Source organism: Aedes albopictus, chromosome 2, assembly GCF_035046485.1.
Source record: "Aedes albopictus strain Foshan chromosome 2, AalbF5, whole genome shotgun sequence".
NCBI lineage: Eukaryota > Metazoa > Arthropoda > Insecta > Diptera > Culicidae > Aedes > Aedes albopictus.
This window is the reverse complement of record NC_085137.1, coordinates 504284225-504356313: the sequence shown is the minus strand read 5'-3', so window position 1 is coordinate 504356313 and position 72089 is coordinate 504284225. Positions and strand designations below refer to the sequence as shown.

The 72089-nt window shown below is 40.8% G+C and overlaps 3 protein-coding genes across 3 annotated transcripts in view; 2 read left to right on the top strand and 1 right to left on the bottom strand.

Moving 5' to 3' along the window:
• The window catches only part of LOC109407828 (gastrula zinc finger protein XlCGF57.1), a 22250-nt gene extending 10797 nt beyond the window's left edge, over positions 1-11453 (bottom strand). The window contains exons 1-2 of the mRNA XM_062849397.1: positions 11252-11453; positions 10306-11149 (exon numbers count right to left, since the gene is read on the bottom strand). Coding sequence (XP_062705381.1) covers positions 10306-11144 — 839 coding nt within the window. The 5' untranslated portion in view covers positions 11145-11149; positions 11252-11453. The remainder of the gene's footprint in view (positions 1-10305; positions 11150-11251) is intronic.
• A 2604-nt stretch (positions 11454-14057) lies between these two features.
• Positions 14058-35604, top strand: LOC109410129 (peptide-N(4)-(N-acetyl-beta-glucosaminyl)asparagine amidase). The gene is made up of 3 exons (XM_019683659.4): positions 14058-15173; positions 34167-35068; positions 35133-35604. Exons 1-3 carry the CDS (start codon positions 14317-14319, stop codon positions 35288-35290), a joined length of 1917 nt encoding a protein of 638 aa, XP_019539204.3. The 5' UTR covers positions 14058-14316; the 3' UTR covers positions 35291-35604.
• Positions 35605-58280: 22676 nt separating this feature from the next.
• Positions 58281-64292, top strand: LOC109407825 (coenzyme Q-binding protein COQ10, mitochondrial). Its single transcript, XM_029870334.2, has 3 exons — positions 58281-58543; positions 58635-58715; positions 63362-64292. The coding sequence occupies exons 1-3, from the start codon at positions 58470-58472 to the stop codon at positions 63813-63815; spliced, it is 609 nt and encodes a 202-aa protein (XP_029726194.1). The 5' UTR covers positions 58281-58469; the 3' UTR covers positions 63816-64292.
• Positions 64293-72089: the final 7797 nt, after the last annotated feature.

Here is a 72089-nt window from a genome sequence, read left to right as displayed (position 1 = left end):
TAAAATACACTAAATTGTTGTTAAATAAACATATTGTTCTATTTCTCATTTGTTACGAAACATTGTCCAAAAAAAAAACAAAAGAGTTTTAAATGATGGCTCATATTGCCCCGCCTGGTGGCTCATATTGCCCCGTATAGCTGGGAAACACATGAAAATTGATGGTTTTCAAAAGTATTTCCCAACAATTAACAAAAAGTTTTTTTTTTCATAATTTATGGATGCAATATGAAGGGAAACACTCCTAAGCATGGTTCAATTTCATTAAAACAATTATTTATTGAGTTTTTCTGTGCATTTCAGAACGATTTCCTTAGGTGGCCCATATAGCCCCGATCACCCCTAATGATCGGGTTTATTTTTGCATTCCGCCCAATGCTCCATGGCCAGTTTGGTTTCATAAATTAGCTTAAATAAGTAGGGTGCGGGCACCGGTTTTGGCCAGTCTAAGGGAAATCATTTTTATAAAAATAACCAATATTTAATCCTATGAAAACAACCAATGCGTCAAAAGAAAGATTTCAATCTATATTTCGAAGGAAAAATGCAGAAATCATGCCTATACTTGATTATTGTATTAAAAGTGGCACTGGCCAAAATAGAAGCTCTGCCGCAGTTTTGGCCATATTCTTAAGTTTGGTTTCTATTTTGGCCAATCACGTGTATTTCTTATGGGAGTGGCCAAATTAGAAGCACCCTGGCCAAAATAGATATATGGGAGCAAATTTTTTAAAGAAATATATTTTTTTCTTCCAGTTTTTAATCAAAATACAGGGTGCGGCAGGAAAAAATGCGAAAAGTTCAAGGCACTATTACACGCTAAATATAGGATATATATGTGTATTTTTTCATGACAGTGTATCAGTCAATGTCTATATTCTAGCACTGAAAAATAAAAATGAACATATTTGATGTTTAACATGTGATAATGTAAGGCCTAATAAGCGGATATCAATAAACTGCGCGCCCAATGGTCATTAAACAAAATGACTATAACAGTAACAAAATTAGCTCAAATTCGATGAACAACCAGACCACACTGATCCAGATCCATGTAGTTTCACATACCAGATGAAATAAGTACATATATTTGATGATATTGTAGAGAAAATCAAAAATTTTGTTTTATCAGATGCGAAATTTAGCGACCTGTGCGATTTTTTGCGGTTTGAAAATTCTGGTTGTCTTCATCTTCAGGCGCCGCCCTGTAAAGGTTAGTGACCAAAATAGGAAATTTTTTAATTAACTTTTCAGAAAACTAGCCTATTATAGATCACGGAACGTTGAAACATAGATTGGTTAATGTCAAATGGACGAAAATGAGGTTTGAAGTTGAAAAACACTTTCGCATTTTTTCCTGCCGCATACTGTATGTGGTTTTCACAGCTGTAATCAGCATATTGTATTAGGATCTACTAGTAAAAAATAAATTTACGCCGATTTAGATCGCAACAGGCTCAATACCGCACTATGGCCAAAACTCCGGACTGGCCAAAACTGAAGCTTCTACCCTATCTATCATGTAAAACATATTGTGGATTTACCGACTAATTGTATTCTACCGGTCGCTTCAGTGTGGCCTCCAAAGTAGCCATTTTATTAAAAGAGTAACTTAAAACTGAGCATTTTTGTTGCATGCGCTATTTCTCATTTCCACTGTAGCTACTCAATGACATCCATTTTTTGACATTGTCAATAAAGTTAATATGAAAACGGCTACTTTGTAACGGCTACTTAAGTAACCGGTAAAATACAAGTAGCCGGTAAATCCCCAATATTGTAGAATATTTATTTTTAGTCCTTTACTGTCAGATCGATATATTTTTTTCCTCCGCTGTTGGGGAAATTAGGCGTCTAATAAGCTGAACTTGTGTGGCATGTCCCGTTGTGATATTCGCATCTTGCTAGCTAATTACTGTGTCAAGTAATCAGCTTCTGCTGCGACGCGTCGTCTCCCAGTCAGGAGCAATGGAATTTATAAACCCCAAGACCTTCCCAGGTTCTGCAGACCAGATCTCACTGAGTTGCAAGCAATCACTATTCAGAAATATATGCCTGCGCGTGTATAAAGCACCACAACTGCAAAGCAAATGTTCTGAGGTTTTACGTTCCATATTACAGAAACGACAGATATCACTGGGATTTTTTTATTCTGAATTTCTGTCAGAAAAACTTCCTGGGATTTCTCTAGAAATTCCTCCAGGGACTCTTTAAAAAATGTGATATCCATTCGGGGATTTTTTGCAGGGATTCCTGTAGAAACTACCCTGGGGGTTACTTCAGAAAATCTCCCATGACTTTTGTTATAAATTTGACTAATATTTTTTTCAAAAATATCTCCAGATTTTCCTCCAGAGATTTCTTTACAAATTTCTCCATTACTTAAAAAAAAATCCACAGATTTTTCGATAATTTTTCATGGACCCTTGCTGAAATCCAACCTAAGATTTGTTTAAAAAATATTTCACGAGTTCCTGGAAAAACCTTTGGAAACTGCTCATAGATTTACTTAAAAATATTATCTAGGAAATCCGAAAGAAATTCAGTCAGAATTTTTTCCACGATATCTTCTAGAGATTCCTCTAGACTTTCTCCAAGAACTCTTCAAGACAGTCTTGCACGGATAGCTTCTCAAAATGTTGCACATTTTTGATAGATTGTTCTAGAAATTCATCTACGAATTTCTTCGGATTTCTTCAATAGAGATTCATCCAGAAGTTTTTTACAGCATTCGTCTCGAAAACATCCTTGAAGTTTCTCAAAAATATTCCATGAACTTTAAAAAAAAAAAATGATTCACGGATACATTGAGAATCAGAAACTCAAAACATCTTCAAAATATTCTCAGAAACTTTCGAAAGAACTGTCTCCAAGGATTGTTTGAGAAATTCTACAAGGGATTATTATTATTATTATTAAGGATTCCCAAATTTATTCACATCCCTTTAGATATTGCTTCAAGATATTTCATTTCCAGAAATTGCACCAAGGATTTCTTTAGAAAGTCTAAGGAAATCCTCTAAGGATTACTTCAGTTTTTTTTCTATAGATTTTGCAGACTTTTACAGAGGATTGCTATGGAAAGGCTGGAAGACATTCTTGCAGAGATTCCTGCAGAAATTTGCACGGAGATTTTATCAGAAATTCCACCGGTTATTCCTCTATATATTTTATCAGACATTCCTCCAAGCGTACCTCTAAGAATAGGTATCTCCAATTCAAAATTGTTCAAGATTTTTGTTTGGGGATTTCTCTAGGATTTTTTTGTACAGGTAAAAGGACGCTGAAATCGGGGAACCATGACAAACTAGCTCTGATTCTACCATGACAGCACGAGAAATAATTAATCACACATCTTGTCAGCCGAAGCATTACAATGACCTTTTAATAGAATTTGCTACAAATTTTGGAATTCAATCAGCAGGCATCTACCAAAAATATCAGGAAAATAATAATTTCTCGGTGAGGAGGTCAGAACGAATGAGCAGTTTACATGTATCCACCAAAAATGTTGTCATTGCTAAGACATCTGTAAAAAAAACGCCAGAAAATCACCCCATATACTCCACTCATCGTGATCATCGACAAAGCCAGGGATATTTATAAAAAAAATGATGTCAGAAAGGGAAGTTTGAGATTACGGTAAATATATAGAACTAAGTTTGTCATGAGGTATGCTTTGGCGCTAATATGGGTGCTTCACGAAACAATTTATTGATATGATGTGCTCCGCGTGTCAAAAGGCTGAAAACCGCTGCATTATAAGTCATCATGATACAAACTGCAAGTTTTAAACTGATCGAATATTAGAAAATACTTTTTTAAAAAAAGTATATAAAATCGAGGTAAAATGTACATAAAATCGAAGTACATAAAATCGAGGGTCTATATAATCGAGGGTCCACTAAATCGAGGTATACCTGTAGTGGGTTATGGCCTTAATCATGGCTGTTTATTACTTTTTATTTTCATAATGGAACCAACAGAAATTCATTGTTTTTCTCTGAAATGGCTCGAACTTAGGGGTTACATACCTACCTTGCGAGGATAAAAAAATCTTTGTTATGATTCTGATATTATAACTCATTTTGCATCCATATTGTTATCAATAACTTTTTACACACAATACGCGACGCGACACAAGACAACACTTATCGTTCTTACAATCGTCAAGAAAAGATTTAAAAAATTACCTTTTGTCGACCGGTTTCGGGCGAGATCTAGCCCATCTTCAGGACAATGTCCGACTGACTGCGGTGTGTTCGTACGTTGTTCGTATACGTCCAAAAGAAGAGAAATTTACTCTATCGTCAAGTCTGCTAGGTCGAAGAGACACGATGCGATGGGAGGGTCATCCTCATTCATCAATTGCTTTTTCGACCCTGTGATGAACATGGACTCCCATGCATTCAGATGCGAAGATTTGTTGACACATTTGAGCAGTTTCGCTTCTTCCCAGTTGATGTTGTGATTACTGCTCGCTGTATGAACAGCCACGCTGGATTCGTTTTGTTTGTTTGTGTCAACGGCATTCTTATGTTCCCTGATTCTGGTTTTGAATTTCCGGCGTGTCTGACCTATGTAGACAGCTGGACAGTCCCTGCATGGAATTTCATAAATTCCTGACTGCTCATCCGGGGGAACCTTATCCTTCAGATTGCATAGTAGTTCACGTAACGTGTTGGCGCTTTTGTGCACTACTTGCAATCCATGTCGTTGAAGCTTCGATTTTATTGGGTTGGTTATTTTAGGGTAGAACGGTAGGCTAATCCTTTTTGTTTGTCCTGCTATTGGCTCCAGCGTTGTTATGTTCTGACGGTGTTTTTTGCGTTTGTGTTTTTGTAGAATTTTGTCTACGAAAGTTCGGTTGTATCCATTGACCTCGGCTGCAGCGTAAATTCGATTCTGTTCTTCCTTGAATTCTACGCTATCCAACGGTACATTGTAGAGCCGGTGAGCCATAGAATGGAAGGCGGCTTGCTTTTGGGTACCAAAGTGGTTGGAATCGGATGTTATGTACCGATCTGTGCTAGTTGGCTTGCGATAAATCCCAAATTTCAGAGTGTTATCCTCGTTTCTGCTAATCATCAGATCCAAGAAAGGCAACTTCCCGTCTACTTCCTTCTCAACCGTGAATTTGATCGTTTCATGTTGTGAATTTAGCATGCTAAGTGTCTGGTCTACGTACCGTTCCTTCACCGGGGCGAAAACATCGTCTACGTAGCGCCACCACACTCGGGGAAAAAGCTTCTGTTTCTGGGCTTCATTTTCTAGATCGCTCATAAACAAATCGGCTAGAAGTGGTGAGAGCTTACTACCCATGCTCAGGCCAAAGGTCTGTTTGTAGTATTTTCCCCGGAAGTTGAAAAAATTTTGGTTCATACAGACCTTGGCAACAGAGAGATAAGCCTCGATGTGGTTTAGCGGCACTCGGCACCGTTCCAAGTGTCGGCGCAGGCTTTGCAGAGCTTCAATGGCTGATACGCTCGGAAATAGAGCGGCGACATCGAACGATACCAGAATTTCACCTCGTCGCAATTTGAACCCCTCTAGCTGCTCAACCAAATCCACCGAGTTTTTAACACTTTTTCCATGCTTCACAGGGTATTTTCTCATTTGTTCCACTAGCCACGCTGCCATTTTTTCGGTAGGGGTACGGATGTTGGACGAGATCGGGCGCATACCTACCGGATTCTTATGAATCTTTGGTAGGCAATACAAGGATGCCACCGTCGGGTTTGGAACATGGAACTTTCTTTCCAACCTGTCTTCGCCCATCAAGTTAGCTACCTTCTTCCGGACATGATTCACTTCCTCAACCATTCTGTTAAGAGGATCTTTCGGCTTTCCGTTTTTGAAAGTAAACTCTTCATACGGACCGGCATGTCCCGAACGCGCGAGTCGTAATCTTCTCTATCCATAATCACTACCGCGTTCCCCTTATCGGCACGAGAGTATATCACATCACGAGATTTCAACAGACGGATTGTGCACCACGTATCGAAGTTGGCGCGATTTTTGTTCTCCTTTTTGCTCGCCGTTCTCACTATGCATTCCTTAACACTGTGACGGGTGGCTGCTTTATACCTGAGACCTTTATACGCGTGATTCTCGAACTGAATGGCACTTTCGATATTGCTCACGATATCGGCAAGGGGGGCACACCGGGGGGAGATAGCAAAATTTAACCCTTTGTTGAGCAAATCTAGCTCTGCTTTCGTAAATTGGATGGAAGAGAGGTTCACTACGAAATTGTCTATCGTTCGCGGTGCACTTTTCGTTTTCATGGGTGCCTGTAGCACAGATCGGTACATAACATCCGATTCCAACCACTTTGGTACCCAAAAGCAAGCCGCCTTCCATTCTATGGCTCACCGGCTCTACAATGTACCGTTGGATAGCGTAGAATTCAAGGAAGAACAGAATCGAATTTACGCTGCAGCCGAGGTCAATGGATACAACCGAACTTTCGTAGACAAAATTCTACAAAAACACAAACGCAAAAAACACCGTCAGAACATAACAACGCTGGAGCCAATAGCAGGACAAACAAAAAGGATTAGCCTACCGTTCTACCCTAAAATAACCAACCCAATAAAATCGAAGCTTCAACGACATGGATTGCAAGTAGTGCACAAAAGCGCCAACACGTTACGTGAACTACTATGCAATCTGAAGGATAAGGTTCCCCCGGATGAGCAGTCAGGAATTTATGAAATTCCATGCAGGGACTGTCCAGCTGTCTACATAGGTCAGACACGCCGGAAATTCAAAACCAGAATCAGGGAACATAAGAATGCCGTTGACACAAACAAACAAAACGAATCCAGCGTGGCTGTTCATACAGCGAGCAGTAATCACAACATCAACTGGGAAGAAGCGAAACTGCTCAAATGTGTCAACAAATCTTCGCATCTGAATGCATGGGAGTCCATGTTCATCACAGGGTCGAAAAAGCAATTGATGAATGAGGATGACCCTCCCATCGCATCGTGTCTCTTCGACCTAGCAGACTTGACGATAGAGTAAATTTCTCTTCTTTTGGACGTATACGAACAACGTACGAACACACCGCAGTCAGTCGGACATTGTCCTGAAGATGGGCTAGATCTCGCCCGAAACCGGTCGACAAAAGGTAATTTTTTAAATCTTTTCTTGACGATTGTAAGAACGATAAGTGTTGTCTTGTGTCGCGTCGCGTATTGTGTGTGTCGTGAAGTTCTTACGTTAGTGCAACTGTAAAGTAAATTGTGAATAACTTTTTAATTTCAAAATTTGTTATTGAAACATTGTATAAACTGTACATTGTACACTGTTATTAAGTTTTTTTTTTTTTTTTTTTTTGCTAGGTTTCTAGCTGCACTCTGAATAGAGTTGAAACCTCTACACTAGACCCGAAGATAGAAAAGAGTACGTAATCTTTCAGAAGCAGTTTGCCAGCCGTACGCGGAAAATGATATCCATTAAGACACTGTTGCAACTGACTCAGAAAGTTACGGTAGAAGATTGGAAAGTTTTCAATTGGTCAGTCAGTCAGGATTTTCCTATGTAGTGTTATGGTCACACGGTTTGTATTTGCCTTCTTGTTTGGATTTATGGTATGGTTCAATATGTTTTTCTCCTCGTTAATACCCCAGACAGACATGTGATACGAGTGTGATTCCTGTACAACGGTACGCTGTGTCATGAAAATTCTAACAAGACTGACTTGAACTGAGAGAATTTTTCAGTATGGCACTCATTTCAAGCGCAATTGTACAGTGATTCTTGTATCACATGTGTGTCATAAGTATAAGTCAGTTATCGTATGTTTGTTTTTTTTTCATCGAATCAGTTGAACCCCGTATGTTTAAATATAGTCAATCCTGCGTCAAATTGTTTTCCTAATTGATTTCGCTAGTCGTTTCCTGTTAGTGTCATGATACCATTTAAAAGGTAAACAAAAATGCGCCAAGTGGGTCAGTTGATTGCAATAAAATTTTAAATAATAAAGATTGCTTGTCACCTATCATGTATTCATCTCCCTACAAATACTATGAAAAATATTTAAGTTCGTTCAATTATCCTATCGGTCCTAGGTACCTCGATAAACCATGTCATTTTCTCAAGCGTGGCCTAGAATGTCAACCTAGTCATACACAGTAACGTTGTTCAGCTAATAAAAAGCAGTCAGTTTTTGTCCAAAATGTCACGTCGAACGCATTGACGTCAACAATGCGTTTAAGTGTTCGCACGTTAGCTTCGAATCTATCAGCACAATTAAGTGCTGTAAATCTCCTTCCCACTATTAATTCTTCGGTCGGTTTTAATTGCTTTATTTAAAGAAAATATGACCAACTAACATTGTAAAAATTCGAAAAAGCAACTATGACATCAATAAATTACTAATCAAAATCAACCGAGAGACGTGGGAAATAGAGCCCGAACAACATTTTGAAGTCAGCTGGCTAAAAGGTTTCAAAACCTGTCACAAATCCTATAATGCTTTTATTAGGATTTGTAACGATCATCAAAACCTTCTCAAATCCAACCGACTTGGAACTGTTGCTGGGGAATAGACTCTACTAAGCCCCAGCGGATCCTCCGTGTTTATCGAGCATGTCTGATGCGTATGATCAGCCATACTCCATCTGCAGCAGCCGGTTCGTGATGAACCGTTGGAGGCGCATTAAAGTGTTAAAAAGGTGATATGTTTCACTAAAGAACACTACATTACAATAATCAAAATGAAACTCCTTCACTTTAATACCGTCAACCCCTGCGAACTTGGCCAGGGACATTGTACACTGTTATTAAGTTGTTATGAAACTAACACAACCTGTTATTTAACTGGTCTTCCAGGAACATTTTTTTGTTATGTTTTTTATTATTTTGTCGCTTATGATAAACAAGTTTATAACATGGTATGTTATGTTAATAACATGAAAATAACTCTGCGTTACTCAATTATTTTGCCAAAATAACACATTAAAATTTTTATTATGCTGTTGGTGTTCCCTTCTGCTCGGGAAGCAAAAGTACAAGGAAGAGCAGGATGATGACGAAGCCGAATGAGGACATGGAGAAGGCAAAACGAGTGCGATTCGTGGTGAACTCTGGAGCGGGCGATCACATGATCAACAACGAAGATTAATAACTGGAGGTCGTGAAGGAGCTGGAGGAGCCGGTAACAGAGCACGTGCTGTGCTTGAACTGTATATGATGTTCTACTCGTTCCTGAACTTGAAAAAAAACTTCTTTCGGTTAGAAAGGCTTGTCTCCATGGGAGAATGGTTACTTTTACCAATCAACAAAAAGGTCATCTTTGAATACGAAGGCGAAGTAGGTACAGGGAAATTCGCTGTTGGATAGTGGATTGTATTTGGGATGGAAAATCTGGAGAAAATGCATCTGCAGGGAATCATTCAAGAAGGATGGAATCTGGAGGAATCTCAAGAGTAACATTTGGCGATATTCCCGCTGAAAATCTCAGAAAGAATGAAATTCTTGTAGGATTTCCTGAAAAAATCCCAGCAGTAATTACTGGAATACAAATAGCAATTCCTAGAAGAATCCTTGAACACATTTTTGAAGGAATTATAGCAGAATTTCCTGGAAGAACTTCAAAAGGACTTCGTTGAGGAATCTCTAGAGGAAATACTGGAGGAATCCTAGGCAGAATGATCGGAGGAACACACCAGACATCCCCAGAGGAATTTCTAGGGGAACTGCTGAAGAAATATTTTGAGAAGTCCTCTTTTGGGATGTCCTCAAGGAATGCTCTCGGAATACCTCCAGAAATTATAGCTGGAATTTCTTCATGAATGTCTGTCAGTATTCCTCCAAGCAGTCTTGCTGAGATCTCTCAAGCTGGCATTTTATCAGTTATTGCTCGGAACGGATTTCAATGCTATCGATTCTTGCGTATAAAGGAAACAGTCCAACGGTGTTACGTTTTGGATTCCGTAAACGACCTGATAGTGGCAAATGAAGAACCCCGGATGATTGAACAACTTGCGCAATCATTAAGTAGCAGATGATTCAAGCTTGGCAGTCTAGGGGATATTCACTTGGGAATGGAGGTGGAGAAAGATGAAACAGGGCATTAATGATACACAAGCAATCTTGTGCACTCTACTGTCCGACTGAAAACATGGTTGCAGATCTACTAACAAAACCATTGGCAAAAATGAGAATTAAGAAGTGAAATTGCCGGAATTACCGGTTTCCCACAGCCGGTGGCTTCTCTTGTCACCATCTTGCTGTGCCTAAGAATATTATGATTAGTAGATTCAAGGATGGATTTCCTAAAAACATAACACTTACCGGTAGGGTTTCTCGGAGCTATGCTCCCTCAAATGCACTGCCAGTTGCGTGGCAGTTTGAAACTTCTTATGGCACACAATGCAATCGATTGGCTTCCCGCCGTCTTCTTCCTCCGATGGATCCAGCTCCTTCAACGAAATCTGTTGAACAACTGCCGTGGATTGCTGGCCTCCGCCACCGCTGCTACTGCTACTACTGGCTTGATACAGTGCCCGGTTCCGGAATTCGTTCTCGTGAATCTTCATGTGGCTCTGGTACTGCTCGCCGGAGTTGAATACCTTCTGGCATATTTGACACGTGTGGCCGGTGGCAGCCCCAGCGGAGGCCACTTGGAAGCCGTGGACACCTCCGCTGTAGACTGTCGCCGTTGGGGAGAGAATCTGGAACGGTTGTGGTTCCGTTTTGATTACATGGCCCCCGGCCGTCACGATGTGCCCGTTGTACGAGGCTCCGCCAGGGTTGGCGCGGTACTCGATTTGATTCTCGTGGTGCGAGTTCAAATGCACCGACAGGGTGGTTACACTGTTGAAGCACTTGGAACAGATCTGGCACTGATACTGCGGGGCTAGCTGTTTCACGGTTGATTCGGAATTTCCGGTGGCGGCCGCTACCATGGCTGCCGTATCCGCCGGGGAACTAGTGACGATATTGACCACCGTTGTGGTCGAGGAAGCGGAAGACCCACTTATCGATTCGCTCGGCCTGCGAGGTGCTGCGGTGGTCGTCGACGAAGAGGAAGGGTTAGTGGTGTAGAGTGGAGGTGGCGGCATCATGGACATAACTACCCGATTGTTCCTGTTGCGGGTACCGTCAGGTGGTTCAGCAAATGTGCCAAGCATTTGAACTGGAAATTGTTGGAATTTAAGCACTACATAAGAATAAAAACATCCGACCATCCATTGTTTTGAATGATGAAAATATGGATTTTTAAAGTGTTGTGACTCACCTCTAGGAGCGTTTTGTATCCGCCTTCAGAACTTTTTGAACTTTACAATAACAGTAAACTAAACTATTGGAGAACTTTGAATATTTTACCAAATTTTACAAACTTTTTGTAAACTTTTGTTTTGCTGCTATTGTTCTTATTCTGCCAAAAATGCGAGTTTGTTGACAGTGACAAACGGTGCGCCGCTCCTTTACTGTCGGAGTTGCATAATTATGTCGGATTACTAATAGGGTTCCCAGTCCCATCGCCAAATTTCCTTCGAGTGTCGAGATAACGCTAATTGGGTTGTTAAGTGAATTAAATATTGCCATTTTCTTCAGCTTAATCGAAAGAGCTTATTTTTCTGAGTATAAGGTGATTTTATTGCGTCCCGATTCATTTGTTTTGATGATTACATAAACAAAACAGTTTTAATTTCCGTGGCTAGAATGACAGTTCAATCGATAAAGTGACAGTTCGCCCCGAACAAAAAATTTTCCCCATACAAACTTCAAATGCATTTTAAAAATAGTTCCCGGGTACCGAAAATGATGAAATTTTGGATTTCGACTAATTTTTGGATGGAGATTCCGATTATGCAATAATCAGGATACCCCTAAAGAACCCAATTGGGTTGTTTAGTGAATAAAATATTGCTAATGCCTCTCAAGAAAAATCAGAATATGGCGATTATCTGCCTCTGGCTTCTGATATTAGCGCGACAGTCACTAATCATAACAGCGTCACCAGATTTAGACGTATATAATTCCACTATATGGGGTTTGACAGCAAGAACACTCATTCCACTGAGCTACTCTTGCCGTTCGTCACAAATACATTCAAAAACATCTATCACTTCCAAGGGGAATGATACTCTTCCGATCTTGTGCACGAGCTAAATTGCAAATTTGTGTTACAATGTATCAATAAAAATTATCCATTAATTGACATTTTAAAATGCTTATCAATAATAAATCCTACTTGTAGAATATTGCATTCATTTCAATATTGTTGCTCATTGAATATTGCGCCAAATTTGATTCCCTCAGTTAATTTCCATAATTTTGATATTAATATCCATTCATTTACTCCTATTATTGATTTATCATTCCATGAAGAATTAAAACAAATTTCTAGTTTCGAAATTCCTCGTTTTGCATCTTCGTTATTTCAACGAAAATTTATTAGGTTCGATGTTCATCAGATTTATTTTTCTGATGGGTCATTGATTCAAAATGTTGCTGGATTTGGTATATATAATTACACTTCTACTTATTTTTATAAATTACAATCCCCTTGTTCAATATTCATTGCTGAATTAACTGCTTTATATTTTACTTGTACGATAATTAAAAAATTAACTCCAAATATATTTATTATATGTACGGATAGTTTAAGCTGTTTAAATGCTATCAAATCCATAAATTTTAACTTCAAAACACATCATATCATATTAAAATTGAAAGAAGAATTATATAATTTATACCGTCAGGGGTTTATTATAAAATTTGTATGGATTCCAGCCCATTCTAATATATATGGCAATGAGCAAGCTGATACATTGGCTAAATTAGGTGTTCGATGTGGTGTTATATATAATCGTCAAATTGCTTCTTCTGAATATCATACTGTATTGAAAACTAAATCTTTACATGATTGGCAACTTTCTTGGAATTCCAGCGATAAAGGCCGTTGGTGTCATTCCATTCAGCCAATTGTAAATCACACTTCATGGTTCAAAAAATTGTTTGTTGGAAGAAATTTTATTTGTTCATTATCAAGACTTATTTCAAATCATTATATTTGTAATAGTCATTTGTATCGCATTAATATTAAAGATTCTAATTTATGTGATTGCGGCGATTTTTATGAGGATATTGATCATATAGTTTTTAATTGTAATAAATATAGTATACCTAGAATTTCATTCCTTAGTAATTTACAAAAACCTCATGATACGTTTCCTGAGTCTGTTCGAGATATATTAGCAAGTAAATTTCTTCCAAATATGCAATTGTTATGTAGATTTTTAAATGACATTTCTTATTTAGTATGATTTTTAAACATAATGATTTTTTTTTATATTTTGAATGATTCTCGCATTTTTTTCTGTTTTTTCAGGATTGAAGAAAATATAAAATCGATGAAGGATTGCCTGGTTTTCGGTTGAGGATCCACTATCAAGATTCCGGCTCTGCGATGGATAAATTCCGTTTGAGCCTTTAGATTAGTTTTAAAATATTTTATTTTTGTAATGATTTTTGAAAAGAAAAAGAGGTTTTGCGCCCTTTTGAGAATGATTTTAAATGTAAATCGCTCAAGGGGGCTTTTCCCTCTTTCTAAATTTTGAATTAAAATAAATAATAATAATAATAATAATAATAATAATAACATGTTTATTTATAATTTTTCATACTTTTTTGATAATTTGTAATGCAATCTTGATTATTGATGCATAGATACATTCAATCTTATGACATGACTTGGTTAAAAGTTAATGTAACTGACAGGTTTACGTTGAATAATAAATTACAATTACAATTACAATTAAAACGGAAAGCATGTTAAAAAATTCTCAAACTGTGAAATACGAATAGGAAATGTGATGGAAAATGTTTGCGTCGATTTTTCTCAATGTTTACGTTCTAGGGATAGGTCCTTTTCAAATGTAACGCGAGATTTGTCGGAGTAACATTTTTGTTTCGTTACATAGTTTACAAACGGACCACCGATCTGACACCGACTACTCATCAGGCGGGCGGAGGGGTGGAGTGGGTGGTCCTTCGGATTTACGAACATCACACACTCGTTGAGCAACTCAGGCGCAGCTAGCACTCTAGCAGTTAGGCGCCTCGCCAGTAGTTTTTGTTTTGATCTCTCCGTTTTGGTGCTTAGTCATTTTCGGATCGTCTCGTCAGCAATTTCGCAAGACTGTCGCCAGTGGTGTTAGAATTGGATATCGATCCATTCGCGTGCATTCCGTCCTCTGGTGTCGTGTGTGCATTGTTTCCAACCGCGGACGCCAAGTTGGGTAATCGTCGTCCACCGATCAGTGTTCTCAATAATCTCTCGTGGTAGCGGCTGCGATGGCCACATTGAACGAATCTTTGATCCTGGCGTTGGAGCGGACCAACGCCAAAGATCGATACGTTACGGGAGCGGAAACGCTGTTGCGGCTGCTGGATAACATCATCCGGGAACCCGGGAATGAGAAGTACCGCTCGGTGCGGCTGGAGAACAAGGCCATCAAGGAGAAATTGCTGTCGGTGTCCGGAATGAAACCGCTGATGCTGGAGATTGGCTACGTGGAGGCGAGTGGCACATTGACCCTTCCCGCGAATGTAGTCATTGCCAAGCTGCGCAAGTATCGAGATTTTATCAACGAACGCAAAGAGCTGATGAAAAGCCCACCCTCGACGTCGTCTGCGTCGGCGTCGATTGTTCAGTCGTCGCCGTCGCCTGCCCTGTTGGAAGCGAAAGCGAACGCGGAAGTGATTGTTGTCCCGAAACCGGTCATCCGAGCCGGGAAGTCGTTCCAGCAGAGAATAGCTTTCCCGAAAATTGTAAGCTCTAGGAATGGATTCCTGCAGCAGCTGGAGCTGCTCTCGGATCAGGTCATGCAGTACGAGGACGAACAACTGCTCCAAAGTGGGCGCGATTTGGTTCCACTGGAAACGCTCAAATCGCGCGCCAAGGAAAAGCTCCGGCAGATTCAGAAGATGATCAAAGCTGGCACGTACCACGAGGACGAAGAACCGTGGATGGTGGATCTGGTGCTGGAGGAGCTGGTCGGTTGGTTCAAGGCGGATTTCTTCCGGTGGATCAATGCGCTGCCGTGTGCGGTTTGTGGCAACGAGAAGACCCAACAGGTCGAGAGCCACGTGGAGGACGGAGTACGGGTTGAGGTGTATAGGTGCTGTGGCGAGACGAGGCGATTCTATAGGTGAGTTTGGTTTGTTCAACTTTAGAGGCCTGCCGCCTTTTCAATTTACAAATTTAGCGAATTTTTCATGAATACATATACCGTGCGAGCACCATATTATAGACAGCTCCATATTCTGAACAGTCGGCTAACGCAAAATAGATTTTCCTTTTATGAAGCATATATTGAATCGAGAGTTGAGGTGTTAATTTTATTAAGCCATTCTAATATCCAATCGTTACAAAAGATATCGTTTTTGACTGAACTTCGAACGTAGAGAATTTGTTTGTACATAGTGTTACTATGTGTCCATAATTAGGAGCACGTCGTCCACAAAGAAAAATATGTCTAGTTCAGAGACTGGAAGTTATTATGAGGTTCAATTTATTTTATACATTAAGCTAAACAACAAACACATTTGATGGTAATGTGAAGTATTATCTCTAGCAACAAGAACTTCCATTTATTTTAGTGTTTGTTGTGAGATTCCCTTAACCGTTGAGAATATGGGTACCGCACGGTAATACATCCATGAGTTCCATCAATGACCACAACATTTTTATCTAAGAATTACTTCTTCTTTTAATCTATATTTAACAATTTTTTCAGGAAATCATTCGAAGATTGTTTTGCCGTTTCTTTGAGAAATCATTGCTGAAGAATTCCATTTTATATTTATATTTGTCTTCAAGAATCCTTTAACCCTCTAATACCCAATCCCGCCTTTAGACGGGGTATAGTTTGAGCATTTTTGTAATTTTTGTTTCGTGGAAAATCAATTTTTTTATATTTTTGGCTGATATTTAGGACTGTTCTGTATATCTCCAAATGGTTTTTGGTGTATTTTAAAGCGTATTTACATTTTTTAAAAATCATTGAAAAATTGATGTTTTAGTCACCTTTTAGAAGTCATTGTTTATTTTGTATTGAATCGCTACAATTAACATATTTCCGGACCAACAATTGAAAAGGCCTCATCAACATTTTGTAAACAAACATGTTTCTGTCGACTTGAGGCCTTTTGAACTCCACCCACACACCTCACCACCACTAACAGAAAGCGCAAACATCAAGCTTTCTGTTAATGGTGGTGAGATGCGTGGGTGGATCCCAGAAGGCCCTAAGTCGACAGAAACGTGTTTGTTTACGCAATGTTGTTGCGGCCTTTTCAATTGTTGGTCCGGATTTTAAATTTTTCCCAAATCATTCTATCCTTGTTTAACAGTTTAAGGGAATCGAATACACTCTAAAATTATTTTCCTTAAAATTACACTGAAAATAAAATTTTCCGTGAAAAAAATTTCAAATAATAATATTTCAACAATAATCATAAAATCTCAAAATGTTTTCATCTCAAAAAATCCGTTCCCCAAATTGGCTTTCAGAAAAAATATAAAAGTGTGGGGATGTTCAAAAATAAAAATTAGAAAATTCAAAAACTGAAATTCACGAAATCGAGAATTAAAAAGTATCATCTTCCAAAACATGTTTCAATCGATTTTAGATGACGAAAAATGATATTTAGATCAAAATCAAAAATTTGGGTATTAGAGGGTTAAGTGGTTAATACAAGGATGTCATTAAGTAGTTTTCGAAAGCATTCCTTCAGGATTTCTCGGTGTTCTTTCCGAGGATGTTTTCACTTCACTTCAGAGTACTTCAAAAGATTCTTGCAAAGGCTTCATCAAGTATTTCTCGAAAAATTTGTTCAGGAAGTCCACCAAAGATTCTATCAATATCTCTGAGGATTCATCTAGGCTAGAAGATCACCCAAATAACACTAGACCCGAACCCAAAAATTCTAGAAAGAATTACTACCAAAAATTCTCCAATGATTTCTTCGGAACCAGGTATTCATCCAAGAAACTACATCGGAATTGTGCTAGAGGAAGAGTAGTCCTTCTAGAATTTCTAGAATTCTCAATTTCTCCTTCATGCTAGAGTTCCCTCAGGAAATTTCCAAAGAATCCATTGCATAGTAATTCAATCATCCAAGGATTCCGACAGAAGTTCCTCTAAAAAAATGGATAGGTATTCTGCCAAAAAATCCCTTCTTAAAATTTCTATTGCGATTTTTGATAAGACTGCTCCAAAATTCTTACAAAATATACAAAATACAAAAAGGAATGTCAAGACAATTGACGTGAAAAATCAGGTAAAAAGGAAAGTATTTCAAGAGGTATTTCCAAAGAAATTCTAGAAAGAATTTACGGAATTTCTGGAAAAATCGTTGTAGACGATTTTCCAGATGGATACACTTACTAACACTAAGTACATAATAACATGATCGAAAACTTTTTTTTATACCCACGATGATCTAGTAAAATCTGTGGACTCTTTTTCCGAGAAGATCCACAAGTAACAAGATTTGCTACATTTTATTGCAAAATTTCCCTGAGTATTCCAGGTGTTGGGACGGGTTTCCTTTAGCGCGTACAACCAATATTTGAGAGCAGACTTCTACTTCGTAGCAGCTTCAATGCTGAAATTCAGTTTATTTAGGTTAGATCTATTTACAAATAATAAGAATTATATTTACAATTTGGTGCCCATTTCACGCTCTTCAAAGTACTCCCGCCCGAACTTATCACTTTTCACAACTAATTTTAGTAACAAATTTTGAAAACGACGTATAATCAATAGTGTAGCATTGATTATACGTCGTTTTCAAAATTTGTTACGTATTTCTTCTACAGATAAGCGTTGCCAGTTTTACTAACGGTCGTCACAACACCAGGTTTTTCCCTGTTAAATAAAATTCCCTGGGGATTCCCGGTTTTCCAGGTTTTTTCAGGTAGTAGACACCGTGTCTTGCGAATGTTTCATCAATCGAATGAAGCATTTCTTGTTAATTTATTTGATAATTTCACCAAGGATATCCCGTGCTTCTGGAGCCGCCTTACTAATACCTGAAGGATTCTACCGAGGATTACTTTTCGGATTTTTTCAGGGATTGCTCTATGAATTCTACTATGGTTTTTGTTAGGATTAGAAATATTTCAACACAATATTTAAATTTAAATCTTGCTATAGAATCCAGCTTCTACCAAAATTGCGTATTGTAACGCACCCTCACATTCTATTGTGTAAAAAACGCATTCGCATTCCATAAGCTAATTAGGCGATTTTGAGCTTCCTCTTTTCGCCGTCGCCCAACCAGACCGGTCACCAGCACAGTAGTATATAGATATAAGTAGTTAATAAACCACAGTGAACTCAGCCATATGCAAATAAAGTGCCTCCTCTCTTGAAAATATATTCGGTTTTTCGATAAGTAATCGCGTCGTAGTTTGTGTCCAAGTGATCCCCGAAATTGACGCCCGTGATTTCGACCCCGTTCTGAACATTTTGGTGCCGTGACCAGGATCACGGGTGTGTGAAAATCACTTTCTGGATCGTGTAATTCGACGCTAACACCTAACCCTATCACCCGTCGGGAGGATTTCCCGAAGGATTGCAGTACCGTACAACCATACAAGGCCTGTTTTTGGACAGGTACATGTGAGTATCTGTCCATTATTTCCCATCCCCATTGTACGGTGCTTCCTTGGTGGTTTTTTGGATCGATTTCAGTCCATTTCTGGTGTGATTGCTGCTGGGAGACACGAAGTTGTTGCTGCTGTTGCTGTGGATGGTTGCTCATTCCCCCCACTGGATTGAAACTGCTGTTGCTTCTTGCTGTTGCTGCAGTGATAGTACCACCGCCGATGCTAAAGTGAATTAAATTATCCAATCATCGGTTGGCCGATTGCGCTTATTCTGCCGAGCCGCTTTGTATGCACGCGAGCGGATAGTCCACGTCCGTGGATCAACATCGTGTTCGAGGTTCCTGCTATTAATATAACACAAGGCCTGTCTTTGGACAGGCACAGGTGAGTGTCTGTCCAAGTTTTCATACCTCCCCCTTCGGTACTTCCTGGGTCCTCTCGATCATTACAGCTCCCATTTGGAAGTCGTCCGGCGCACACTATGTCGGAGAAGAAGATGAAGCAGAAGGAGCTCAAGCGTCGGAACATCATGGACTCGATCGCCCGCATCGATGAGTTCCTGATCAACTTCAATCCCGAACGAGACACCAAGGAGGTAGCGATACGATTGGCTAGATTGGACAAGCTGATGGAGAACTTCGAGGACATTCAAGGTGAATATGAAACTTTCGATGATTCCAATGAATTCGTGAAGAGCAATATGAGCATTAGGGCAAAGGTAGAAGAGCAGTATTTTCGGGTTAAAGGTGGTCTTACGTCGCTGCAACCTCCTCCCGCAGCAGTCCCAACACCGACGGCGGTTTCGTCGGCACCGGCAGTTTCCCACTCGATCGGCGTGAAGCTTCCGACGATTACGCTGCCGCAATTTGATGGTGACCTGAACGACTGGTTGACGTTTCACGATTCCTTCAGTTCCTTGATACATTCTTCCGGGGATATTCCTTGCATCCAAAAGTTCCAGTATCTCCGTTCCGCACTGAAGGGTGATGCGCTGAAGCTAATTGAATCCCTGACAATCACCGCCGCGAACTATAGTGTTGCTTGGCGATCTCTGCTAAACCGTTATTCCAACAAGTATTTGTTGAAAAAGAAACACCTGCAAGCGATTACGTTTCCCCCAAAATCGCTTTCCAAATCCGCTTCCAAACTTTGTGTCGTTGTAGAGGAATTTCAACGGCATGTTAAAATTTTGGAACAGTTGGGTGAACCAACAGCTCAATGGAGTAGTTTGCTGGTTCAATTACTTTGCTCCAGGGTTGATGAGCAAACCCTCAAAGATTGGGAAGAGTACGTTTCCGCTGGTAACGATCCCACGTACCCCAATCTGGTTGAATTCCTCACCAAAAAGATACGCACTCTGGAATCTCTATCGATCAACGCAGATCATTTCGCACTATCCAGCCCAAACAAGCACAGTTCCCCCTCAAAGCCGTTGAAGTCGTCCCAAGGGCCCCCCTCGTCTAGGATCAATAGTTATGCTGCAACGGAAAACTACCTACCTGGATGTCATGCATGTAGCCAACAACATCTGTTGGTGAAATGTCCCGCTTTCGAGAAAATGTCGCTGAAGGATCGGTTGAATTTGGTCAATGCCAAGAAGATTTGCAGCAACTGCTTCCGTGGAGACCACTTCGTCCGCAAATGCTCCTCCAAGTTTTCGTGTCGTATTTGCCAGAAACGACACCACAGTTTGCTGCATCCTGGGTTCGACTCGTCAACGAACGGCAATGGAAACTTGAACTCCGGTCAAGGTCAACCACCTCAGTCGACTAACGTAGCACGATGTGAAATCGAGACGACCTCGGCGCCAACTGAACAATCCATATCTTCCAACTCGGTGTCTGATCCACACAGTGTGAATGTGTTCTTGTCTACCGTCGTACTTATCATTGTTGATGGGTACGGGAGAGAGCACTTTGCTCGGGCGTTATTGGACTCGGGTTCGCAATGCTGTTTGATGAGTGAACGACTCTGCCAACAATTGCGATTGGTTCGCCGCCGAATCAACCAGCCCATCTTCGGTGTCGGTGAAGCGCAGATTCGGGCTGTTGGCTCGGTTAGTACCGAAGCTCGATCACGATTGGAGAAGTTCGCTGTACCATTAGATTGCCTGGTTCTTCGTAACATCACAACAAATCTGCCTGCAGTTACGATCCCAAAGAACAATTGGTCCATTCCTGAGGGCATTAACCTCGCCGACCCAGAATACAACGTGTCTCGCAAGATTGACCTGATTATCGGTGCTGAACACTTCTACACCTTCCTGAAGGGTGGCCGGATAAATTTGGGAGAGTCATCGCCGACACTTGTGGAAAGCGTGTTTGGATGGCTTGTATCTGGGAAATCGTCGTATGCTCCAATTGCCCACCCCCCTCTGTGTCATATATCCACCCTAGAATCGCTAGACAGAAACATCGAGAAGTTTTGGCAAGTAGAGGAAGTTGACACGAAGGTTCTGTCCCCAACAGAGCAGTACTGTGAGGAATTCTACAAGCGGACGGTATCCAGAGATCCCTCTGGTCGGTATGTGGTCCAATATCCCAAAAAGGAGGAATTTTCTCGAATGATAGGTGAATCCTACCCCACTGCATTAAGGCGGTTAGAAGGCCTTGAACGTAAGCTGGACAAAAATGAGCCCCTGAAGGAAAGGTATCAAGCGTTTATGGCAGAATTCATCAACCTTGGGCACATGCGTGCAATCCCCCCCGAAGAGAAACTGCCCCCTGCGACGTGCTTCCTCCCCCACCACCCGGTTGTGAAGGAGTCGAGTTCGACCACGAAGGTTCGTGGTGTATTTGATGCATCCGCAAAAACCAGCTCAGGCTATTCCCTCAACGATGCCCTAATGGTCGGCCCGGTTCTGCAAGACGAGCTGTATTTGATTGTTCTTCGGTTCAGGAGGTACAGAATAGTTCTACTGGCAGACATCGAGAAGATGTACCGTATGGTCCGCATGCACCCTGACGATCAGCTCCTCCAATGCGTACTGTTTCGGTTTTGCAAAGATGATCCCATCACCAAGTACGCTCTCACCACCGTAACGTATGGATTATCGCCGTCGTCGTTTTTAGCTACACGAACTCTCCATCAGTTAGCTGACGACGAAGGCAGTTCATTCCCACTCGCAGCCGAAGCCCTTAAGCAGGATTTTTATATGGACGATTTCATCCGAGGAGAGAATACCATCGACAGAGCTGTGCATCTGCGACAAGAGATGACAGAGCTACTCAACCGTGGAGGCTTTCGGCTGAGAAAATGGTGTTCCAATTTCCAGGAGGTCCTTGAAGGAGTACCCGAAGAGGATTTAGCTACTCAATCCAACCGAACATTTGACCCTGACGAGACGATCAAAACTTTGGGACTCAGCTGGGAGCCATCAAGCGATCAGTTTCGCTTCGACATCAACGTAGGAATGAAGGATGGACCGATTACAAAGCGCAAGATTTTGTCGGAGATTTCGCGATTGTATGATCCACTTGGATTGATTGCACCGATAGTAGTGAGGGCCAAGATAATGATGCAGCAATTGTGGATGCTTTCGTTGGAATGGGATGAGGAGGTACCTGTCAAAATACAATCCAAATGGACGGCGTTTGTCACCGAACTACCGGCCTTATCCAATTTCCGACTGGATCGCTATGCTTTTGAGGAAGGGGATGTGCAACTGCACTGCTTTGCAGATGCATCTGATGTCGCATACGGGGCTTGTGTTTATGTGCGCACTATTGGGGTCAACGGAAATGTGAAGGTCGAGCTGCTCACTTCGAAGTCCCGAGTGGCGCCGCTCAAAAAACGTAGCATTCCCCGTTTGGAATTGTGCGCTGCGCAAATTGCTGCTCATCTTACGTCGAAGGTTCGCACTGCTCTTGGAATTGATGCGGTTTCCGTTTGGTACTGGTCAGATTCGATGGTGGTTCTCTATTGGCTCCGTTCCCCGCCCCAAGCATGGAAGACTTTTGTATCGAACCATGTATCAGATATCCAAATCCTAACCCACGGATCCAAATGGCGACACGTATCCGGAATGGAAAATCCCGCGGATCTGGTATCGCGGGGCATGGCAGTTGAGCAGTTTACGTCGAGTCAACTTTGGAGACACGGACCTGACTGGTTGCGGGAGGGAGAGGAACTCTGGCCAGAACAAAACGTTGGTTTGAAGGAGTCGGACAACGATGAGCTGCTAGAGCGGAAGATAACCAGTTTCGCAATACAGACCCCACCCCCACCTAACCCAATAATCACCCGATTTTCTTCGTACCACCGACTAGTTCGAACAGTTGCTTATTGCTTTCGTTTCGTCAACAATGCCCGAACGAAACAAAAGGTAAACTCAGGGTTCTTGTCCACCGAAGAGCTCGACCACTCAGTGCTTGCCCTGGTCAAAATGGTTCAAACTGAGTGCTACCAAGCTGAACTCCGTGCTTTGAAAAAGGGACAGACAGTTGTAACTCAATCCAATTTGAAGCTGTTGAACCCATTCGTCGATCCATCCGGCATAATACGAGTCGGTGGCCGGTTGCGACTCTCTGCTCAGCCCTATGGAACAAAACACCCGATATTGCTACCTGGCTTTCACCATTTTACAAAACTGCTCCTAACGTCCTATCACCGTAAGCTGCTGCACGGCGGCATTTCGCATACACTAGCTGTTGTACGGAACGAATTTTGGCCAACCAACGGGAGAAGGGCAGTTCGTAGTACGATATGGAATTGCCACCGCTGTACACGTGTCAATCCTCATCCAATTAGGTAACCGGTAGGTCAAATACCATCTGCCCGAATCACACCTAGCCGCCCATTCTCTTCAACCGGCATTGATTACTGCGGCCCGGTGTTCGTTAAATCCAAAATACGCAGATCTGCCCCAACCAAAGCCTATATAGCACTGTTCGTATGTTTCAGCACTAAGGCTGTTCATATTGAACTAGTCGGAGATTTGTCGACGCAATCCTTTCTCTCTGCCCTACGGAGATTTATTGCTCGTCGTGGGTTACCCGAACACATATATTCGGATAACGCCACAAACTTTGCTGGGGCAAAACACGAACTTCATGCTCTCTACCAAATGCTCAATGACCGAACCGAAAATGCTCGTATCGCTACCTGTCTCGCAACGAATGGGATCAATTGGCATATGATCCCCCCTCGTGCCCCAAACTTCGGCGGCCTCTGGGAGGCCGCAGTTAAAGTAGCTAAAAAGCACCTCGTTCGCCAAATTGGGATTAGTTTGTTGCTGCAAGAGGACCTGGAAACAGTGTTGGTGCAAATCGAGGGAGCCATGAACTCCCGTCCTTTGGTCGCTTTATCGGATGACCCCAACGACCTTGAAGCGCTCACACCGGGTCACTTTTTGGTGGGCTCGAACCTCCAAGCGCTTCCTGAACCGGATTTGCGAGACGTCCCGGCCAACCGGCTGGACAGGTACCAATCAGCGCAGCAGAAGGTGCAACAGTTTTGGTACCGATGGACTTCCGAGTACCTCAAGGAGCTACAACATCAAGCTTCAATCAACCCACGAAAGGTCGGCCTCAAGGTTGGTCAAGTAGTGATTGTCCAGGATCAACAGCTTCCACCGATTCGCTGGCCATTGGCCCGCATCATGCAGCTTCACCCTGGTCAAGATGGCGTGGTACGCGTTGTGACCATACGTACCGTTTCTGGAGTCTTCAAGAGACCACCGTCCAAGCTCTGTCTTCTACCGTCGACGATGGAGGAAGACACCGAAGAAGCCGCAGAAGATACTTCAGATAAGTGAATCACTTTTGTTATTCAACATCCATGAATTGATTTATTATTGTTATTATGAAATATTCATTTCAGTGGCCGGTCTACGTTAGGATTAGAAATATTTCAACACAATATTTAAATTTAAATCTTGCTATAGAATCCAGCTTCTACCAAAATTGCGTATTGTAACGCACCCTCACATTCTATTGTGTAAAAAACGCATTCGCATTCCATAAGCTAATTAGGCGATTTTGAGCTTCCTCTTTTCGCCGTCGCCCAACCAGACCGGTCACCAGCACAGTAGTATATAGATATAAGTAGTTAATAAACCACAGTGAACTCAGCCATATGCAAATAAAGTGCCTCCTCTCTTGAAAATATATTCGGTTTTTCGATAAGTAATCGCGTCGTAGTTTGTGTCCAAGTGATCCCCGAAATTGACGCCCGTGATTTCGACCCCGTTCTGAACAGTTTTATTCAAAATTCTTATGTTATTCCTTCAAAGATGTCTTGAGAAATTCCTCTCAAACTTCCTTCAGGAATTTTCCCAAAGATTTCTTCAGTATTCCATTCAATTAATCGTCTTGCGATTTCTCCAAAGATTCGTCCATAATTCATTAACCCTTTGAAGCCGGAATTTTTCCAAGCGTTATTATGGAGTTTTTTATACGTTTTTTTGTAGTTTTGCTGGTCAATAGCATCAAAACGATGGAGTATTATGAAGAATATTTTTTCTGGATATCCTAGGTCATCCAAACTATTCTTGAGTTCAGATCCTTAAGTCTATAGGTGTAACGGTAACTTCTTTCATTATAAAAAGCTACGATTTGTAATCTATCATGTCCAGTAAGTCTTCTGAAAGGTTAATGGACATTATCAGATCAGATGGGATATACTAGGTCACCCAAACTGTTCTTGAGTTTACATCCTGAAGTCTACGGGTGTAACGATAACTTCTTTCATTGTACAAAGCTACGATTTGTAATCTATCATGTCCAGTAAGTCTTCTAAAAGGTTAATAGACAATTTCATATCAGTCGGGATATCCTAGGTCATCCAAATTGTTCTTGAGTTTACATCCTGAAAACTACTGGTGTAACAATAACTTCTTTCACTGTACAAAGCTACGATTTGTAATCTATCATGTCCCGTAAGTCTTTTGAAAGGTTAATAGACAATATCAGATCAGTTGGGATATCCTAGGTCATCCAAACTGTTCTTGAGTTTAGATCCTAAAGCCTGCGGGTGTTACGGTAACTTCTTTCATTATACAAAGCTACGATTTGTAATCTATCATGAACAGTAAGTCTTCTAAAAGGTTAATAGACAATATAAGATCAGTCGAGATATCCTAGGTCATCCAAACTGTTTTTGGGTTTAGATCCTAAGGTCTGCGGGTGTAACGGTAACTTTCATTATACAAAGCTACGATTTGTAATCTATCATGACCAGTATGTCTTGTGAAAGGTTAATAGACAATAACAGATCAGTCGGGATATCCCAGGTCATCCAAACTGTTCTTGAGTTTAAATCCTAAATTCTAAAAATGCAACGGTATTTTTTTTTCAGATGACAAAGCTACGATTTGTAATCTATCATGTCCAGTAAGTCTTCTGAAAGTTACAGTGGTTGTTTTCATCAACTAAGGTTCATAACAGTAAGGAAGCCGATAATATCCCAAAAATGTATAACAACGCTTATTGTTCCTCTAACTGCTTCGGCAAGTACAGTGGCAAAAACCATTATCACAAAAGTAGACCTAAAGCTATGGTCTTCGGAGAAGTGTTGTTGATCTGCAATATCTCAACACTATCTTGAAATGACTCATGATGTCATTATTATTATTGGTTTATTAATGACACTTTACACCGGGGTGCATTCGCGTCCTTCTCATGATATGCCAGCGAGATTACAGATTACAGTTTAAAGTTCATTGTGAGAATAACTACTGTTACTATGAAGAGCTAAACTTCAAGATAGTTTGGACGACCCTCAATGTCCCAAAGGTTCATAATAATAGATAGTGAACTTCAGATTGGTCCAGTCACCGCGATTGATTATGAAACGTTACTCAGTATGTCATATATAGCTGATATTACGAGATTTCTGAACTCAAAAATAGTTTGGATGACCTGGAACATTTCCATAGTGTCTCTAAATGACATTTGAGGTTTCAAGAGATTCATGGATCTCAGCAGATTATGCTATGTAATTATTTATGGTGAAGCACATAAAGTTATTCTTGCAGATTTGAAGAACTTCATTATAGAACAGTTTGGACGACCCTGAATGTCCTAAAGCGATGGTTCCCAAACTTGTCTGAGCAATCGCCCCCTTGAAGCTGTTAAAAAATATTTTCGCCCCCCTAAGCTTGCTTTTTTTAATACGATTCTAAATTTTGGAATTGCATTAAAATCTACAAATTCTGTCTATTTTGTAAGCCACTAGAACAAAACCTGCTTTTTTCACTGTTTTTTTATTTTCTTACTGTTTTGACGTGCACCAAAAAATATTACATGTTCATTTAATTTTCAGCTTGAAATTGAGGGAATGTGAGTTCGTCCTTCGGAAGGGAAGTAAAGCGTGGGTCCCGAGATGAACTAACCTAGGGCTAAAAATCTCGTACAGGTAAAAAAAACCACTTAGAAAATGAGGTTTAAAGTTTTTCACCAATTTTTCATAACATACAAAATGTATGGAGTTCCAAAATCAACCCAATTTTCTCTGATTTATTGTATTTTTTCTAATCACCATACAAATAATCTTAAGACAGTTCTTGAAAGCTTGAAATCGGAAGAAGAGGGCTCCTCAATTTATAATATAAAATCGTGAATAAATAGCATTCAGAACCATATATTTTGCTAGAATTTCAAGGAAATGTAAATTATTTCCAAATATCGAAGAAGCAAGAAGGGTTTTAGGGTTTCAGGTTTCAGCTTTATAAGCCGTCTTGGTTTTCTCAAAGAAACTCCAAAAGTTTGACGAAGATAATTCCGTAAATAATATGCCAAATAATAAAACAAAAAAACTTTGAAGTAGAGTTGAAAATTTCAGCAATTTTACTGAATAGGTAGGCGTAAAATGTCATCTTGAATATAAACTTCGAATAACAGGATATTTGTAAAATCAAAGAAAGGAAAAGGCATAAGAATCTTAAATACAATCTTAAAATCCCATATTTTGTTTAAAATTCCATCAGGAAATCTCAAAATGCGATTGAAAAACTTTGGTAAAATCTAAATACTTTCAAAGCTTCTCTATAACATGGAATATATGAATGCTTTAAAAAAAAACGCGTTTTCAATTTACACCTGAGACAAATCAAGGACACACAAGTTTCGTATTTCTTTAAACATGAAGAGTGTATCAAATTATATTGTTGTAAACTTGCGATAATCAACGAGTATAATTTCTGTAATTACTTCATTTTTTAAAATACCAGGTAACAACAAATGTACTACATAAATATTAAAATTTCAAACATGTATTCGAGTATTACGTGCATTAAGTTGATTTATTATATTAAATCAGATGTTATTTGATAGTTGGCATTTTAAATTATTCACAACTAAAAAATATAGGTATCGCTGTTTTCAAAAAAAAAAAAAAACGAAAACTGTTGTTTTAAAAGAGATCTGCTGTCACTTATTGGCTGATGGCTCAAGAAAAGCACATGATCAAATTCTCCGAAATAGTTGCACTTGAGTTGAGATTAGGTTTAAAAAATGAATCTTTCTGAAAATAATTACAACCCGTTCAAGGGGAACTTATTATATTGTTGGGTAAGGTATAATAAGCCTGTTAAATCCCAAATTGATATAGAAACTTTTCCAATCGAGCTGATTTGTTCGACCAACTTTCAGACAATGACAAAAACTTCTCTTGACAAAGAGATCGAAACTTTCAAAAAATACCCAAAATCATTCTGATTGAAATGGTTTTCGGAAAATCGCCCCCTTGTTGGATTTTTCGCCCCCCAATTTCTAATTTTAAAATTTTCGCCCCCTTCGATGTCGTTTTCGCCCCCAAGGGGGCGATTTCGCCCACTTTAGGAATCACTGTCCTAAAGGTTTATAATAACAAAGTAGACTTCAGATTGCTCCGGTTGATTATACAGCGGTACTCAGTATAACAGATATGGATACTGTTACGGGTGTAGACCTGAAGTCATGAACTCCAAAGTAGTTTGGCTGACCTGGAATATACCTGTAGTGTCTCTAAATGACATTTGATATTTCAAGAGCTTCGCGGATCCCAGCAGATTACGAAATACTATTATTTATGGCGAAAACACATAAAGTTTTTCTTGTAGACTTGAGGGACTTTGTTATAGAACAATTTGGACGACCCTGAATGTCCTAAAGGTTTATAATAAGCTAGTAGACTTAAGATTGCTCCAGTTACTGCGGTTGGTTATGCAGCGGTACTCAGTATAACAGATATGGATACTGTTACGAGTGTAGACCTGAAGTCCTGAACTCCAAGGTAGTTTGGTTGACCTGGAATATCCTTGTAGTGTCTCTAAATGACATTTGAGATTTGAAGAGCTTAGCGGATCCCCGCAGATTATACAATACTATTATTTATGGTGAGAACACATATAGTTATTCTTGTAGATTTCAAGGACTTCATTATAGAACAGTTTGGACGACTCTGAATGTCCCAAAGGTTTATAATAAGTTAGTAAACTTCAGATTGCTCCAGTAACTGCTTTTGATTATGCAACGTTACTCAGTATAACAGATATGGCTACTGTTACGAGTGGAGACCTGAAGTTCTGAACTCCAAGGTAGTTTGGCTGACCTGGAATATTCCTATAGTATCTATAAATGACATTGTAGATGTCAGGAGCTTCACGGATCCCAGTAGGTTATGCAATGCTATTATTTGTGGCGAAAATACTTATAATTACTCATGTAGATTTGAAGGACTTCCCAATAGGAGAGTTTGGAACTCCTAGAACATCCCAGAATATAAAACACCTTTTGATATTCTTGACGAAGGCTATATGAATGCATAAAAACGTAACCCACATCCAAGTTCAGCTTTTAGAACAAGTGGTATGTCAATTATTTCGTTTTTCCAAATTTCATGGTGTTCAGGATGTTCTAGGTTATCAATGAAGTCCCAAACACAAATATTCTTATTTTTCTCTTGTAGAGGACTCAATTTGCAACAACTTTGCCGAAGACAGTATTCTGTTTTATCGAATGGGTGAATTTATACAGCCGTTTCAATGTTTGGGTCATATATGACCCCTCCGGCTCCAAAGGGTTAAAGTATTCTCTTTGAATTTCTGAAAATGATTTCATCAAGCAATTCTCCGAATTTTCCTTTATAAATTTCATAGGTACATGATTTCCCCAAGAGGTTTACAAATAATTTAACAAAGATTTTTTCGAAGATCCTTACACAAATTCCGCCAAGGAATTCTTTGGGAACTTCCGCAGAGGATCCATTGAGGGTTTTTGCTAGAAATGTTTTAGTAATTCCTCCAATAAGCCTTTCTAGGATTCAAAAATTCCTCCAAGAAATTCTACTGGAATTCCTTCAATGAATCATTTAGGTATTCTTCCAAGATTTTTATCAGGAATGTTTCTATTGATACCTTCAAGGATTTCTTTAGCGATAACACCAATTTCGTCCGGATTGCCTTCACGAAACTTCAAACAAAATTTTCAACCATTTTTTTCCAAGCGAGGAACTCTAAAAACTCTTGCTTGGATATCTTTTACACTTCATCTAGGAATTACTTCAAGTACACTGAAGTTTTTGTTACGACGGTAATGGTACCGCGTAAAAAAACCGCGTTATTTAAAAAAAAAACGTCGTAAAAAAAGTCACGTCACGGTAGATGTGATCCTGACGATTTTACGCGTGTTTTTTGAGAAAAAAACGCGGATTTTTTTACGACGGTTTTTGACGGACCGCGTAAAGAAAACTTCAGTGTACTTTAGCATTAGCATTAAGCGAGTCGCACAAATTCGTAGGTGGTACAGCTCTAGACCGCTGTTATGAGGGTTGCCTCCTTCCCGTCCGAACCAAAGCACAAAGATTTGGGACTAACTCTGACTCTTAGACAAGACTGACGCAATCCTCCAATGGTCGAGCACTGTCCTGGCCACGTCCTTGCGACTGCTGAGGAATGGGAAAGGATGGTTAGTTTTGGACACCTATGAAAAATGTAGACAACTCTACGATCTCTCAGGCCTAGGTGTCAAGGGAATTAGGGTGTTGTTAGTGGAAGGGTAAACTCCAAAGGATACGCTTGGTTAACGTTCAGGCACACCATTGTTAGACTGCTTCGAATCAGTTGTCTGCCCAGTTCATCTTGGGTTCCTCGTCATCTTGTTGGCATTTGGTTGAGTTACTAGATTCTTCGGTTGATAATCTGAAATATAAAATAATATTAACATCGTACGTCAAATAAGATACATATTAGTGATACGCTCGCCACAGTTACACATTTTTAAAATATTATTCATATCGTACGATACATTTACCTGAATCCTGCTGAAATAAAATGTTAATTAGCAGTACATTGAAACACAAATACTACAAAACACAAGGAAAAGAGCATCAAACTTTGATCTTGGAATATTTAAAAATACGGTAAATATCAAGATCAAAATTTGATTTGGTAGATCTTACACCGCAACGCACCATTCTAAGGTGATCTACCCACGTTACGGGGTGTAAGAAAACTTCAGTGTACTTTCTTACAAATTCCTCCAAGATTCCTCCAAAAGTGGCTCCAGCGATTGCTTCGGGAACTCCCCAAGCATTTCTGAAGGAATTTTGTTCAGAGTTTCTTAAAGATCTCCACAATCCATTCCCCAAACGATTGTAGGCTACTCCACATGATCCCTTCGTAATTTCCAAAAGGAATTCTTTAAAAACATTTTTGAAATTTCTTCAAGCGTTCTTTTTGCAATGCCTCATACGGTTTTTTTTTTCTGAAAGTCCTTTCAACGATTGTTCAAACATTTCTTTGAGGAGCGAATTTGGTATGATGGTTAAAACACGTGACTATCACGCCGAGGACCTGGGATCGTATCCCACTCCCGACACACTCGCAAAATGTGAGTTCTTCCTTCGGAAGGGAAGTAAAGCGTGGGTCCCGAGATGAACTAGCCAAGGGCTAAAAATCTCGTCAATACAGATAAAAAACAAACATATTTCTAGCTACACCTGTATCGATTTTTTTTAAAATAAATCTTCCAATAATTGCTGTAGGAAATCATCCAAAGATTCCGTTTGCAATTTTTTCAAGTCCTCTATCACAATTCGTTCAAGAACCCTTCAAGAAATTCGGATTTAATATTAGCAAAGTTACACAGATTCCTTCAGGGATTTCTCAAAGTGTATCTTCAGATAATCCTACAATTATGAACACATACCCCAAAGGATTCCTGAACAAATTTCTTTAGGGGAATGTACAGAAATTCCCAAAATGGCCTACCGCAGAAATTCGTCCAAGGAAATCTATAGGAATTCTAAAGATTGTTTTTTTTATTTGCACCAAAGAATTTCGTAATACATTCTTACAATAACTTCTTTGCTTTCAAAATTTCTTTAAGAATCCTTTTTTGTAAACAAAATGGTTTCGATCGCGCACCGCTATCAGGAAGAACACACATTACGGTATTTGTTAGTAGTAGGTATACTTCCGTTCTACGCATGTTATTTATATGGGAATCCCATATAACATGAGACGACTATGCGTAGAACGACAGTATAGGTGTACGTGGGCGAATCAAGATAAGACCAACATATGTTTCTTTACTAAAACGCGCTTGGGTCCTGTTCACAAGTTATGCTGAATTTCAGTGTTTTTTGGTAGTAATCCTCCAAGAATATTATCAAAGATACCACCCAAAGCAACCCAATGATTCTTTTTGAATACATCTTAAAATTCTTTTAAATGATTCCTCAAGGATTCCTTTAGAAATTCCTCCAAAAAGGGCTGCAAGCATTCCTTCGAAAATTATTCCAATTTATTTTAGAAATTCTCCCAAAGATCCATTTAGGTATGCTTCCATGCATCTCAGAAGTTCATCAAATATATTTTCCACGAGGAACTCCTGCAAGATTCCTTCTTGGAGATATATCTAAAGCAATCCTTGGAGAACTTCGTTAAGGCTAATCTGAAGGATTCCTTGAAGGACTTCATGACATAATCCTTGAAGCACTTTATGAAAGAATCCGTAGTGGTACTCCTGAAGGAATGCTTGAAGAAATTCCTAAAAAAAAGTCATTGAAGGAATTTCTGGGGGTAGTTTATGAAGCAATCATTGTAAGTATTCCTAAATCAATGCTTAGAAGAATTTCTAAAGCAATCCCTGAAAAAAGTTCTGAAGTAAAGATTAGAAGATTTGTTTGTAGAAGTCCTTGAGGTAACTGCTAGATAAATCGTAAAAGATATCCCCGAAGGAATTATCAGAAGTCCTTCAAGGAATACTTGGAAAGAAATACTTGAAGAAATCGTTGGAATAAGTGGATTGCACTTATTTTTCATTCGAGAGCAAAAATGATCGACAACGTATTAACAAAACCACATCAACGGATCAAGTTAGAGTGCAATCGACGATCCGTAAAAATCGCATAACTTTTCACTTTTGTGCTAACCTTAGTACGAGCAAGTCGTCATTATTATGCACTCCAATTATACTGAAAGCAATTCACCCAAAATTCTGAGGGGCATTCTTTCAGAATGATAAGAGGAGTTCTCACACAATCCTAAGAGGCATTTCATCAAAATCTAACGTGTCATTTCATTCTACCGAACTACGCTTGAACAGAAAAGACATTGTCTTGAGTTTATGGAAATAATAAATGAAATGAAAAAAATAAATGAAATCCAGAAAACGATTACCCAGACTCCTGAGAAGGAGTCTCTCAGAAATTTGAGAGGAAGTTTCCTAGAATATAAAGATGGATTTATCCAGAATACTAATATTAATTCCCCCAGAATTTTAAGGGATGTTATCTCAAAATCTTGAGAGAAATTTCCTTAGAACCCTGAAAGGAATTTCTCCGGAAAGGTCAGACGAATTCCCTTTATCTAGAATCTTAAGAGGAATTCCACTAGAATCCTAAGGGATGCCTCCCAAAATTCTAAGAGTAATTTTCCCAGAATCCTGATGCAATGTTCAGATTGGAATGGACTGGAAATTAAATAACATGTTATTCAAAGTATCACCATGAATAACACCTTCAAGATACTGAGATGATAATTGTTATTCAGATTGCAGTGTTATACTCAAGCTATGGAGAGACATTCCCACAGGATTCTGAGATGATCCTCCAAAAATTCAGAGAGGGATTTCCCCAGACTCCAGAGAGGATGTCTCCCAGCATGTTGAAAGAGATTCTGTCAAAACCATGAGAGCGATTCTCCCAGAACCCTGAAAAGGATGATCACCGAATTCCCTCAGAAGTCTTCAAAGTCATGAGAGGGTGTCTTCTAGAATGTTGGAAGGGGTTCTTTCAGAATGGATGGAAAGGATGAAAGAAATGTTGGATATGTTGGCCACCTGCCTAGTAATGATATTGAAACCTCTACAATCTTCATAGCGGACACGGGGATTCAGGTTTTGTTATTGGAATTGCAAGAGCCAACGGATGCGATTGGTCATCGTCCAGGTATTCAAAACATTCAAAACATAGGTTTTATCAAACGATCGAGCTGCCTGCATAATTCAACTGAGAGTTATAAAGATGTTACCAAATTGAATTAGGTATCCTAAAATAAACATAATTTAAGCTAAACTCGTTACTTCCAATTCGAATTCCACAGGTACAACGACGTGGAGAAACTGCTGCACACTCGCTGTGGCCGTTGCGGTGAATGGGCCAACTGTTTCACCTTTCTGTGTCGAGCTCTCGGGTACGAGGCTCGGTTCGTCTTCTCGACCGGGGATCACGTGTGGACCGAGGTGTATTCGGCGCGGAAGCGTCGCTGGATTCACGTCGATCCGTGCGAAAATGCCATCGATTCGCCGCTGATGTACGAACACGGCTGGAAAAAGGAAATGACGTATGTGTTTGCCTTTTCGCGGGAGGACGTCCAGGATGTTACCTGGAGGTACTCCAACCAGCATCCTGTTGTTATTAAGAGTAGGAAGAGTTGCTCGGAGAAGGAACTGCTTGAAACGATTTTGAAGCTGCGAGCCAAGCGAAGGGAAAAAGTTTCCGGGCCTAGATTGAAGTTCCTACGCAAACGGACGGTGGACGAATGCCTGGAATTGCTCTGCTCTCGACCTCCCACACAAGCGGAGTTGGAGGGTAGAAGCTCTGGCAGTTTAGAATGGAGGCTCCAGAGAGGAGAGCAAAAGCTGAACACCTTCTATATATTCATTCCTAGCGAACAGGAGATCAGAACGAAACAGTTCAACGTGAGGTATTCTTGTGCCAAGGATACCTATGAACGATTCCTAAAGGGGCCAACGGGACCGGTAATGACGGAGACCACTAAGGATTGGAAGAGTCGCCAATATACGAGCGAGAACGTCTTCCGTAAGGAGGAACACGACTGGAAGATGGTTTATCTGGCCAGAACCGAAGGCACTGCTGCGGGCACTGTTAGTTGGAAGTTTGACTTCTCCATCCAGGGCATGCGGGTGAAGGACATTCAAGTCAGGATCGGAACACAGACGTATGAGGGAGCCAAAATAGACGTTCAATATTTGAAGGAAGATGGTGAGACAGCTTTAGATAACTTCTCAAATCTATAACTAATCGTAACTTTCGATTTACTTAACAGGAACGGTGTTACCGTCGCTGCAGAGTCTGGTGGGACTGGGAAAGTTCACAATCCAGTTGAAGCTCAGTGGTGGCCAGATGTGGCAGCATTCGCAAATTTTTCGCCAGGGAAAATATGACGAGGGCTATCCATTTGAGGTAAATGTGCAATTCATGTAAGTTTTAGTTAGAGCATGAAGTAAACATATAAACAATGTAGCTATGACTTTTCCTAGTAGTTTTATCAAATGTACTTTATTCCAGTTTTAGTACGAAACCATTTTAGTTATCCATTATTTTAGCGTACCGCTTTAGTATAAGACTTTCGCAGAAGCAATTTATAGGCATATACGTACAATATTTTCGAATTTTATATCGGAGCTTTGTTGACTCGAACGTTTTCTAGTCGTTCAGAAACGGAAAGAGGGGTATTTTTTATTTGTGATCGAAGAATATAAACATATTTGCGCTAAAAAAATGTGCTCCCCCTCGCTTCAAACGATGACATCCCTGGAAATGGTGATAAAAGTTAAGACAGTCATCATGACAGCTTTGGGAATCGCCGATATAAAGTCTAAATGAGATGCTCGTTCACTTGAACAGTGTAAACCACGCTCATTCCTGAGAAACATCCGGTAGACTTCAAACTAAAGAAACGGAGATTTTTTTAGAAAAAAATGGGCGATAAATTTTTGGTGAAGTGTTTAATGCAACTGAATACCCTTCGTATTATTTATTCAATCCGTGGCAACATACAACTAATGTAGCACGCAGAAAAATGAGGCTTGTTTAACCCTTTATAAGGCCGAGAAAACTAGAAGAGTTGTCAAAGCATACTATTATGGAAATGATTATATACATGATTACATGTACAAAGCAATTTTTGTTTGAAAGAAACTCTCAAAAATCTAGGTGGCAATATAGTTGCCACTGCCCGTTTAGGCCAAAAACGCTGGTGGCAATATAGTTGCCACTGCCCGTTTACCCCAAAAACGAGCTTTTGAGGTGGCAATATAGTTGCCACTGCCCGTTTAGGCCACCAGCGCTAGTGGCAATATTCTTGCCGCTGCCCGTTTAGGATACTTTTCTTCTTTTGACTTCGACAAAAAACCGGAAAAAATATTTTAGAGTGGATTAGGGCTTAACCCATAATATAAACTGTGTAGTTCAACTCCTGTCGACCGAGAATTTGATTATATCTTAAAATATTTACCAAATCTATAATTTTACAAGAAGTTTGAGCTAATTTTCTTCACGCGGTCAAAATTAGCCATTTTTGAGACTACAAATGGCTCCTAAATTGTTGTTAAAGCTTTGTTTAGTACCAAAAAAATACCAGGCGTTGTTAGTAGTCCCAATTTTGCGTAAACCAAAAAAAAAAGTTCGAAATAAATTGTTATAAAACAGAAAAAAATACAAACAGTAGGTGGCAATATAGTTGCCACTGCCTTATAAAGGGTTAACGGGCAGTGGCAACTATATTGCCACCTAGATTTTTGAGAGTTTCTTGTAAACCAAAATTTATTTGTATATGTAATCATGTATATAATCATTTGCATAACAGTATGCGATGATAACTCTTCTAGTTATCTCGGCCTTATAAAGGGTTAATGCAACTGAATAACCTTCGTATTTTTTACTCAATCCGTGGCAACATACAGCTAATGTAGAAAAGAATTCCAAGTGGTGCTTCTGGAAGAATTCCGTTAAGAATGCTCACATTGTAACGTGGTTACAAAATACCGTTTTCTTCCTATTTCGATTGCTTCACTTTTCGTCTTGAAAAGTTAATTGACATCGTTTAAAAAGGAAAGCAGAAAGATTCGAAAACCATTTATACATCGGGAGCGCCTCTGGTGGTCGGATTAAGAATCACCACACACCCCACTTCACACGCAATTAGCCTAAGTCACTCGTCGTTACAAAAGTAATGAGACGATGAGAGAACTTTTATCCAATCTATTCTTAAAATTATTGAAAGAAGTATAAAGAAAAAGAAACACCAATCAATTGCTCTTTTCCGAGTTGAACAGCATTCAAAGAGGACGTTGTCCCCGAATAGTGGAAGTTTTTGTATCGAATTTGAACAAGCGTTCAACAAAGTTAGATATCGGAATTAAAACAAAAATAAAAGTGGAACAGTTATTAGGCCCAAGTGTATGGAAACAAGTATTTCCATTTCCTTTTTGCAAGTTACTGTGACTAAGGTAGTCGAACAAGTTAGTAGTGGCTGCTCGAGGCTCAGGAACCTAAATCCTTCACGCGAAGGTGCTTCCTCCGGGTCTAGAACCGGACAGTAGGTTGCCAGAGGTTCCGAACGCTCCGGATTCTCGAGGTGGACCCCGAAGCCAGGCGGCTTGTAGGCTTGCCCTCGTCGGTCCTGGCCAGTGGTACATCAGTGCACCTACGGGCCAGGGAGAACATCCACAACTCCCGGGAATCGTCGCTAGTCGCCAATTGCTGGCCACATTCCCACTCTCGTTTGGCCTCGAGTAAGCTGGCGGTCCGAGTAGAACATCCAACTGCTCGACACGCATCGAAAAGGGTGGCTTAGCAGCATTTAGCTGGGACCCGCACCACTGACAGCATTCAGTGCAGTCGCCGTCACCATCGTCGTGTACACGCATCACCAGCACCATCAGCGACAAGCATCTCGACCAACACCATCGCATCCGTCGTGGGAATCACCTGAGCTCGAGCCAGAGCCACACAGGTCAGACCTTTCTTGTTTACTTTTTACTTGTATTGAGCTAAAAATATACCACAGAGAACAGGGTCAGTTTGGAGTTTGTTGTACCGACTGACTGAGGGACAGTAGCTAGCACGGCCGTGCGCAGAAGAAATTCCAATTGGAATTCTATAGATAGGAGGCGTAGGAAACCCTACTATGAAATATAGGCCAATAAACCACCAGGGTGCGAGGCCGCCATTTTTAAGAATCCAGCATCTTGTATGTAAACATTTGAGTATCCACAAAGGAATCCATTGTGGATACACGATAGATGTTGGCTTCTGTCAGATGCATTAGGTGGGATTAGGGCTGCCACATACGTGCAATAAACCGAATTTGAATTTGATTTGCTTTGATGCGAAGATAAGAGTATTTGATTGGTTTGATAGTAGTTTTACATGAACTTTCGGGAAATTGGGATTGGATTGATTTTGGGTAATGGTGTTTGAGTGAGGATCGGTTCGTTTGTGTAATTTCTCAATTTGATGGACTCGCCCTGAGTCTTGCCGGGTATCTGATCTTGCTGCTTCACAAGCGAGCGATAAAATCGACTTGCTTGGCGCTTAAGTGAAGCCAGTTGAAAGAAATTGCGGAAACGGTTCCATTCTTAAATTCAAACCGTTACAACATTTTTGACAGATTTCTCTTGTGATTTTTTACGTAGCGAAGAAATCTACCTCGTCATATGCGCTAATTCCCGTCATATCAGACGGAAAATAGCCAATAATTATAGATATTCTAACAGATGGAAGCAAAAAGATGTAGACTATCGAGATCAGTCCCTATAGCACTGAAAATCGAATAATCACGGAAATTTTCATGTTTCTTATTTTGCATACAACAAACCGCACCAAAGTAGCAGAAGCCGTTCAATTTTCTTATCCCCATATTCACTTGTCAACCTTCAATTCACATTCCAGAAATCTCTGTTAGCCTGTGTATGCTGGCAAAATTCTTTTGTTCTTTGACTTTTACTGCGAGCCGTGCTCACAGCATGCAGAGGCTAGTTGCAGTTCAAAGTTGGATTTTACTGCTGCAGTATGCAACAATAGCTACTCAATTAATCAAATCAATCGCTTATTCCCGTCGATAAAATGATTGTTTACAGTTGTCTTCGTCTAGGCAGGATGCAAGCAAATGTGTGCGTGAATTTTCTGCATTACGAAATATTGTATTTCACAACCACAGAAAAAGATTTCTTTGTTGCACTATGATAGCGTATAACGTTCTGGTGGCCAATTCGGCTAGTTGCTGCTTTGGTGCGGTTGTCTTCGTCATACGCAAATCATTTTTCTTCACTATTTTGGTCGTTATTCTAAAGGTACATCCACCTCAATTTAGACGCTTTCTGTTCAACTATACTTTTCACTTGGAACATGATTTCACTTGGATTGCAAAGAATTTGACCGACTTTTCGAATAAACAGTTACGGTCAAATCCTAATGTTTGGCCATTATATGTACCATAGTGTCACGTAGAAGGTGTGCACACCTGTGCCGGGAATTTCACGGCTGAGATAGAAACGAACTAGACGGAAAAAGAATTCGATGGATAAATATTCAATCTTATTTACATGTGTTGGAATTATAAATTAGTAATTGATACCAGATTGACCATGAGACACTAGGCAAGCTGGAATAATAAATTCGATCGTTATTGGTCGGTGCTTAGATAGACGGGAATTAGATAAAAACTGTACTCGAGTATTTTTTTTTCACGTGAGCTATTCAAGAAGATGAAAGAATGCTTGGTAACACCTGCAAAAATTATTGAAAAAATTAGGAGTGGTTTTTAAAGTGACAAGGGACACCGTTTGAATTTTGCTATCTTCAATCTCTTTCATCATCATCATCCTCGAAACTTTGATGTTGCAAATCTCTAGTTCCACTGGACTGAGCTAACTGAAAATTTAGTCGATTGTTCATCACAATGTGTCATGTCAAGTAAGCATACAAAGGATCATTTTTTCAGTCCATTTCATGCAGTAGAATTTGAGATTTGCATCTTCAAAGTTTGAGAGCGATGATCGATGGTTCGCCCGGTAAAGTCATAAGAACATTTTTCACCAACTTTTAGTACATTTTCAGATAGAATTGTGCGGAATGCCGATTTTTCCGAAATTTTTTGATATTTTGCAAAAGAAACCTTAGTCAATTCTTTAAACAGTTTCCAATGGAATTTTTGAAGGAATTTCTGATAACTTTAAAATTATTTTCGACAAAACTGTCGACAAGCATACAGTCCCGATTCGCTGGTTGGGTCACGACTGCGCCCCGATTAGCGGATCGTGTTCGTTCGTTGGGGCAACTGACAACTGATCAAAATGCTCTAGACACACGCAAGTGACGAGAAATACGTCACGAAACACTCACATACTTGCGCAAACGTTCTGTATACAGGAGCTGTGATGCGACGGCGGTCAGACGTCAAACACGTTTTGACATCTATTTTGACATTGACAGTGCTTTTTAGTTGGGTTTTGCCATAGACTAATTTCCAACCAGTGAACATTCAACCATCGAGACAGCCCATCTAACGAGCTCTCAACGAGCGAATCGTCACTGTATTTGGAATTTTGTGATATTTTGTTGGGAATAGCCTATGTAACCCTTGTAGTGATATTTTAGGACCCACGTAAGGAGTGTATCAGGAATTAACTGTAAATGTTCAAAATACCCTAAAAAATAATTTATTCGAGTTATAAATAATTTTATTTTTGGAGATACTATATAAATCCCTAGAAAAAGGTACTTTTGCTTTTGTGAAAATAATTATCTCAAAGCTCTAATTCTTAAAAATGTAAAAAAGGTAATTTTTCAGGGTCTCCATTTTTTATGCTCCTTCAAAGCGCGATTATCCAAATAAAAAAAAAACTTTATGTTGAAAATTGGAAGTTTTTTAATTGAAAATTTAAACTTATTAACGAGGAAGCTTTAGTAGAGAACGGAATTGTATAACCTTTAAAGATATTTAAAACAGATGGCTCGACCAAAAATTTGAGTTTGTAGAATAGATCATTTTTCAAATGTTGAGGGTTTTTCGATCACAAACATTATTTTTTTAAGATGGTGTTCGGTGATATGTTACACGGACAGAAAAGCGTTCACATTGAAACTAAAATAACGTTTGTTAAATTTACACATTGAAATTCTTTTGAAAATATGTGAATTCTTCTAGTTTCAAACAGATTCGCTAATTTAAAATCCACGTGAAATTCTGTTTGATTTAACAATCCAGTGTTTTATGGCTACTCTTGCGGAAATTAACATATTTCTACTTTGTTTCTAAGTCAATTTAACTGACCATTCCTTCGCCGTCGAATAGGATTGTTAAAATCACAATATTTAACATGAAATCAAGCAGAGTATTTTGAAGTAAATGTTTTACTGATAAATCCCTCGGTCACTTCTGTCAAACCTAGCAAAATGTTTTGTTTTGCAAAGCATTTATTGCAGACTACATCTCAAATTGGACTATCACACTTTTTTGGTACGCCTAAAAAGTGTGATAAAAGTGCACATTTGCCTCGGATCGTCTCGACGTCTTCGGTGCACTTATTCCTCCATTTACAAGGAATAAGTGCACCGAAGACCTCAATTCGATCCGACGTATCCCTGCGCTGTAATCACACTTTGAAGGTGTGTGCACACTATTGTGTCAGTCCAATTTGGGGTGCAGTCAGCAATACTACTTTGCTAATGCTGAAGAAGGGATACACTGAAGTTTTTTTACGACGGTAATGGTACCGCGTAAAAAAACGCGTTATTTAAAAAAAACATCGTAAAAAAAGTCAAGTCGTGTTTTTAAAAAAACTCGTTTTTTTACGCCGTTTTTTATATAACGCGTTTTTTTACGCGATTCCGCGTAAAAAACCGCGTAAAAAAGAACTTCAGTGTAGTTTTCAAGTTATGTAAAGCTGTTGTAAATGAAAAGCATTAGGGGTAGGCGGGGCATAATGAGCAGGTGGGCATAATGAGCACCTTGTATTTTCACTGTATATTTTCAAATTTACAAAACATATTGCTTAATTGTAGCTTTATTAACTAAAATCCAATGAATTGATGACGAAACATTAGTAAAAAGAACCGTTTACCTTGAAAAATTAATCAAAATGCGTAAAGTGGTCATGCATCGGGAAAATGTTATAAGATTCAGGTGACCTAAAATAAGGTTTTGGGAATTGGCGATTAAAAGTTGAGGTTATGTCGTGAAAATTTGGAAGTTTGAAAGGGAACATCAGTTTAAACATTATTTTTTTGGTAAATTTATCGATAAAATGATTTTTTCTACCCCGATCCCACATTAAATTTCATCTGAAACGACTCAATCACTAAAATACGAAACGGGATTTCACAAAACTTAACCTCACTTTAGGAGGCCAATCGAAATAACAATTTTGTGGGTATCTATCAAGTTTCTTGATATTCCCTGTGGTCGATACTTGACCATTGGTGGAAACTGGCGGAACCTTCGGCTGAAGGTGGCCTCGATGAGTGGCCTTGATGGATGGCCGATGAAATCGTCTCAATCGGCTGATTGAGACGGACACACTGCTACGTTTGCAGTTTGGCGGAATAATCTCGAACCTTTCGAAATATTGTATCCTTGCGAAACTTCAGGCCGATTGCTCTAATGGTTTGAGAGCGTAAGGTTACTGAAGTGGCTCAGATAAAATATTGTCGAAGAGGTGAAGTGAAACTTCTGAGATGAAAATTCAAAACCTAAGAGCTGGTTACTTGCATTAGAAGTCCTGGCTTTCTTAGAGGATTGAAATCCACCTTGGTAGAGGAGTCACTTCCCGAGGATGAGTTCTTTCACAGTGAAACGCACTATTTCGACTGACAAAAGATCATGTATTTCGTTGGTTCAAGTAGTGCTTATATACTAATTCTAAACCTAAAGGAATCACACATCGACACCTTATCATGCTTTCTTTCTGAATCACGTGATCAGCCTACGACTGCGTGGTGCAGTAGGGTCTTAACCTTATCAGTTGTTAGGTTGCGTATTCTCTTTTGGTTCGTTTATACAGGGCGACAGTCTACTGTGATGATTCATTGATTAAACTTGATAAGCTATTAGTGCATGGAAAGAGGCAGATAATTACGTCTATTTAATGTGTCGAAATCTATGATTTATGTAGAAATGCTAACTCTTCGCAATGGTTGCGAACATTCACCCCCCGCGCTTAAATCTAAAGCGTTATTGGATTGTGGGACATTAGACTCAAAGGGAAGTGGGGCCAACTTGGATACTGGTCGGCGATACAGACCAGCGGCAGTCTGGACATCAGCAACACGAATAGTGCAGTCAGCACCTGGATACACTGTCACAATTTTGCCTAATTTCCACGACTGGGGCGGCGTATTTTCTTCCTTTAACAAAACTACAACTCCTGGAGTAATGTTTTTTGAATGTTTGGTCCATTTTTGACGAGTTTGCAATGTGTTCAAATATTCATTTGACCAGCGTTTCCAAAAGTGGTCCCGTAATTTCTGTAGATGTTGCCAACGGGTCAACCGATTTTCTGGGACATCTTCCAAGGTAGGTTCAGGAATAGCAGTTAATTGACGACCTATGAGGAAATGCGCTGGTGTAATCACTTCGAGTTCAGTAGGATCAGTGGAGTGGGAAAAGAGAGGGCGTGAATTGAGGATAGCCTCAATCTGGGTCAACACAGTGTAGTATTCTTCGAATGTTAGGGAAGCATTGCGTAATATTTTCTTCAAGTGTGTTTTTGTGCTCTTCACTCCGGCTTCCCATAGTCCACCAAAGTTTGGAGCGCGAGGTGGAATGAATCTCCATATTATCTCCCGTGGTTGACAGAAATCATTCAACTTTCCTTGCATTTGATCCTTTTGAAACAACAGATATAAATCGTGTAGTTCAGTTCTAGCACCGGCGAAATTAGTTCCATTGTCTGAATGTATTTCTTCGACAAGACCGCGTCGGGCCACAAATCGATGGAGTGCTGCTATGAATGCTGCTGCAGTCAGATCCGATACGACTTCGAAATGTATTGCCTTTGTAGACAAACAGATGAATAGCGAGATATAGGCCTTGACCGGTACTGATTTTCTTCCTCCTCGACGAATAAAAATCGGCCCTGCAAAATCAACTCCTGTTCTGGAAAATGGAGCGGAAGGAACCACTCTGGCTTCGGGCAAGTTACCCATTGGTGGTTGAAGCAGTTTTGGGTTGGATCGGAAACAAATAATACAGGATCTCGTTACCTTACGTACTGTGTTTCTGGCGTTGAGGAGCCAAAACCGTTGTCTAATGAGGGATATTAAGCCGGACGGACCAACGTGTAAATTCTCCTCATGTAATGCTCTCACAAGGGACTCCGTTATAGGATTTTTGTTTGGAAGAATTAGTTGGTGTTTAGCATTGTATGATAATCGTGAATTTTGCAACCGACCTCCAACACGCAGAAGATCGTTATCTATGATGGGACAAAGGTTTGCAAGTCGACGAGTAGGTTGACCAGATTTCAGGGAATGGATATCTTCAAATAGTTCGGTTTGTTGGATATATCTGACGATGACTTCCAATGATTGTCTCATCTCAGGAATGGTGAGAAATTTTGAAATATTTCTTAGGGACCTAGGCAACTTAGTGTTCCTTATAAATCGCAAAATATATCCGACAATTCTTTGGAGTCGTCGGAAGGAACTAAATTTGGTCATAAATGGAAGAGTCTCGAGTCGAACGACAGGCGTAACAATCACAGTGGGCTTCCATTCTGGTAACTCGCAATCTGGAATAGGTTCAGGTTCTTCATTCTGGATCACATGGTTGCGGAGGAATGATGGTCCATTCCACCACAAATAGTTCACGGCAAGCTGTTGTGGTAGTTGGCCGCGGGATACCACATCAGCTGGATTATCATCTGTTCGTACATACCTCCATTGGGCGTTTTGTGTCTGATTGTTAATCTCCATGATACGGTTGCGAACGAATAATTCTAGTTGAATGGGAGACTTTCTTAGCCACCCAAGGAAGATTTGGCTATCAGAATAATATGTGATTTGGTTGAAATTCATCTTGAGGGCAGGAACAACCTTTGAGGCTAATCGAGATAGCAATAGCGCAGCACAGAGCTCCATTCTTGGCATGGTTAGACCATTTATTGGCGCTATTTTGGATTTACTGCATATCAACGTAGTTTTCACGATTTGATTTGATACTGCACGAATATAAATACACGCACCGTATGCCAGGTTGGACGCGTCGGCGAACCCATGAATTTCGTAATGAATAGCTGCATGTAGTGCCATATATCTTGGAATTCTGATTTGTTGGATTTGATGAAGTGAATCACGAAATATTTGCCATTCCGTAAGTAAATCACCTTCAAGTATATCGTCCCAATCTAACTTGCTTAACCATACCTGCTGCATTATAGCCTTGGCGTTCACTATTACGGGAGACACCAAACCAAGGGGATCGAAAAGCCTTGCAATTTCGGAAAGAACACGACGTTTGGTCGGAGGTTCTTGGTTTGATGAAAAACAATCAGGAACAAAGAGGAAAATGTCCTTTTTTGGATCCCATAGTAATCCTAGCGTTTTTATGGATTCGTTTATATCAGCATCTTCAAAGGTAAGGAATTTTTCTCTTTCCCCTTCTGGAACTGTTTCAATGATGGCTTCGTCGTTAGCACACCATTTGTGTATGGGAAAACCTCCGGAATGCAAAAGATGGGTCAGCTCCAGTCGGGATTGAATAGCATCTTCGACGGTATCGGCACCAGAAAGGACATCATCAACGTAGAAATCCTCTTCCACAATTTTCGCCGCTACGGGATAGCGTTTTGTTTCATCGATGGCCAATTGCTTCAAAGTTCGCGTGGCTAGAAATGGTGCACTGGATGTCCCGTAGGTGACGGTTGTCATTTCTAGAACTTCCAGCGGATCGGTTGGTTCTTTTCGCCAGAAAATTCGTTGCAAGGATGTCTGGCTTGGGTCGATGCGGATTTGGCGATACATTTTGGAAATGTCTGCAGTAAAGGCATAGCGATGCCTACGAAATCTTAAAAGAATTGAAAAGAGGTCATCTTGGACTGTTGGACCAATCATCAATGTCTCGTTGAGGGAAACACCCGAGGATTTCGCTGAGGCATCAAACACAACTCTAAGCTTTGTTGTGGAACTTGATGGTTTGAGGACTGCGTGATGTGGTAGATAATAAGTTATCTTTCCTGGAGTGTCGTCAAGCTCATTCACTCGCTGGCAATGACCAAGTTGTTTGTATTCATCAATAAATTTGCCGTATAACTCCTTCATCTCGTATTTTTTCTTAAGTCTCTGTTCTAGCATAAAAAATCGACGGAGAGCAAGGGAACGATTGCTCTTTAGGTTAGATGCTGTGTCCTTCAAAGGTAGCTGGACGATGTAGCGACCGTTGATATCACGAGTAGTTGTTGAACAGTATTTGGATTCGCATTGCTGCCCTTCGTTAGATAGCAATGGAGATGACCCGACGGATTCCAGACACCAAAACTTTTCCATGGTTTTATTCAGTGGTTCAAGAATGACAGCATGGCACTGTTGTCGGTTGTAGATTAAATCCACGTTTTCGTCGTCCATAGCTCCAGCGACAACCCATCCTAGACGAGTTTCTTGAAGTATAGGAAGATCGTTGGAAATCTTCAGCTGATTTGGCATCAGTAGTTGGAAAAATAGCTTGATTCCTATCAAGAGATCTATTTCCCCTGGAATGTGGAACGTTGGATCTGCAAGTGGTAATCCGGGAGGAATTGACCAGAATTGCGTGTTGATTTTTCGAGATGGCATCACACCTGTGATCCGATCTGTAACGAGGCATTCTATTTGTGCATGATAATCGGAATGTATGGAACGTATTTCAGTTTTGGCCATATTGTTGAGAGTTGTCTTTTTTCCATTGGCCCCAATAATCTCAACCTTGGCAGGAATGCGTGGAAGCTTTAATATTTGTAGTAGTCTTGCCGATATCAAGTGAGCCTGCGATCCACAATCCAAAAATGCTCGGCATGGATGAAATTTGCCATTACTATCCAGAATATTAACAACAGCCGTCATCAAAAGGCTATTATCAAAAGGAGCCTTACTTATTGAACAAGATGTTGTAATAGGTTTTTCTTCAGGAACTTTTGGGATTTGACCAAGCTCTTGTTTGAATGGCACAGGTTTCGTATTCACAAAGGATGTTTTCTCAACATGTAAAAGTGTGTTATGTTGACCTTGGCATTTCTGGCAGGTACTGGATGAACTACAGGAACTGACTGGATGACCTTTTTGTAGACAATTGTAGCACATTCGCAGCTCTCGAACCTTTGCTTGGCGTTGAGGAATGGACATGGCACGGAAAACCTCACATTTGAAATTGGAATGCATACCAGAACATATATCACAAATTGTCTCGGAACTTCTGGTAATAGCACATGATTTGGCTTGTGCGTTCTTCATTTGGTTGGCAGCATTCTTTACAGGGATATATGGCTTCATGATTGATGGAATTTTCGATGAACCTTCACAGCGTTCGAGGATGGCACACCGTTTCTTTAGAAATTCAATGGTGTCTTCGTAGGATGGAATGTCCTTATGCGGGATGGATGCTTCCCATTCTTTCCTGGTATCCTTATCTAATGCTCCAGACACAAGATTAACTACAAATCTCTCTCCGACTCCATCCAACTCGTTGTCGATAAGTGCTAACCCATCGACGTGCCGAGTCACTTCATCGATGAGTTCTCGTAGCTCTTTTTGATTTTCCCGGTTCAGACGACGGAGACTTAATAAACCTTGAATATGGATATCAACGATTACCCGTTTGTTCTCGAAACGGTCTTCGAGAATTTCCCAAGCGTGGGCGTAATTGTTGTTATTGAGAGTGCGTGCGTCGATAATGCCAGCAGCTGCTCCTACTAGAGAGCGTTCGAGATGGTACAGCTTGATGCAATCTGAGTCGGTGGAGGATCGCATCACATCCGAAAACATGGTTTTAAAGCGAGGCCAATTTTCTGGTTTGCCATCGAAAGTTGGAATTGGAGCCTTTAATGGCTGCTGCTGAACAATGATGCGAGGGCTTTCGTTGGTTTGCACTTGCGGTTGGACCACGGAACGGTCACGGCTTGCCTGTATTGCTCGTTCCAGCAACACATAGGTTTCATTGAATTGTGTTTCGAACACCAGGTATACTTGATCTTGCTCATCAATTCTCTCGGGAGGGCACACTGCCACCACATGATGATGGATGTTCAAGAACTCTTTGTAATGATTTTCCAGATTGTGGGAAAACATTTTCAATTGCGCGGAGTCATATTGAGCATTTGTCGCGTTAGCCTCCTCAATCGCTTTACGAATGCGCGTTATTTTGGCCTTGACTTGGCCACGTAGATGAACTGAGGTTTTCATATCCGACATCTTCTGTGCGGTATTTACTTCTTTCACTGGAGTATGTTCAATCGGCATTGGTAAAACACTTTTTTTACTTCAGATTTTAATGTACTTAATGTAGAAAGTTTGTTCCGATCGTTAGGTTATAGTTCTTGCACTTTGTAATGGGTCACTTTTACTATTTTCTGGGGACACGTCTTTCCCTAATATTGTTCATTTGCTACAGCTTTGTAGCTGGACACAGAGATTACCATGAAATTTCTTTGATTTCCTTTCACTGATAATGTACTTCTTTACGACGATGCTTTCCTTTCTTGGGTGTTATCACGGTTTAGAGGTTTGATGGTACAATCGGCTGATTGTCACCAACTTGTTTCCGGAAGCAACGGTCTGGGAACGGAGTGGACCGATCATCCACCTACAATTGTGGATTTATGTCCTAACTATAGATGTAGCTGTGCAGAGGAATCCTTGTATTCCTCCTGGAATGTGGTTGGACTGGACTAACCCCTGTGGCTAGCAGCAACCTTTAGCGGATGGGTGTCTCCGCTCACACGGTTGTGGATCAGATATCCGGCTCGAAGGACCAAAAAATGGTCGATACTTGACCATTGGTGGAAACTGGCGGAACCTTCGGCTGAAGGTGGCCTCGATGAGTGGCCTTGATGGATGGCCGATGAAATCGTCTCAATCGGCTGATTGAGACGGACACACTGCTACGTTTGCAGTTTGGCGGAATAATCTCGAACCTTTCGAAATATTGTATCCTTGCGAAACTTCAGGCCGATTGCTCTAATGGTTTGAGAGCGTAAGGTTACTGAAGTGGCTCAGATAAAATATTGTCGAAGAGGTGAAGTGAAACTTCTGAGATGAAAATTCAAAACCTAAGAGCTGGTTACTTGCATTAGAAGTCCTGGCTTTCTTAGAGGATTGAAATCCACCTTGGTAGAGGAGTCACTTCCCGAGGATGAGTTCTTTCACAGTGAAACGCACTATTTCGACTGACAAAAGATCATGTATTTCGTTGGTTCAAGTAGTGCTTATATACTAATTCTAAACCTAAAGGAATCACACATCGACACCTTATCATGCTTTCTTTCTGAATCACGTGATCAGCCTACGACTGCGTGGTGCAGTAGGGTCTTAACCTTATCAGTTGTTAGGTTGCGTATTCTCTTTTGGTTCGTTTATACAGGGCGACAGTCTACTGTGATGATTCATTGATTAAACTTGATAAGCTATTAGTGCATGGAAAGAGGCAGATAATTACGTCTATTTAATGTGTTGAAATCTATGATTTATGTAGAAATGCTAACTCTTCGCAATGGTTGCGAACACCCTGGGCCAATGAAATGCATTCGTAACACTTTTCAACTAATTGTAAAATTATTTTGTTGAAAAAATATGCTTCAAAGAGTTGGTAGTAGGGTGGGGCAAAATGAGCAACTGGTGAAAAAATGATGAAAATGGTAATCTTCAACCAACGAATTTTTATTTTGGTTTTCTTTGTTCTGATGCATATAGTAATGTTTTGCCATTAACTTTCAATTTATTAGCTGGAAAATGTCAGTATCTGTATATTAACACCGTATAAAAATTCTTCAATAGTAGACTCTTTGGAACCCCACAGTCCCCTACAAATTAAATCCCGTAATACCTTTAAATTCTCATTGTTTGATGCCGGTATGCTTTTTCATTGACAAGAATAGTCAATTAGCATTCGATTGTGTACAAAACTGGGATTGATCATCCTGCCCCACCTAGGGTGCTCATTATGCCCCACCCCCAAAACGCACCTCGCGATTTTATACGTTTTTAAAAACATAAAATTTTACAACATTTATAACTTTATTCGGAATTTCAACGATTAGCTTTTGTCAGTTAAGGATCAAATGAGGATTGAACGTTAAAATTACACATTGATTGCACTTAATTTACTGGATTTGGTGGTAAAATGCTTAAGCTGCTCATTATGCCCCGCCTACCCCTATTTACTACGCGATATCGAAATGCAAAATTGTCATTGACCAATCCAAAAGCCTCTGTGGTAGTGATTTGTGTTCAAATTTCACGTGTATAAAAAAACTGTTAGAATTTTGTAAACATCTTTTGTTCTCCCGTATATGGATAGGCTTGCATTAGGTTTCGTGAGACATTTTTTGGACAACTCAATTGGCAAGGTAATTTTGTATACTTGTGATTGAGCGAAGACTACTTTATCAAGTTGATAAAGTGATCTTCGGGTTGGTGCTCTCTTTCCTGAAAAACAGGAGTTTTCAAGTGTCAGTGAGCGGAGAGCATTCTAGATCCCATCCAATACCATTTGGAGTTCCACAGGGGTCGGTTCTGAGCCCAACACTGTATAACTTATTTACAGCGGACGTAATCAAGGTTGACGGCGTCAGTTATGCGTTCTTTGCGGATTATACAGGTTATTTTGTGACTCACCGGGAACCTCATGTGATAATACAAAAGCTACAAGAAGCACAAGACAGCATCGAAAGGTTTCATCGAAAATGGAGAATAAAGATCAATGCAACGAAGACGCAGGCAGTTTACTTCACACGTAATCGCTCTCCTCGGTTGCTTCCAGCCACTGAGATCAGAGCCAACGGGCATCGTGTACCTTGGTGTTCTGAGGCAAAATACCTAGGACTAACCTTTGATTCCAAACTCAAGTTTGATAAGCATATCAACCAGTCACTCGTCAAGTGCAAAAGGCTTATACACTCGCTTTACCCACTAGTAAAACGTCGATCGTCTCTACAACTTCACAACAAACTATTGCTGTACAAAGGTGTCTTCCGGGCTATTCTCACCTATGGCTGCCCAGCATGGATGAACTGTGCGATGACTCATAGGAAGCGTTTGCAGATACAGCAAAATAAGTTGCTCAAAATGATTTTTAACCTTAACCCTTGGTATCCCACTGACGAGCTTCACGACATTGCAAATATGGAAACCTTGGACGAGTTTGTCAACCGCATTGGTGGAAAGTTCCTGCTTAGCTGCCAGCTGTCCGTCAACCCGCTGATCGAAGGCATATTAGCCATCTAAACAAATTACTGTGATATTTTAATTACTTCATTTACTTGGTTTTTTTTCGATTTTTCCAAGATTATGCCTAAACTCTAAAAAGATGTATTTATGTTACTTACTAGCAGACCCGGCAAACTTTGTCTTGCCAAGCTGTGGTGGTTTGACAATTGTTGAGGTCATCGCAGCAACGCACTCTAGATTGGTTTCATTTCGATCACGCTGAATTTCTTCCCGGCTCATAAAAAATCAGTATTTTCACAATTTTTATACTTTTTTAAATGATTTTCGTAACTTTTTCTGCATATAAACACAGCCACCATGAATATGAATCGAGCCGTGCAAGAGTCATGCTGATCGGTTAATCCGTTCGTGAGTTTTGTTGCCTCAAAGGAACTTCAAACTCATTTATATATATATAGATTAGTTGTTGTTAATTTCGTAGTTGTAAACCAATCTTGTGTATCTCTACGTGTCCAATAAGTTCTCATACAAAATCAAATTGAATTAATTTCACATCTGTAATTAGGATTTTCAAAGTAAATTTATTTATTGAAAGGCCAACTAACACTAATCAAATACATACAGCATATGTTGTGGAACTAATTGGCCTTTATCCTTCTCTACTGATCGCTTATGTGTCGTAAGTCAATTTCAGCTGGCACGCACGCCATTTTATTGGTATTTCGTCGTATTTTAACGAGTAATGGTTTTACGTGATGGAGTGGACGCACTAGCAGAGTCGCAACGGAACCGCCGGGAAGACGAACGAAGAGCACCGAGAGCAGACAAAAGAACCGCGGACACTCTTTCGGGAACAAAACTAGAAACGCGTCTTTACAAGTGATCGGTTTTATTTGAACTGAAAAAACGTTTGACACAGTGTTGTCAGTTTAGACGATTGTACTTTTACTCTACTGCTATAAACAAGGTTGCTATAAACAAGGTGCTCATCCATTCCCAACACTCCTCCTGGATGAGTATCTTGTTACTGTCCCTTCAATCCCGCTTTCTTCAAAAAAATACTTAGTTTGGCCGGACCGACTGGTTTAGTCAAAGCGTCGGCCGCCATGTCTTCACTTGGGCAATACACAAGATCTATTGTATTCTGTTCGCACAACTCACGTATGAAGTTCCTCTTTGTGTCAATGTGTTTTACCCGTCCACTGGATCGCTCCGCCTTAGCGAAGCTCAAGCAACCCATGTTGTCTTCGTAAAGAACCGTCGGCTTCTCTTGAGGCTCATTCAGCTCCGCCAAAAGTCGTCGTAACCATATCGTTTCTTGACAGGCCAAAGCTAGCGCGTTGTATTCAGCCTCCAACGATGATAAGGCTACCGAATCCTGTCCTTTGCTAGTCCAACTGACCGGGGCTTTGCCGTAGAAGAATATGAAACCGGTTGTAGACCGTCGAGTTCGCCTGTCGCCGGCCCAATCCGAGTCGGAGAATCCGACCAGGTTCCATCCGTCCTTCGGCCCGTACTTCAGTCTGTAGTGTTTCGTCCCGTTGAGGTACTGCAAAACTCTTCTGGCTGCATTCCAATCGCTTTTGTTTGGTTGACTAACTTTACGACCCAACAATCCAACGCTCAGGGATAAGTCGGGCCTGGCATTGACTGCCAGATACAAGAGGGCGCCAACCAAGCTCCTGTACAACGTCGTATCTGCGAATCCTGGACTGTCTTCGTTTTCGGCTGTGTAACCGAGATCCATCGGAGTCTTCACAGCATGGGAGTTCTCCATCTGGAATCGCCGGAGAACACACTCGATGTAGGGGGTCAAACGAAGAGAATAGCAACCATTTTCCCGTTCGATCTCGTATCCTAGAAAATGATGGATCAGACCGAGCGATGTAACTTCGAACTTGTCACGGAGGCATCTGAATACTTCGTCAATCTCCTTTTCATCTACGCTTCCAATTATAAGGTCGTCCACGTAGACTATCAAGTACACGTCCTTCTGTCCACGGCGTACGTAGAGGCACGGATCAGACTCACAGGGCTTGAACTTCATTTCCACCAGCACCGAATGTAGCGTTCTATTCCAGCATCTGGCAGACTGCCGCAAGCCATAGATGCTCTTGCGCAGTTTGCACACTAGATCCTCCTTTCCTGCGATGACGAATCCGGGTGGCTGGGACATGTAGAGCTCCTCGTTCACCGTACCGTTGAGATACGCCGTTTTGAAGTCGTACTGCTTAAGTACCATACCCTTCTTGCTGGCCACCGCCAACAGTACACGTAATGTCGCTTGTCTAGTCACCGGGGCGTAAACCTCGGTAAAGTCGATCCCGTAGAGCTGGGTGTAGCCCTTAGCGACGATACGAGCCTTGTGTTTTACTACTTTACCTTCTGCATCTCGCTTAAGCTTAAACACCCACTTCGTCCCAATCAACTTCTTACCTGGAGGCAGCTGCACTAACTCCCAGGTCTGGTTGGCGGTGTGCGCCGCCATCTCCACTTCCATAGCTTTCTTCCAATCAGGCACATCCATTGCTTCACGATAATCTTCGGGCTCTTCATCGACAGTAACTTGCCCCACTACAAAGTCCTGGTATCGTCCGGGCAATACTCCCCGAGTACGTCGGTCAGCTCTGTTTAGCACTGGTTGTTCATCTGGGTTCTCCAATTCGAAGCCCAGAAAGTCACTATCGTTCATCTCACTAGCATCATCGTATTCCGACTGTTCTTGTTCATCATTCACTTGTAACTGTTCTTCACGATTTTCAAAAATCACTTCTTCGTTTTCGCTCACACTTTCGCCACGCTGCTCCACAGGAATCTCCGAAACCGGTGGCTCCTCCTCCAGCTGTTCTGTGCCATTCCTCAGCTCCAGAAAGCGCGCGTCGCGGCTGATGGTGACGCGGTTGGTCGCACGGTCAAGGAAGCGATAGCCTTTGTGCTGAGTTGAGTAGCCGATGAACACCATTTTTCTCGCCTTCGGGTCGAATTTCTTTCGCTTTTGGTCAGGTACGTGAACGAACGCCTCGCACCCAAACACCTTCAGCTCCGCCAAGTCCGGCTGTCGGCCCGTCCACAATTCGTAGGGAGTCTTCTCTACAGCTCGCGATGGCAACCGATTCTGGACGAAATTCGCGGTCAGCACTGCCTCTCCCCAATAACATTTCGGCAGCCCAGCGTCCAGTAGCATGCAGTTGGCCATCTCCTGCAAGCTGCGATTTTTCCTCTCCGCCACCCCATTCTGCTGAGGTGTGTATGGGGTAGTGTACTGCGGAAGAATGCCCTCCGCCTTGTAAAACTCCTGCAAGCTGTCGCCTATATATTCGCCTCCTCCATCCGACCTAATTACCTTAGGCTTCCGGCCAAACACATTTTCGGTCCATCGGACGTACTCCCGGATTTTGTGTTCAGCTTCGCTCTTAGACTTCAGGAGAAATACAGCGCAGAAACGACTGAAGTCGTCAATCAGGGTAATAAAATACTTATTCCCGCTCGGTGTCGCATTTTCCATTGGTCCACACAAATCTGTGTGGATCAGATCCAATGGCTGCGCAGACCTGCGCTCTCCTAACGGTGGAAAAGGTTTTCTGGCTAACTTACCCCTGATGCAGCACTCGCAGACTACTCGCTTACCGCAGTCCTTGACCTCGAAGCCGCTGACCAGTTCCTTCGACGTGATGGCGCTCACCACGTTCATGTCGCGGTGACCAAGCCGCCGATGCCATGTGTGTTGACACATATCGGTGTGCGACTCTTTCACCGCCGCCGCTGCCGCTGCTAGACACTGTACATCACTCTTCAACTTGTACTGGCACCCCGCCAGCTCACCGACTGCGACCACTTTTTGATCCGGATTTTGAATCTCACAACTGTCCACTTTAAACACTACCGTGAATCCCTTTTCGGCCAGTTGACGTACCGAAATCAGTCCGCCCTCCAAAGCGGGGACGCATAGCACTTTTTCCAGTGTAATCACAACTCGCTGGCCATTACCGTTCACCCCAACAACGTTACCACTACCGACACCGCACGACTTTGTGTGCGTACCGTCGGCCAGAGTGACATCAACAACGACATTGTTCTTGAACTCGACGAAAAACCCCTTGTCATTTGTCATATGACAAGTGCACCCGCTATCGATTGTCCAAGCGCCCGGGACAGCACCACCCGCCACAAAACACAATGCACCACAGACCGAATCATCTGCCACCACTGGTTTCGGCTGCTGCTTGTTTCCCGCTTGCACTTTCTTCGCCTCCTGCCCAGAAGACGGCTTCTTCTTCGATTCACTGTCATTGTTCTTCATCGCAGCCAGCTTGTGACAATTTCTCTTGTAATGGCCAGGTTGTTTACAAAAGAAGCACTTCACTTTGTCGGAGTTCACTTTGTCGGAGTTCACTTTTGCCTCTGCCTTGAGGGCTTTTTCTTCCCTCGTAACGATTCCACTCGGACCCGCACGCTTATTGCACTCATCGCGCAACCGCGCCACTACCAAATCCATGGTTAAATCTTGCGGTGGGCGATTTTCAAGCGACGTAACAAAACTTGCGAACGATGGGGGAAGGCTGCGCAGCATCATAATCACCCGCAACTGCTCACTGAGCTCAACACCCGCACTGTCAAGCCTTTCGAATAAATTTTCCATTTCTTCGAGGTGTTTCTCCACCTCCCCACTTTCACCGAGGTTCATTGAGCACAGTTGTTGCAGGAGCATTGCCTGTGTGCCAATCGTAGCCTTTTCGTGATAGGCTTTCAGATTGTTCCACATATCACTCGCCGTTTCGGCCTTTTTCACGAATCGCAGCTGACTATCATCAATGAACAACGAAATCGTCGCCCGAGCTTTAACGTCCTTCTTTTTCCACTGCGCGTAACCAGCATCGTTCTCGTCCGGCTTTGGGTCGGAAATCACTTCCCATATTTCTTCACGCTCAAGTAGCGCCTTCATGCGGAATTTCCACGAAACATAATTCCCGCTACTCAGCTTCGAAAAAGACACTTTCATCCCGTCTGCCATTTTGCTTTTCCCGCACAAATTATCTTCTCGGAAGGCCGAACGAAAAAATTCCCCTCCGGAAAACAGCTCTCGACCGAAACCGCAACAACGAACACTTTTCAATTCACTTCCGGCACTTGGGCCCACAACCTGATGGAGTGGACGCACTAGCAGAGTCGCAACGGAACCGCCGGGAAGACGAACGAAGAGCACCGAGAGCAGACAAAAGAACCGCGGACACTCTTTCGGGAACAAAACTAGAAACGCGTCTTTACAAGTGATCGGTTTTATTTGAACTGAAAAAACGTTTGACACAGTGTTGTCAGTTTAGACGATTGTACTTTTACTCTACTGCTATAAACAAGGTTGCTATAAACAAGGTGCTCATCCATTCCCAACATTACGTTGAAACAAATTACGTTCCTGTCCTCACCATTGCTAGTAGCAACTATGACCAGAAGAGAAAAAAATATGAGATCCTGTATAGGTGAAGCATGAAGCCGTTTTATTTCGTACAAAATAATACGTAAATTAAACGTAAATGACCATTTATCTGTTTTAATGATATTTGTTGTGTTAAAGCAGCATGGATGCATTTTGTATTGTTCTTTCACACACTCCTCACTTCTAAAACATGCTTGTATTCCTATTGTGGTAAATTTAGTCCGAAGTTTACTTTTTATGATGATTATGTTTAATATAACGGCCATTTTCAAGGAAATCAGCCCAAGTTGAGCTAACTTGCAATTTTTTTACCATATCATCACTAAAATTGTATTGTTTTAGCTTTAGTATATCCATTTGGTACAATACATGAGATACAAACTCAAAATTTAACCTTATGGACTCTTTTTAGCAACTGTAGAATGAAAAACTTTTCGAACATTTTTCGTGCGTGCCGGAGTACAAGGATTTCAGAAAACGGAAGTGTACTTCTAGGCTTATAAAAACAAACAGAAAATAATGTTATTCTAATCCGTATGCTTCATTTAATCAGGATTATGTGGCCCTTCAATACATGTATTCATTTTAAAAATATGAATCACAGATGTGAAATAAAATAATATTTTCTAAATTTGTATTTTGTATGAGAACTTATTGGACACGGTGTATGTGGTGTTTAATGTATGAAATAATTGTATAATAAATTGTATTGTATTGTAAAAAAAAAAAAAAAAGTGATCTTCGGATTAAGTCCGTATTAAATATTATTAAATTTTTTTATTTCAAATTTTAGGGTGTAAATATGCTTATATGCTAGATGAGCATTTTTCGATGGGTTTGTAACCCCAACAGCATAATGAAACTTATTAAATTTGCATTATCAGCAAAGTTTCAGAAAAAGTATAATTATACCCATATCGTCATTTTAGAAAGATAGTCCCGAAATTCAGACCGTCTGCTGTTTTTTTTTATGGGTAGTACGGAGATCGCAAGAAATTGCTTGGCCTATCTCGATGCGTGGGAAATTCAGGCAAGGAATCGCTCAAGAAATAATAAAGCGTTGCTTTATTCCGGATCCTAGTACGGAGCTGAAACGAAACGTCAAATCAAATGGGGCTTGCTGTGTTAAATTTCTTGACCATTCCGGTCACGGAAAAATAATGCACTGAACGAAAATTACTTGAGCGATTCCGTTTGAAGTCCATACCTCGCATTATCTGATGCACGACTGCGATGCAAAACCACTGGGCATCGAAATTTACTCACGAGAGCGTGCACGGTAAAACTTATTCACATGTGATGGTAACCACAATGTGTGACGGCCCTCAAGAGAAATTCTCGTTCAAATAAAAAGCACGAGCGAGGTGATTTTAGAAAATAAAATTCTTTGAAAAAATGTAATAATAAATAGGTGTGGTATAGGTAATAAATATGTAATAATATGCACATATTATGCTTTGGCAGTTTTTAAATAATTTTTTTTTTCTGAATCAAACAATGCGCCCATACGCATACACCATGAAACAAAATTAGCGTGTATTTCCCCTTATCATCCATCCACTCGAACACCACCCCAACCACCCAACAGCTGACAGTGACAGTTCCTTCAGTCAGGGTAGGTACCAGTCACAGTCATTAGTGCGAGTGGGCGAACGACCAACACTTTTCTTGCTGGCAAACAAACGGGAAGGCGAACCTTTCTTCGCTATTCCTTACGCACCACAATTTCAATCGGCGCAATTTGTTTTGCTAGCAGGAGAACTCGCAGTTTCTCTAGTTTCTTGCCTCGGACAGATCGACAAGCGCCCCAGAATGTCCACCAGAATCGCTTCCAGCGTTAAAAGTGCGCTGCTGTCGCGATCGCAGCCACAGTCGAAACCCCTACTGTAAGTACCTAATGATATTTTGATGATGAAATTTTTTTTTTTTGTAGATTACTTAAGGATTATACCTAATATTATTACTGCCTGTTTGCAGGTACTCCACCTACCGAGGGTTGTTCGATTTCACTCCCATCACCAATACGAGGCGAGAATTCAAACAGAAGAAACTAGCAGGGTGAGTATCGCTAATGGATGGCCTTGAGTCATGACTGACCTTGACATTGGCGCACGAGCTGTTTGTTTTCCTAGTAGTATGTAGCAGGTTGTTGCGCAAAATAGTGCATGTGTTTTCCAATTAGAATCATAACTATTAACAACTTTTGAAAAATACGCGAAACTAAATTTAAATAGAGACAGAGAGATGCTTTCAATAATACCTCCATAGATTTTTTTCAAGAACACGTCCAAACTTTTTTTCCGGAACACTCAGTGTGTCCTTTGGTGTCTGCTACCCGGAAAAACGGAAGAATTTTATTTAACAGGTAAAAACCCTGGAATACCCAGGGCTTGAATACTTAGAAAAATTTTGCACTATGTAATAGAAATAAAACATTAGGTCTTATGAATAAAAAGTATCGAACTTTACTACTTATAGATCTATTCAGAAGTTGAGTCCATAGAGCACTCTTGCGCCTCGGATTGTGGGTTCTATTCCCCATACACTCGATGAAAACTGAAAATTCTCCATTGCACCACAGGGCGTTCTGTGTGTAATCCGTTGGTTCTTGTTATTGATCGTTCAGTCTGTACTTACAGTCTGTCTGAAATATTTCTCACAAGATTCCTTCCGTACTTTTTTACGTCATTTTTCTTGGTATTTCTTTTGAAAGTTCTCCCGGGGGTCCTACCGGATTCCTACCAGCATTTTTCCATGATTCGAACAATTCTTCCTTGTGAAACTTCCAGGGAACTCCTAAATTCCGACCGATTTCTCCTGGAGTTTTTCAAGGGAATCCTACAGTTTCTTTCCAGAATTTTTTCCAGAAGTTTTCCCGGTATTGCTCCCAAAATCTCTCGTCGATTTATCCAGAGATCTCTAAAAGAGTTTCTCTAAGAATACATATATGTATCGCAGATGTTGTCACTGAGTTTTTCTCAGGATTCATGTCCAAGATTTTCCACGATTCCTTAAAGAGTTCTTCGGCCCTCTACATAACCATAGGTGCTCAGGACTGAAGGTAAGTTAAGGTGTTTCTATTGGAACTTCCCCAGGAGGCAAGATCTTGATTTATCCCAGAGTTGCTACACGAGTTCCTTTCTTGGATTTCTCCAAGAGCTCATACAGGGATTTCTTAAGGAGTTTTCCACGAGTTTTCTGCAGGAACTCCTCCCGAGATTTCTTCCGAAGTTTCTCATGTAATAGATTCAAGAAATTGTCGTAAGTTTTCTTGTAGAGTTTCTCCCGGTATTGCTACAGAAGTTTCAGCTGGGATATTCACCCAAAGGATCTCGTGGAATTTCTTTCGGAGTGTCACCATAGTTTTCTCTCGGAGTTCCTCCAGCGACTTTTATCATAAAATTCCTTCCGCAATTTGTCCCAGGATGTTTCTCAGAGTTTTTTTTTTAATTTATCCTGGCCGTACTCCTGGAACTTTTTCTGGAGTGCTTTCTGGGATTTCTGCAGGAGTCATTGCTGATATTATCCATGGAGTTCTTCCCGTGATTTTTTTCAGAGTTTTTTTTAAAGTTTTTCCTTGTACTTACTACTTTCAGGGCCGAATTGAAAGATTTCCATCCTGGGCGATTGCCAGCCATCGCCTTGACCTGTTAAATTTCTGTCGACTTGCTTGATTTCGTTATTGAGGCTACCTGCGCCGCCATGAGCCTCTTGGTCTGCCTCTGCAGCGATGTCCTGCTGGGTTCCAGTCTAACGCTTGTTCGCAGATTTCGTTTCCGCCCCTGCGTAGAGTGCGGCCAACCAACCTCCACTTTCGCTGCCGAATTTCTGTCGCTATCGGCTTTTGATGACTTCGATGATGGAGCTCCACGTTGGAGATCCAATTGTGAGGCCACCATGCACGAATTATATATTGCAGGCATCTATTAATGAAGACCTGCAGCCGTTGAGTGTTCTTCCCTGATACACACCAGGTTTCATTGGCACAGATTTTACGTTCGAGTTAGAAATTCGGATATTGGTGCGTCGACTGATCTGGTTGTTTTTCCATTCATTTCTTAAACTCGCAAAAGCAGCCCTCGCCTTCTTGATCCGTGCACCTATGTCGATCTTGGTGCCGCCATCGGCCGCCATTTGGCTACCAAGATATTGGAAGCTTTCAACATTCTCCATTGATTGCCCAGCTACCGTAAAGCTAGAAGGGTTGACCGTGTTGACATCCAACGATTTGGTCTTGTTGGCGTTGATGGTAAGACCTGTCGCTGAGGAGCGATTGGCAAGATCATCGAGCTTGCTCTGCATATCAGAGCGCCGTTGAGCTAGGAGAGCAACGTCATCAGCCAGTTCGAAGTCATTTAGGTACTCCATGGTAATGGGTTGCAACAGCAATCCACGATTTGGTTCACGGTCAATCGCATCAACCAGGATCTCGTCGATTACGATGAAGAACAGTAGCGGTGATATATCCTTGCCTAACTCCAACGACCCGGATGGGATCGGACAAAACACCGTTGTGCAGTACTCTGCACGAAAATGCCCTGTACTGTGCTTCAATGAGGCCGATGATTTTCTCAGGGAGACCCTCACCACGTGTTTCCGTGACTGAGACGGTCGAAAGCTTTTTCGTAATCAATGAACATCAGGTAGAGAGACTCTTGGAATTCATTGATTTGTTCCAGGATGATACGGATCGTGACAATATGGTCCACACAGGATCGTCCGGCACGGAATCCTGCTTGTTGCCGTCGGAGAGTTACGTCAATCTTCTCCTGTATCCGGCTAGGGATCACTTTGCAGAGGACTTTGAGAACGATACACAGTAACTTGATGCCCCGCCAATTATCGCAAACAGTCAGGTCACCCTTTTTGGGTACCTTTACTACGACGCCTTGCATCCAGTCGGCCGAAAATGTCGTGGTTTCCCATATGTTGCAGAATAATTGATGCAGTAGTTGTGCGGATACTACGGGGTCAGCTTTGAGAATCTAGGCTGATATGCGATCGACCCCTGGGGCTCTGTTCGGTTTCATGCTACGAATGGCTTTTTCTATCTCCTGCACTGATGGAGCTTCGGTGTTGACACGGGTAATGCGTCGAACCCTTAGCGGATCATGCTGAGGTGTTGATGGCGTGACCGATACTTGAAAAGGTTTCCAAAGTGCTCGAACCACGGTTTCAACTGGTTAGCCAGTAACTGTCCAGACGTGTCTTTAACAGGCATCGTAGCATTCATCTTGGTCCCACTAAGGCGACGTGAGACATCGTAGAGGCTACGGAGTCCGCCCACGCTCTTTTGTCCCGTCTACATGAGCGTTTCACTTTCTTCTCGAGAGCCGAAAAGCGCTGACGGGCTACGGCTTTGGCTCCTCGTGTTTTCGCTCGCTTTATCACGGCTTTGGCGTTCCTTCGCTCCTATATCTTCCTTCAGGTATCATCTATGATCCACTGCTTTCTTTGGGTGCGTAGCTCACCCAAATTATTCTCGCCGGTGGCGATAAAGCCGTTCTTGATGACGCTCCATTGATCTTCTACGCTTCCACCTTCTGGAATATTCGCAGCACGGTTCTCTAGCTCCTCGATGAAGGACCTTTTCACCGCAACGTCTTCCAGTCGGCGTGTGTTGAAGCGGCGCCCGATTTTCTCCTCCTGACGCTGGATCCTGGCAATGCGCAGTCGGATCTCGCCGATTAGGTGATGATGGTCGGACGCAATGTCGGCGCTACGTTTGTTTCGCACATCAAGAAGGCTCTGTCTCCATTTTCGGTTGATGCAGATGTGGTCTATTTGATTTTCCGTGACGCCATCACGGGAAACCCATGTCACTTTGTGCACTGGTCGATGAGGTAGTCCTTGTAGGTAGTTGTTTGCCGGATTTCTTGCAGCAGCAGTGATCCTAAGAATATTATTTTACAGATTTTCACGGTAGCATTCCCAGAGTTCCCGGAATCCCTACAAGAAATTGACCCGAAATTCTTAATTATTGTTTTGAGATTGTTTTAATAGTTGCTCCCGGAGTTTTTGCAGGAATTTTTCCAGGAGCTTTCCTTCAGAATGTTTTCTGGGATAACATACGAAAGTCTTTGTAAGAAATTCCCGCAGAAATATCGGAAGAAATCCAGGTAAAGCAAAATTTCATAAGAAATTCAGAGAAAACTGGGATATCCCGGAAAAAAGTTCTGGGAGTAACCCTGGAGGAAATATTAAGAAAATTTAAGGAGGAACTCTGAAAACCTCTAGGATAAATCCCGGGAGGAACAACGGGTGAAATCCCACGACGAAACCTAAGAGAATGTCGGAAAACTCCCTGGAAGACCCTGGAACAATTTCTCAAAAACCTCGCGAAACCCGAGAGAAACTGTCGGAAATCTATTTTGGAAAACCACTAAGAGAAATTCCAGAAGGAACTATAGATACACTTTGGAAGGATCTCCGGGAGGAATCCAGCGAGAAACTTAAGAAAAATCTCTGGAATAAGCCTCCGGGAGGTACTCTAGCAGATACGGGGATTGCAAGGAGGATTCCCGGAAGGAATTGAAGGAAGAATCATGGATAGAATTAAGAAACTTCCACATTACCTCACCACCAACACAGAAAATACATATCAAATAATATTAAAATGAATTATTTAGGGATTTGATGAAGACAGAAGGCCCGATGTATCATCATCATCAGTAACTCCAATTCCCACTTTATCCTACTTTCAGCTATTCCATGGAACAACTGTACGACGTGGTCTCAGACGTCGAGAAGTACAACACCTTCGTGCCGTTCTGCAAAAAGTCCCACGTCTACGCCAAAAAGCCCGGTTCCCTGAAGGCGGACCTCATCATTGGGTTTCCCCCGCTGAACGAAAGCTACACCTCGAATGTGACCCTGGTGCGGCCCAGTCTAGTCAAGGCGGAGTGCGTCGACGGGCGGTTGTTCAACTACCTGCTGACGGCGTGGCAGTTTAGTCCGGGCCTGAAGGACATCCCGCAGTCCTGTGTGATCGATTTCATGGTGGCGTTCGAGTTCAAATCGGCACTGCACTCGCAGCTGTCCAACCTGTTCTTCGACCAGCTGGTCAAACAGATGGAGTACGCGTTCATTCAGGAAGCGGGCCACCGGTACGGCCGGCCATCCATCAAAAGCCACGTTCTGGTGTCGAATACGTCGTGATTTGGTTTATGACGCGCATATTTGTGCTAGAATGAAATTATGACTCAGCGTATATTTATTTTCGGGTAGGACGAGACTTGTTTGTACATATATTGTGTTATATCTAGTAGCGAAAGGTGATTTTAATTTGAGGACCGACGTGGTCAGAAACGGACGAAAGGATTGCATGGGCCAAACATCGAGACGAATGATGGACTAAGCACCAAATATTTACGGAATAGCCAAAATACATTAGAACGCAAAGCATCAACATACCGCGACCTGTGAACTTGCTGTGGACATTTATTTTGGTATTAATTACCGCTGGGCCAATGCGCCGGAAGCACATGGCAGCTGGTCACATCAGAGCAGAGTCTAGGTCACGAGCGTTCATAATCAGATCAGACGTAGGTATTACAAGAGAGCCAAGGCAAAAATGGACGGACATTGGTAAATCGATGAATAACAAATAAAGCCAAGATTACAAATCTGGATAAAGCTCAGTTGTATTGAAATGCCCGCGGCATCCGATGAAAGAAATTACCTACAAAAATCTGATTGGTGGCTGACCTTGGGGTTCTGGGGAAAGTTTAATTATGGAGTAGTAGAATTGTTTAGGCGGGAAAAAAGAAGGACGAAAATAATTCATTAACTTGGACATTGATGCATTTGTAGCTGCGGACGACGTGGTGGGGCTTATGAATAAATTTGGGAGATCTAATTTGCATCAAATAATGACGATTAACCTTCATAGGAAATCAATGGAATAGCATCGCATCTTTCCCTTCTTTCCGGCAGGTAAAAGGTACCAACTGCAACAAAGGCTGCTTTTAGATTTTGTTGGGTCAGGCGAAAAGCAAAATATATGTTGTATTAGCCTTAGGGTCGATTTCTTCACCTCAGCTTAACTGGTAAGTCAGGCTTAACGGTTAGGCTAACGGCTTAACACTCCTTGCAATAATAGGTTGATAAACTGCGAAAGCCGTCTATTCACATTCTTCACACATTTCAGTTGTGTACCTTTGAAATCCGCCTTCTAATGCTTATCCTTTGACAACCAAGAACTTCTCCAGGAATTTACCTTGGGTATTTTTTTTGGGATTCTTTAAGGAACAACTCCAGGGATTAGGATGGGGCGGGGCAAGATGGGTCACCTAAGGATCCCAAGTAAGATTTTCTAGTTGAATAGATTTGAAGAAGTTGTTAGAACCATTATAAAACCAGAATAAAAGATATTAGGTTTTATGACGGTTCTCAGAACTTCTACAAGGCTTATTAGTCATCAAAATGTTACTTGGGGATGGATCACCATAACTTTGTAAATACAAATCGTATTGGTTTGTATTCGTTAGCTACTCTTTATTACACTAGTTAGCTATGCTAAAAGTTGATAAAAGTTCATTTAATACAGAATATGATGTTAAACAAGCAGTTTTAAAAAGTGATCGATTTTGCGCCGTGAAAAAAGCGCGGGCAAGATGGGTCACCTTTTAAGTAATTCACATTTTCTCAACAATAAACGTCAAAATATAAGATTTGTTCCGCATTCATATATGCTCCATGTCCATACTGAGTAAACAAGAGCTACTAGTAAACATTTTATAAATTTATTTGGAATATAAAAAACTTTACGATTTAAGTGGTCCTAAGGCGACTTTAAAATCGATGTTTATAACATAAAATAAAATTATGATAATTTTTTAGTTATCATAATTTTATGTTATAATTTTGAGCGTTCATTCCGCTTGTTTGAAGTCATTTATGAGATAGTCTTGTAATGAAAAATAAAGAACTTTTGAATGCTCCAAAAATACGTTCAAAATTGAATGTGAACCATCTTGCCCCGCGGCCGTTTATATGGAGATTATATGGAATGTATCGCATAAGAAAAATGGCTAAAAACTATTTTTTTTTATTTCCAATGAGAGTGAATAATTTTTCAATCAATGCCCCAAACTTTTGAATATTCATGCTGGTCATCGAACAAAATTATTAACATAATCAAAACATAAGTAATGCGCCCGAAAATGGCACTGACCCATCTTGCCCCGCGACCCATCTTGCCCCGCCCCACCCTATATAAAAAAATCCTCCATGGATTCTCTCAGGAACTCTTTTGCTGAACTTTTTCCCGGAATTCATTCAGGAATTCCTACAGGAATTGTTAGGGATTCGAATCGATTCCCTTTTAAATACTTCTTATTGTTATTGTTATTGTTTATTTTAACTTGAAATTTAGAAAGAGGGAAAAACCCCTTTGAGTGATTTCGGCATTTCAAAAATTTTAAATACTTCTTTAGATTGCTTCCGAGATTCATCCTGAGGTTTATTCAGGAATTCCTGCAGGGATTTCTTCAGGAACTACTACAAGGATTGGTCTACGAGTTCCACCACAAACTCTTTTAAGAACTTCTTCAGGATTTTTCCAAGAATTACTTCTGTGATTTCTTCAGTAAAACCTCCTCGGTACAGGGTGTCTATTCAAAAGACAAAATGAAATTCCCTGAGTTTTCCAGGTTTTCCTAGGGAAGAATTTTGAAAATTTATAATTCAAAAGTAATCCCAAATTTAAGTTGAAGTTTTTAGGAATTCTAGCAGAGTTTTTTTAGGGGTTTTCCCAAGTTTCTCACTGGACTCTTCCCAGAGATCGTTCAAAATTTTATCCAAAGTTTCTTCATGAATTCCTCAGTGATTTTCCAGAATCCCGGGTAGAGGTGAATGGCAAACCAAAAACAAAAGAATAGCAAATTTTATTGTCATAACTTATTTTGTCATTCATGAGTTCTTCATGAAGAGCTTAAAACAACATGTGAATAGCATAATATGATATCATAACAAAATATGCCATTCGCTTGTCATTTATCAAATTTGGAAGAATAACTACTGAATGTCTTATTTTGCTATCATAACAAATTTTGCAATTGGTGAGATATTGTTGACCTCTTACGAGTTTGATAAACCATCGCAGTTTCGCACTTATCAAGAACAACATAATGACAAAATTTGAATTTTAGTTATTCTAATGGTAACTTTTGATAGTTGACAGGCAAATAACTAATTTTGATATTGTTCTGTTTTCAATAACTCAATAATGGTATATTTTGCAATTTTCAACCTTATTTTTTTGTTCTTGGTTTGCCATTGTAATGTCAAAATTTGACATTCTTCAGTTATTTCGTAGAACAATGTCAGTTATTATTTTTGCCCTTTTGTCACTTATTTCAAACAAACCAATGGCAAATTTTACCATTCAGTAATTCTTTTTGAATGGTAAAACTTGCAATTGTTTTGTAATTCTTTTCTGCCTGGGATAGCTTATGGAAATTTCCAACAGTATCACAGGAAACATTCCGAGAAAAATTCCTGAAAAATCTTCAAAAAAATCTCATGCGGATCACCGCAAGAAATGCGGTCAACACCTTCTAGGAAAAGCCTGGAAAAAGTTTTGAATGAAATCACGGGAAGAACTCTATGAGAAATAGCTTCTGCAGAAATCCCAAAAGGCACTAAAAAACTTAGGAGAAAGTCCAGGACCAAAGCCAGAAGTACCGGGAGAAACTCCGAGAGAAATCTCAGGTGAAACTAAAAAAAAACATCGCACAAGAACCTTTAGGAAATTTTCCAGCTGAAACACCAGTAGGAATCCAAAGCGAAACTCTGAAAAAAGCTCACGGAAATTTCTTGATGAGAAACTTTTACAATAATCCCGATAGAAGCTGCTGCAGGTTCGTGGAAAACTCCTTAGGAAATCTTTGCAGAAGCTCTAGTAGAAATCCCATTAATAACTCCTGCAGCAACTCTGGAAGAAATCCCGGTAGGATCTACTGGAGAAGTCTCATGAATCTGGAAGGAATCGCGAAACAATTTGAAGGGGAATTCCGAGAGAAACTTTAGGAGAAATTCTGTGGAAACACCTGCAATATATCTTGAGAGACTCTTATGTAGATCTCGGAATTAATTAATATAATTTAGCAAAACGCATATAAGGAACTTCGAGAAAATCTCAAGAAAAAAAAAAGGTTCGAATCTTTAAAAATGCCAGTAGGGATCCGGAAAACTCCGGAAGGAATTCAGAAAAGAATACCAAGAACATTTTTCATGGAAAAACGCGGAAGGAATCTCGTGACAAATCCTAGGAGGCATTCAAAGATGTATCTCTAAAGTTATTTCGGAAAGAAACCCTGACAGAATTTCTGGAAAAAGTCATTGTAACGGTATTACTAGATTGATTTCAACTACCAGACTCATACCAACAATGTAGTTAACTCTGTGGACTTTATTTTTGAGTAAATCTACAAGTAGTAAAGTTCATCACTTGGTATTCATGTTTTTTTTATCTATGTAAAATTTTCCTGAGTATTTAAAATATGCCCTGAGTATCCCAGGTTTTTCGCTGATAAATGAATTTTTCAGGTAGTAGAGACCCCGTGGGATACCTCCAGGGATTTCTCTGAGAAATCTAAAAAAATCGTCCGGAGATTCTTGCAGGGATTATTCCAGGAATTCCCCTAAAAATTCCTCCAGAAGTTCCTCCACATATTCCTCCAGAAACTCCTTCAGGGGTTCCTCCAGGAATGTCTCCAAGGATTCCTCCAGAAACTGTTCCAGGGAATCTTCCATGGATTCCTCCAAGCATTCCTCTAGGGATACCTCCAGGAATTCCTACAGACTCCTTCTGGAATTCCTCCAAGTATTTCTTATGGGATTCCTCCAAGGATTCCACCAGAAATTCCCCCGGAGATACCACCAGGAACTCGTCCAAAAATTTCTCCTGGGATTCCTCCAGGCATTACTTAAGGCATGGCATTTCTCCGGGAATTTCTCCATGAATTCCTCTACGGATCCATCCAGGACTTCCTTCAGGGGTTTTTCCAGCGATTTCTACAAGAGTTCCTTCCAGAGTTTATTTGAGAATTCCTCCAGAAATTTCTTCAGGTATTCCAACACGAATTCCTTCAAAAATTCATCCAGATATTCCTTCAGGCATTCCTCAGGGAATTCTCCAGACAACCCTCCTACAAAAAGTCCACCAGGTATTTCTCTATAAGCATTCGTCCAGGAATTCCATCAGGCATTCCTCAAGGAATCCCTTCAGATTTTTTCCAGAAATTCCTTCTACGATTTCCTCAGTACTCTGGGGGTGTCTTCAGAAAATCCTTCTTGGATTCCTTCAGAAATACCTACAGCAAATCCTCCAGAAATATCACCAGGAAATCCTCCATGGATGCATTCAAAAATTGTTCCAATAAATCCTCCAGAATTTTTTCCACGTATTCCAACAGGAATTTTTCTAGGGATTCCTCCGGAAATTCATCCAAGAATTTCTCCTCCAGGGATTCCTCCAAGAATCCTTCAGGGATTCCTCTAATGATCCCTCCAAGGATTCTAGAAGTTCCTCCAGGAAACCCTTCTGACATTTCTCCAGGAATTTCTCTGGAGATACTTCAAGGATTCTTCCAGGATTTTCCCGCAGAAATTCCTTCAGGAACTGTTTCAGAAAGTCCTACAGGAATTCCTTCAGGCATTTCAGCAGGCATCCCTCCAGGAATTCCTCCGGGCTTTGCTCCGGTAATTCCTTCAGGCCTTTCCCCCCTCTTCAGGAATTCCGCCAAAGATTCTTCGAAAAATTGTGTCACTGATTCCTCCAGGAACTCATCCAGGAATTTCTCTAGGGTTTCTCCAGTAATTCTTCCAGAGATTCCTCCGAGAATTGCTTCAGGGATTGCTCCAGGAATTTCTACAGTAATTCCTCCAGCGATTCCACCAAGAATTTTTCCAGGAATCCTTCCAGGGATTCGTCTAGGAATTCCATCAGGAATTCTACTAGGAATTCCTCCAGGAATTCCACTAAGAATTCCTCAAAACAAATTTCTTAAGGGATTCCGCAGGGATTCCAGGAATTCAATCAAAGATTCCTCCACGAATTTCTTCAGGGAATATCAGGTAATCTCCAGATTTTCCTTCAGAAATTCGTACAGGGATTCCTCCGGGAATTCGTTCTGAAATTCGTCCATGTCTTTCTCCAGGAACTTCTCCAGGGATTTCTTCAGGAATTCCTCTAGCGAATGATCCGGGAATTTTCCAGGGATTGCTCCAGGAGTTCCTCGAGTGATTCTTTCAGAAATTTCCCTAGGGATCTCTTCATTTTTTTCAGGGAGTCGTTCAGGAATTTCAAAAATCCTTCGAGTATTACCCAAGAATTTCTCCAGGAATACATTAAGACTTTTTTGAATTACTTCAAGAATTTCTAGAGAAATTTCTGCAGTAATTTGCATTAGAACTCTTAAAAGTAATTAAACAGGAATGTATACAGGAGCCAAGAACATCACAGTTTTCTCCAAGAAATCCAAGAAAATATCTTGAAATTATTTTGTTTTAAGAAGTTATCTATGGATTTCCTCAAAAACTCCTTCAGAGATTCTAGGAGTTTTTTCAGAGGTGTCTTGAGGGTGTTAATTTACAAAGTCTTTCTAAATTCAAATTTCCTCTGAGATGCCTCAAGGATTTCCTCCAACGATTATTTTGGGACTTACCCTAGGATTCCTTCCATTATTTTACCAGGGGTCTGGAATTTGTGTAGGGATTTCTCCTTCTTCTTCTTCTTTCTGGTCTCAGGCGCTCGGGCCTGACGGGTATAGGGCCAGTTGCTAAGGGATTTCTCCAGAAATTTCTCTTGGAATTTCTCCAAGAAATTGCCTAAAAATTTTCCAGGGATCCTTTCGGCAATCCCTATAGCAGTTTCTTTTGAAGTTTATTCAGGGATTAAGAAAGAAATTCTTACAAATATTTCTCCAGGGATCTTACAGACATTTATCCAGGAATTCATCCAGGGAAGACTCTTACATAATACTCCCACGGATTACTCCTGGATTTTTTTAATGTGCCAAGAATTCATTCCTTAATTCCTCTTGACATTACTTTTTGAATATATTTCAGTGATTCGTTCCGGAATTCCTTCAGGTGAGTTCAAGAAATATTTGAGAGTTTTCCGGAAATACCTCCAGGAAATTCTTCAAGAATTTCTCTAGAGATATCCCGCAGGAATTGTCACACGGATACCTCGAGGGTTTCCTTCGAAGATAGTCTCAAGGATTTTACGGATATTAACATTCAAGAGTTCTTCCAAGGATCCTTCCAGGACATTCTAGGATTACTAATAAGCAATGACAAACTGAATAATTAATTATTGAAAGAACTCCAATTAGTCAAGGAATACATTATAAAGACATTTTCGAAATATCTTTGGATGAGTTTCCAATATGTTGGAGAAAATGTTGAAGGAAATCATGAAGAAAATTCATTCATTTGTAGATAACAAAAACATATTATGAGCTCCAGAAGAAATTTGGCACGAGTGAAAACAATCAGTAATCTTCCAGAAATTGAACACCGCAACCTGCAGTGTGACTGCTGAACGGTTAAACCACAAACAGATGTCTTACTCAACCCACTTCCCACCGTTTCCCTTTTTAACATACTATTCAAATATTCTGTAGATCGCAAATCTCTCACTCATGGCGCTCGCATCGTTTTTGCTCATGTTTGACGTTTGCTCACTATCGCCATCTACTCAGTGGATTTGCGAAACACAGCGTAATTAGCATTGGGCGATTATATGTTTGTGACGATGATATTAATCGGACTTTGTTCCAAGTGATACGTATGTTTGTCTGTGGTTAAACAATGCTTAAATTTTACAATTTTAACAATAATTTATTATATTAAAATTTATTATATTCAATTTCATCGCGGGCTACGCCCTTGCCAATTTCTTTGGTAATGGATCACTAAAATAAGGAAAACGGTCGCTATGAATTGAACAGATAGCGACACCGTAGCCTTGTGTGTTTGACATACCTCCCCTGCTGTCACAGTGTTAACACAGACAAACAGACGTATCACTTGGAACAAAGTTCGATTAAAATCATCGTCATAAACATATAATCGCCCAATGCTAAATACGCTGTGTTTCGCAAATTCACTGAGCAGGGATGGGAACACTCACTTGCTATTTTCTCAACTCAGAAGCGTGCAATCAAGAAACGATGTATGGACGACTTTTACCTTTTGGTTTTGTCTAAAAGTTAGCTGAATAGAGTATGGGTCGCACACGCATACTGAAGCCGTGAGGGAGCGGCGAAAGCAACTCTCCACGAGGTGAATGTAAATTACACTCACATCGTGGAGAGTCGCTTTCACATCTCTGTCACGACTTTGATATGCGTGTGCGACCCCTACTCTCTTTGGCAAACTTTTAGACAAAACTACAAGGCAAAAGTCGCCCATACATCGTTT

What these genes read in the sequence shown, in the direction of transcription:
- LOC109407825 (XM_029870334.2), top strand. Translation starts at nt 58,470, where the DNA reads ATGTCCACCAGAATCGCTTCCAGCGTTAAAAGTGCGCTGCTGTCGCGA. An exon ending in CCACAGTCGAAACCCCTACT is followed by an intron (nt 58,544 to 58,634) that starts GTAAGTACCTAA and finishes GCCTGTTTGCAG; the next exon opens with GTACTCCACCTACCGAGGGT. An exon ending in AAACAGAAGAAACTAGCAGG is followed by an intron (nt 58,716 to 63,361) that starts GTGAGTATCGCT and finishes TCCTACTTTCAG; the next exon opens with CTATTCCATGGAACAACTGT.
- LOC109410129 (XM_019683659.4), top strand. Translation starts at nt 14,317, where the DNA reads ATGGCCACATTGAACGAATCTTTGATCCTGGCGTTGGAGCGGACCAAC. An exon ending in GAGACGAGGCGATTCTATAG is followed by an intron (nt 15,174 to 34,166) that starts GTGAGTTTGGTT and finishes CGAATTCCACAG; the next exon opens with GTACAACGACGTGGAGAAAC. An exon ending in TCAATATTTGAAGGAAGATG is followed by an intron (nt 35,069 to 35,132) that starts GTGAGACAGCTT and finishes TTTACTTAACAG; the next exon opens with GAACGGTGTTACCGTCGCTG.